Consider the following 54,539-nt stretch of genomic DNA (forward strand, 5'->3'; position numbering starts at 1 on the left):
CAGGTAAACAGGCCTCTCCAGTTAGCTTGGTTTCTAAATTGCATGTCTCTTGATGGTTTTAACCAGGCTCACTTCATCTTCACATTTATTAGGCCAGTGAAAGACTGTGTACTCATGCAGGACATAACTACTGTCATGACACTGTTTGTTCATGCCTCTGAAAATGAGCCACTATTTGGCTGCAGTGTTAGAGTAGACTCCAGTGCACACACTGAAGCTGAAGCAGAAACCTGCTCTGGCTAATGCACCAGCCCATAACATAACTGGTATGTTTTTTAAATGTTCTCCCTGAAATCAAACGTTGTTGATCAGATGCACTAACTAACTAACTAAATAAATAAACATGCCTTCTATTCGTTTTCCTTTCGATTTAAAGCAGTTGGCAACACGACTGTATGCGCACCTGCTTCAGAGGAAACACACACTCGTCACACCAAGGGGTGGCGCTCGAGCTCAATTTTTGTGTGTTGCTCAAAAAAAGATAAAGGGAAAAAGACAGCGTGTGAAAAACAAAGAAGTCAGCAGGGGGCGGTGTTTAGAGCATTACCAAGGCAACCACGGTGACGTGTGAGGAAGGCCCTCCCACATTTCTATGGCCAGCCCTAGATGAAAATAACTTAATGCCATCCGCAGCGCAGCCATTGTATGACCTGCGCTTGAACGCGGATATACTAATACTGTAATCACACGTATAACTCGTTTATAACCTAAAACCAGCGGCTGTGTAATTATATGTTTGTATGGACGAGGAACCTCAGGAGACTCTTGCGTACGTGTAACGAGGACTGTTTTACACCGATCCGTGAGTTTGGCGGAGGGATCCAGCCGAGCAGACAGAACGGAAAGGCGCCGTCTCCGCACTATTTGGTTTCCTCCAGCTCCCTTCGTCTCAGTCAGTGCTCGGTGTTCTCTCAGTTCTGTGCCCGTATTTAGATGGCAAGCTTCCCAGACTCTGTCAACGAAAATGATATAGGTAAGTACAATGCGTTATTTAGTCTGAAGGCAGACGTGTGGCGTAACCACCGAACCGCTCGACGTTGCTCTGTGTTAACCCCTGAGAGCCTTTAAAGGCCCACTGTAGCACCCAAAATATCCTTTGCTCTAAACTAATAATAGCGAGTGTCGCACACCGGCTGACTGTGGTTGTAGTCATTGGTTCAACCGGTTGAAGCTAACGCAGCTTGGTTCATATACTGTACTCCTGCTAGAAGCGTGCTGTTATTTAGAACAGTCTCTGTTACCTGAGTGTGTGTTTTATAAGTGGAAGCCTTTAACCTTTAATGTTTGAGTAGGTCGCAGTTTGGTGGCGTTAATTGCGTGTCCTGTTGGTGCGGACCTCGGTGGAGCCTTCCCTCCCCCACTCTGATTCACAGCGCAGCTACGTGCGTGTCTGCACGCCACACACCGTGAGAACAGCTAGTGTGCTTTTAACCGTGGGTTTAGTTCAGTGCACAATTTTGTTTTTCACAACTGTATGTTTTCCCCTTGACAGTAGGTTTTAGGAGAATTCGCTGCAGGCCAATCCCATGGTTTCGATGAGCCCCCCCCCCACTTACTGGCCTGGTTATTCATTCAGCCTGATGTCCTCAGCTTCACCTCATTCCTATTCAAGTCTGTTGTTGTTAGCCAGCTTGGAAAAGTGTGTAACAGTTGAAAATGTGTTTTAAGTGTATTTAACCCGTAATGTTCCCCACCCACGGCTGGGCGGTATTTAGGTATTAAGGCATACCGGCGGGCCACGCAGGTAGCGACGGTATCATTTTTAATACCGTCAATAAAAAAATCCGCTTATGTAGAAGATAAGGATAAGACATTAAACATGTTTTGTGGTTGAATCTTCAGTTTTACTTCAGTAGTATAATATATTTTACTTTTGGTTTGATAAAGTGTATGAACAGAGAGAGAGAGGGCAGTTTGGTGCCGTCTGAGCCTACATTTATCATTTTAATTGTTTCCATCAGAAAAACATGACCGGCAGGTTTTCAGTGTATCGGACAAGTGTTTTATTACCATGCATAACTTCTAACATACAGGCAGGCGCACGGCACGGAATTTCTGTATACCGGGGTAAAATGTGGAGGGCGTTTGACGGTATCAAAATTTGGATACAGCCCAACCCTATCTCCACCCACTGTGTTTGTGTTAGGCGGCTATCCATCAGATGCATGCATCAAGCCCTCTCATGTTTGAGTGAAGGGGTTACTGTAGGAGAATTGGCATTCCTATGGGCCGGCCTGAAAAAGGAGATGGGTAACCTGTGACTAACGGCACTGTCATTTTGTTTGCTTGTTTTGTAGGTAAGGCTAAGTTCATTGGAGAACTCCTGGTGCCTGTTGCTCCCTTTGACCAGAAGTCTGGGCGTGAGGCTTGGACAGTAGCCTTTGCACCCAATGGTTCCTACTTTGCTTGGTCTCAGGGGCATCGCATTGTCAGGCTCATTCCATGGACACAATGCTTCAAGAACTTGTAAGCATTCTTCACCGTCTCTCAGCATGCTTGATTTAGTTATGACATTTACACAGACTACACTTCTGTGTGCTTTTGTGATAAATCACTAGGAAATTAGAATTTATTTCCAAGATTAGCAGGAACTGGACTGATGTCATTAATGTCTGTCAGGCAGTAGCATAATATTGGATTATACTGTGTGCATTTTCACAGCTAATATGTTGTTGTCCACACTGATAAAACCATTCTTTTGTCTGTGCACATTTTGCCAGAGAAAAAATGTATGCCCAAATGTACTTCTGCTTGTGTTGTCTTAAAATCCTTAGTTATAGCAAATGAATGCAAGTTATGATAAAAACTTCCCTGATTTTTTTTTTTTTTTAAAGCATTTTTCAACTTTGCGACTAGAGGAGGAGGAGTGGTGCTGTGGTGCTGACCTTGCAATGTTCAGTGGAGCATTTAATCAATGTTTAGCCAAAACTTAGAATACTGCATTTTTGTAGCAGTCTATTTACCCTACGGATCATGCCAGCAACATGTGGCTCATTATCAGCTTGCTTTCTGCTTAACAGGCTCTTTCTCCACTTAATAGGGCCTTGTGATTCTGAGCCACACATTGAAATTGTCTGTAAAACAAGAGTTTGTTGTTCCCAAACAGGAGAGCTGTGGCTAGAATGCTGCAACTGCCTCCTCTCTCACAGTACTGCTCACACTTCAGATCTGTTATACAGGATATCTGAAAAAACAACTACACAAACCAAGTTTTTTACTTGCACTGTCTCTGGTTGATATCCCCTTTGTCTTTCTCTAATTTCTATTGCCATAGCTCAGTGGGCCATGGTGGAGAAGGCACCAATCCTTCAAGCCCCCGCCGCTTGTCCCGCCAGAACAGTGATGGTGGCCATGAAATCACAGTGGCTGGCGAGCCCCGTGAACACACCATAGATTGTGGTGACATAGTGTGGGGCTTGGCCTTTGGTTCCTCAGTGCCAGAAAAGCAGAGCCGCTGCGTCAACATTGAGTGGCACCGCTTCAAATTCGGCCAGGACCAGTTGCTGCTGGCAACAGGCCTCAACAATGGGCGCATCAAGATCTGGGATGTTTACACTGGTAAGGGTACTTCGTCTTGTTCACTTCAGCTTGCTTAGGTAGTAATTGGGTTATGAAATCAAATTAGTAAATTGGATCAGGAGAAAGAAACCTCAACTCTAAAGCTGGATCCATACTCCACGAGAGCAGAGAACTCGCTCCTCGCCCACAACATGACATTGTCATTTTTCTCTCGGAGCGCCTGTTCTGCAGCTCTCGCGGACACATGCCCCGGGCAGAACTTTTTCTCTCAATGGTTTGCGAGAACAATTCTGTGATTGGTCGAAATTTAGTGGGTGTGATGAATGTGGAGAAGCTCAAGGGATTCTTCAGGCACAGAACACACACACAGAAGGAGGAAGTACAGCGACGATGGACAGGTAACCACGACTGTGCGCACAATTTGCAACACAATTGCATTGTCAACCTTTTGTGTGTGACGTGTGCTGCGTGGGAGGACCGTATGCACACGCACTTCTCGTGGAGTGTGGTACCTCCGTGCCGAAATGAACTTTTTTTTTTACTCTTACCACCCGTGGAACGAGGAGCGAGTTCTCTCTTCTCGTATGTATCGAGTATGGAACAAGCTTTAGGATGCACATAGCTCGATCTCCTGGCTTTAACTAGACGGCACCAACACATATTCAACCTTTAAAAACTGTACATACACTTTATATCAGTGAGAACATGCTATCAAATAACTGGTTCCCATGTAAGGCAGCTATGTGGTATTTGTAGGACCAGACACTGATGGCACACCTATGGAATCTTGTTACTTTTGTTTTTAAGGTAATTTTTGTCTGTGGCAGTGACTGCTTGTACATTACTACAGCTCGCACTGTTATTGCTGCCCCAACAGCACCGAGTCCTGTTTGTTTAACGGTTAAAAGCCAAGCGAAGCCAGTGATAATAAAGATACAATACAAATAATAAAGATACATGGATATACAAGATATATAGAAAATAAATGTGTGCAAAATTGCTAGTTACAACAATCTGTGATGGCTTATTGCAGGAAAACTGTTGCTAAATCTGATGGACCACACTGATGTAGTGCGGGACTTGACTTTTGCTCCTGATGGCAGCCTCATGCTGGTGTCTGCATCAAGAGATAAAACCCTTCGTGTATGGGACCTCAAAGATGATGGTAAGTTACTGAGAGTTATTTTGCTATATTGTTCCTTTAATTTAAGAGGAAGTAGTAGAACACAGTCACATTGCTTTCCTCTTCTAAAAGTGTGCCGTTTACAGTTTTAATACTAGCACTCTGAATTGTAATGCCAGGTTATAAAAGTAAACAATGGATCCACAGGCTCTTGGTCTCTGGATGTAGAAGTTAGGATAATATCCTTGTATTGTCATCAGTCTGCCCTTCAGTCCCTCTCCTCAAGTTAACTTTAATATTTCAGTTGAAGGAAGTTGTTCATGTCTGGCCAGACCTTACTTACAGGAAGGGATGGCCAGATTAGATTTTGCTAGTCAAAGGTCACTGACCTCAGAAAACATGCTTTTATCCAAAACCCAACACACTGGGCTAGTATCTCAGGAATGGTGTCTTGTCAAACACAAATGTTATCTCAAGTATGAGGTTTTGGTGGTAAAGGTCACTAAACAGGTTTTGACCTTTGATCAGAAATGTATTTGCTAAAAATCCCTACATTTTTACACTAACCTATAGGACAAGATGCAATTCAGGAATACATATTATATTTAATAGGTCAGAAGTCAGTGACATAATAAACACTTGTTAAATTCCAAACTTCATATGTGCGAAACATATAACACCAATGATTCAGACATGCATGTAAACCATGCAGATATACAACTTTCAGATGGCAAGTCAAGCTGTTCTATTTTTGTACTGACATTATAACATTATTGACAATAACATTCCTGGATCTGCTGTGTTGTCTAAACTAAAATCTAGTCTTTCATTGCTGCTCAAAACGCATTCCCCATTAAAAGCACACGCATCATGTGATCTCTGGCTTCACTCATAATCATAACCCTGCATTAGCAGTGCGACCTATCACCTATTTGTTTTTACTGTCACTAAATTGTATAAAAGAGACCATAGCTAAAAAATAAGTTTCTCACTAAGCAGTAACGCCACTCCCTGAAAATGGACTTGACTTATATCTATTGTGCAGTTGACTTCAGGTCGGGGACTTGTTGCTGCATACCTTTCTCCTTGTTTTGTCAGTTACTGTACTGTGACTAACAGAATGTAGTCAGTGAAAGCCATGTTGTGTATGTCATGCAGGTAACATGGTGAAAGTTTTGCGGGCACATCAGAACTGGGTGTACTGTAGCGCCTTCTCCCCCGACTCCTCCATCTTGTGCTCAGTGGGTGCAGGAAAAGCAGTAAGTATATAAGTACCTTTTTACTGCCTTTCATGAATTTGCTAGCTAATCGCTTTGCATTTGCTTGTTACCAGTTATGCTCAATCAACCTTCAAATTACAACACTTCCCATCTGCCCTGCCCTGCCATTTCCAACTGAGAACATACTGTGCTGGAGTTGAGTTACTTACAGTTAGACTCTGTTTGGCTTTTGTTTGTTGAAAAAAAGATAATTATAATTTTTGCTGTAGTTTGCATGCAGAGCGGACAATTGTTTTTACTAATGTAATGTAGCACTTCGTAAATCTATTTGTCAGAGTGGGACTGACCAATTAAAAACTGAAGACATGACAAAAATGAACAGAGTCAGTAAAGGAAAAACTATTTCCTATGTTATGTTGATTTCTGCTGCCCTTAAGGCAGAAATATTTCTGGATATTTAATGGCTGGTATTAAGTTTACCTTGTCTACTGTGTTAGAGACCTAGATTAGCCTGAACATGGCGGTAATGGTAGACATGGTGGTAGTTTTCTTAGGCTCTGTGTGTGCCTACAGTGTGTGTCTTGCTCTCCCTGTCACAGGTGGTGGCAGAGCTCAGTGTGTGATTGGTTTTGAAAGGAGCGCCGCGCTGACATTTTGAGCAGCCGGTGTAAACCGTGGACGCACAGTGCACAATGCCCAAAGGCCTGTTCAGGGGCAGCCTGGCACCTGAGCCGCCAGGTCAATCTGTACGTAGGTGCTGCTCCGTGTCTGTCTACCTCTGCTGTTGCAGTTCCTCTATTTATTTTATTAAACTGATGGTTAAATTCTCTTTATCCCCTCCCACCTGTCTCCCAAACCCACCTCCACACCTTCCTCCCTTATCTCTAAATAGCTCAATTTGCCATCTGCTACATGCTAAATCTCTTTTGTTACAGGGATACTGCCAGGTTAAATGTTTCACTAGTCACAGGCAGAGTAACAATGTAATACTGCCAGTCAGTACAGTCCACTGCACAAACGGTTCAACCAACCTGCCATTGCCACATCTGTCAGTATTAATCAGCAGGTTCCAGTGCTTTGTAAATGTTATACTTACCTGTTTAAATTAGAATTATTGGTACATATAATTAATTATAGATCACAAGTATGTGATGCCTAAAAACTTGAGCAGAAAACAGCTCATAATGTGCCACTTGCGTGGCCGGTAATCTGTGGCTTTTGTTTTATTTCTCCTTTACTATAAACAGTTTGGTGTATCTGTTGGCAGCAGTGGATGAACTGTGGATAAACAGGATAGTATTTCACAAAAGAAATAATCCTATAGTGAAACTTATTTTCCACAGAGTGGGAGTAAACCCCACCCCCACCCCACCCAAGAAACTGAACCATTAGTCTGCATGTGACTAAGATTTGTGTATAGATCATTGACTGCATGTGTTAACAACCAGCGTTGGCAGCACTTAAATGTTCTTAGTTTCTAACACAAAAAGGAACAGAACAAACATTTTAGAATAGACCTATAATGACACATTTTCCTGAAGCAAAGATACTAAGGCCATTGCTCACTGTTAAAAAAAGTTCCACAATCATTTTCTTCTTGTGTGTTTGTGTGTGTGCGTGCCAGCATGCTTGTGTGTGTGTGCGCGGGCACGCATTTATGTACTTTGCCAGAGGTGTCAACCCTTTGGCCATAAAATATTCTTTTCTCTTGCAGTATCTGTCTCTCTTCGTAGGCTTCTGCCGGAGATGCGAGCCTATTGTAAACACAGGGAACTAAAAAGGGAAAGGGGAAACCAGTGGAGTAACTTTATGTTACCTTAAGTTATTACTTGTTTTCTTTTCTTTTCTTTAGACTTTTTTGTTAAAATAATATTTATTTAATAGTAGTAAAATATGTACATACATTGAAATTCTTATGATGTACTTTTACCATTGCTACAAAATGCTTTATTATAATGATATTGTAGGTGAAGTTTTGAATTTGACATAGCCTTGCAGCTTGTGCTCCTTTGTTTCTTTGGCCTGGTTTAATGTTACAAATCATTACAGTGACACTGAGCATAACTGTTTAGTTCTGTTTTAATTCCAGTTGCTTAATTTAATTGCTAAATGCTTTATGTGCATATAGTAAGATTAAGTGTAAGGTAGCACATCTATACTTGGTTCAAATCATTCCATGGGCTATAACAGTGCTGTCTTCAACTTGCAGGTGTTCCTATGGAACATGGATAAGTACACATTGATCCGAAAGCTGGAGGGGCACCACAATGATGTGGTGTCTTGTGAGTTCTCACCAGATGGGGCACTGTTGGCCACTGCTTCCTATGACACCCGAGTCATCGTATGGGACCACCACAAGGCCACCATCTTGCTGGAACTTGGGTAACCAACACACAATATGGGGGCCAGTGGGATAAGACATTTTAAAGCTGAATGTTTATTTTAAAACTAATTTCTGTTGAATTGTTGCTCTTGTCCAGCCATCTCTTCCCTCCTCCTTCGCCCATTTTTGCTGGTGGGGCAAATGACCGCTGGGTCCGTTCTGTGAGCTTCTGCCCTGATGGGCGCCACATTGCCAGCATCACCGATGACAAGTAAGAAACTTAATGACATGAGTTATATTTTTTTCTCCTTAAAACTAGTTCACTGCCAATGTCTTTGTTCCCGGGCTTTTTGTTCTATTGCCATTTGCCTTTTTCTCTTGGAATGGAAGGAAAAGTGATCTTCTGTATGATTTCTTAAAATACATCAAATACAACAAGATGCCCTTTGTTTTGCTCTTTTGTATCCGGCGTTGTCTTTTCAGCACATATTAGCCTGAACGTGTGGACATGTATATTTTAAACAGTTTAAAAACAGAATAAGTTACAACATCAGGTTAATTAATGACTATTGTTCCATGTTGTTGCTTGGTTGTTCAAAAACACGATTTGGGATGCCTGTCAGATGCCGCTATGGCAGCAGAAAAGCTTTACTGTTAGCTGTAGTTTGTTTTGAAATCTTTCGGTGAATCGTTTGTGTTGATAGGACTAGAGAGTGCAGAGCTGCTGTATGTGGGTCTCTGTGGGATCACATGTGTGTCACAAGGTAGTTGTTAAACACTCTGGCCATTGGCACACTGAGTACTGAAAAGCGGGAGAAGCTCTACAGCATGCATAAAATGGTAAATAAAGCACAAGAACCTAGGATGATTGTCAACTGTTACTTAAAGTTCAAATATTTTTTAATCATCACAAGTCCCATGACTGTTGGTAGATGCTAGATTGGAAGATCAAAAAAGCAGGTCTTCTGTCTCTATTTTATCTGCAAGCACAGTTATTAATCCACAAAGACATTTTGTGGGTGTCATATTAGTGTGAGCTTCCTAGTTCTGCTAAGGAGTGCAAATTTGAGTCTGTGATTAAATATCACGATCTATTAGTTTAGCTTCTGTTGTATTGTGTTAAAACTGCCTCAAATGGTGTATACGAAGGTTTTCTGACAGCCGTGTGCTTCGTCTTTGCTCAGGCTGGTTCGATTCTGGAGCATCGAGGAAAGGGCTCCTCAAGCTATTGCCTCTGTCTCTAATGGCCTCTGCTGTGCCTTCTCTTCTGAAGGAAGTGTCCTTGCTGCTGGGTAAGACACAACACATGTTCAGAGATACACCCCCCACACACATTTTATAATGTCATCTTAGTCACATTTTGCCCCTTCATTTCCATGTCTGCTGCTGTGTTTGTCTTGTTTTGTCTGACCTGCCGTTATTGTGTTGTTTTTCAGGACTCGTGATGGTAGTGTGCACTTGTGGGAGTGTCCTCGTAGCATTGCCAGCCTGCAACACATGTGCAGGATGGCTCTTCGCCGGGTGATGGCCACCCAGCAGGTAGAGGCCTTGGCCATTCCCACACCGCTTCGAGACTACCTGACCTACAAGGTCATATAGTTGCCAGCACCAGCTGACTCACCTGCACCTGTCCCAGCAGGATGCTGATAAACCAATGAATCCCTGATATATTTTTTTTTTAGACAAGAACCCATTTTTCATAGAACTCTGAACAAACAGAAATGATTAGACGTAAGGAAAAGTTACGTTTTACTATAATACCAGAGACATGTCCTTATCTAAACCCTCTTCACCTTATTTTGTACATATTTATTTTTGTAAGTACTTTTGTAAATTAGTATGCTGTTGCCAGTGACCCATCCTGAAAGGTCAAGTTCTCCCATATTCTTTGTCATATTAGTGCGCTACTTGTAAGTGTACTCTTCCAGCTGGTTCTAACTCTGCAAACCCCTTACCTTTCTCTGACTTGAAATGGCTGTTGCACTCAATGGAGAGGCTTCGCAGATGTGCCTGCTCATAAAGTCAGGTTTTGTATTTTATTTGCATGGGCAAGCCAAAGGGAACAGAATAGGTGTTGTAAAGAATGCAGGGTTTTGAAGACCAATACTCATACCCAATATTGTGGACTTAAAGTATATTGGCACTAGATTATCATCATAAAACACAAACTCTGTTACACTTCTCTGAAATAGTATATGCCACCATGGCATGGCACCATGAAACCTTAACTTCCTTAATGTGTTCAACTGCATATTTTATTTATGAGAATTCTGTGGTGATTCAGTTAACCACAGTACAAGGCCAGGCTGACATATTAGCCACTATTGGATCTCTGTCAGCTTTGGTATTAATATTGAATGGTAAACGGCAATAGATAGTTGTTCCTAATGTCAGACTTTCTGCTTGGATTTGGATTTGGTGTATGTGTGCATGCACACATGTGCCACTGCCCAGTCTAAAGGCAGTATTGAGCCTTGAGACCAGTGTTATCACAAAGTCAATCACCTCTGCCGCTTAACTTCTGTCTATATTTGAACTTGTACAAAAGCTGGTAAACAGAATTTAATGTAGTATGTATGTATATAAAAATGTATGATGTCCATAGTCATATCAAAGTTTTAAGCTTTTTGTCATTTTTATTTTCTCATTTATATCTTATGTTGAACATTTTTACGTTTTGTTTTGTTTTCCTTTTAAATGTGAAAAAGTCAACTACTACACAGTCTGGGAGAATGAAAGGTGTCCAACTTTACTGTGTGGATAAGACCAAACCGTATTCCTGTAGAAATCACAATAAGCAATTCATGCAACTCTGAAAGTAATCTCAGCCTCAGCTATCGGTGTTGGACCTTCATGTGCACAGGAACTGTCAGGTACAGTATTTTTAGTCTGGTTATCAGAGCAAGCAAAAGAAGGGAAGGTGAGCTCGATGTGTTACAGAAGGAAGACAAGTATAGAGCAGGTCTGTCCTTCTTGGCAGTGTGTTCTCTGACAGTGCTGATGCCAAAGGATTTCCTTTCTTCAGAGAGTGTATTAAGAAGGTTCATCATAGTTTCCAAATGGACTACAGTGCTTAGTTCACTTTACAGATCCCTAACCAGGGTTTGCATTACATGATGTTTTTGTACCATTGTGATTGGAAAAACAGTTCTGCCTCAGTGAGATGCAGTAAATATATCAAACATGTGTGAATGTATTAAGTTTTTGGTGTGTTTTAATAAAGGTTTTTTGACTTTTGTGTGTGTGTGCGTGTGCTCATGTAGAACTCTGCTTACAGTAGGCATCTTATTGCTGAAACCTCCTGTTAGAACCCAGTGACCGAAGCCCCATTCATTCATGGATACTTGGCTGCTACATTGGATGACATTGTATCGTCATGTGAACAGCAGCCCCACTTTTCAGGGTTCATAAAATATGGTTTACTTAAACTAAAAATAGGGAACAAAAGACGTCTTGATTCCAAGTCGTACAGATAAAATCTGAAACATACATATTAGTAAGTCATTATTACCAGTGCTTTTTTGCTGAATCTAATGCTACAGATATGGGCCATCATACTTTTATAACACTCGGCACTGTCTGCAGTTTGTGTAGCAGCTGGTGGTGCAGTCACAATGTTAATTCATTGCAAGTTGCTTGTGGTAGTTCATGAATACATGATGTCTAGATGTGAAAGTGATTTATGTGTAGATTTAGATTTTGAAAGTCTAGCTTTCACTGCACAGTTAAGAAATGATTTTGGGACAGTCTATAAAAGATCTCTCTTGCTGAAAGGTTAGTTAGATGCCCACCTTTTCAGTCAAATGTACTGATAAGCGGAGAGTGTAGGCGATAGGTAGGTAGGTATATTCTTAGTTTCATTTCAGAGAAGTAAGTAATAGCTGACAGCTCTAATGAGGCTACAATCATTAGGCAGACAAAAGCAGTGGTCATAAGTGTGCTGCTGCAGTGATGGAGAATACCAAGAAACTCATGAGGAATACTTCAATGGGATTTAAAAAGTTTCAATTATCAGTAAAGAATTAGAATAAATAATTGTATTGCTCTCAATGTAGTGATAATAAATACATTCTATTCTATACTTAGACAAATGTACCTAGACCTCCCTAATCTGATCACGTAACATCTGGACACAGTCCTCTACCTCCTGGCAACTGAGTTGTTAATCTCATCACAGCCTTCCTTGTGTCAGCTAACCGCCAGATCATGTGACTTCCTCACCCTTTCTCTTTTAGTGTGTCTAGCAAACCAAAGCTATTGATCAGTTTTCTATTTGTACATGGCACCCTCCCTTTCTTTTGTCCACCTCTATAAATCTTGGACCTGACATTTTTCTGAGTTAGCTTAGCTCCTAGATCCACTTTAAACCCATCACTACAGCAAACTTCATATAGGCCATAATTGTCCACCACAACAGAACCACTAGTAATGACTTGCACTTTAAGTTTTGGATAGTGGTATTCATTGCTCATAATGCAAGTCTGAACTACATAGTGAATTAGGTTTTTAATTGCATGTTTTTGTTACTTACTCAATGTGATCATCACTTTTTTGGGACAAAATGTGTCATTCACACATTGTTTGACTGCAATGGCACAATATACGATGTATAGAATAGTTATCTTCCCTGGTGATGTACAGACACAAGACATATTAGATCAAGTCCAACTACTGAGACTATGGCTATGTTACCTTGTCCAAACCTTCAATATGCCAAATATAAATTAGTACTACTAATTAGTAAATTAGTAAATTAGTGACATACTATGACACATGTTGAACGTACCCACCATCCTCTGCACTGAGGAACATACCACAGTTAGCACTATGCTGTAATGCAAACTGCATTTCATTCAAAATACTTTTTATATTAAGAGTAAAATATAGAAATATGGACACTGGATGACATCTTTGACTGGCAGCTTAAAGTGGAGTGGATCTTCATGGAAAACTATCTAGAAGTTACTAAAGCATTTCACATGCGCTGGAAGTCATTCTTATAGCTTCACTAAACAGCTTAGAGTACAAACTCAGAAAGGCACTGGCATATTGATATGATTATAGATTTAGTGGCTGGAAATATTTATTTTTTGTTTGCTTTTGTGGTACTTGTGTAAGTACGTTGACAGAAGGATGATGTCAGTCTCTAAATATACTCTAATACATACAATTATATCAAAGAAATGGGACATTTTTCTTTACAACCTACTTGGCAAGCAAAAGCCAGACATTCAGAGAGAACAAGTGACCATGACAGGTACTAAAAATACATCGAATCAAATTAAAAAAGCATTTTATCAGCTAAGGGGAAGCTCCAGTTTATGATTGACCTGGTTGGCCCTACCTGTAGTTATACATTAAGGAGGAGGACTGACTTCCCACAGCAGACTACAGATCAAAGGGATCTGGTCATTTTCCATTCTGACTACTAAACTCCAGCTTCAAAAAGGCTACTATCACACACAGCTAATGCTGCTAATCTCTTTGAACAAAGATAGACATTATGAGCTCGTATACTGATGGTTTTGTTTATGTGCTTCTTTTAAGGCTGGTCCAGCAGCTCCTGATATTCCCTCTCAGAGGATAACACTAATGTAACGTTTATATGTCTCTGTGATCTCTGTGTCATGTGCTGTCAGGAGGATCTGGGAGGATTTCAGTAAACAGAGGAAGTGAGTCATCGCTGTGCTATGGGCGCTCAAGGACAGCAGGGTGGAGCAGCCACCAGGCACAAAAACAGCAACAGGCTACAATCCGGCATCTAATGTTCTGTATGATTTCTCCTCTCTTTATCTCTGTTAAATGATTTCCACAATGTAACCACTGACACAGTGAGAATGGTTTCCGCTCCCCTGGTGATCAGGGAGCAGCTGAGGTAGCAGAGATATGCTGCTGTGGTGGAAAGTGTTACGTGCCAGGCTACATGCTGAATCTTCTCAGTCTCAGAGAAGAAACAAATTCAGGCCCCTCCCCTGTGATTACACTGACTGTACTCACACAAGCTCATTTTAGAGGCAAGTCATATGACTGCGTAACCCAAACCTGGTGTCTTCTGGCCTGGATTTGGTGGAAAAGCCCCCTGTGCACTGCAAAATAAAACGTTTGTTTCTGTTAGTACGTTTAGTTCAAATGTGCACACACAAACATCACCAATTTATGATCAAAACAAGTTATGTAATAACTCATAAAACCTATTTTTCCTCTCTAAGGCTCGGGGCAAACAGAGAATGTAAAGCAGGTTGTGTGTCTGTGTGTGTCTGTGTGTGGTTGGAGCCAACAACAACAATATCAGGTACACGTTGTTAAAATTGTCTAGAACAAGTGTTAATCAGGAATAAACATAACCATAACTAAGCTAAATATGATTTCACTTTGCAGAGACACACTGTTATCATCAGGACATATACTGTGTAAACTGGTTTGGCTGGACCTGGACCAACTAACACACCTCTTTCTAACTACAGGTTACTCCTACATCAGTGAACCACAGTATGTGTGTATCACCTTAGCAGCATACACATTTGTCTCACACTGGCCAAGCAGAGCTGTGAGGGTGTGTTTAACAAAAGACAGAGGAATGAATTCCAGATGTAGAGCATGTGTAGAGCAGTCTCTTTGAAAAACACACTGTTATTCTTTGAAGCTAGTTCAAGATGAAAAGCCTAAACCTAAACACATATAAGTACTATATGTTCTTTAATGACTCCAAAGGGTCATTTAAAGGGCTGGGTTCCTACAACATGGCAGCAGGACAGTGTCGTTGGCCTTCTTTATATTTTCAACATGGAAAGGGAGATCTTACTAAAGAAGCAGTGGCACTCCACTACCAACAGAAGCCACAGTGGTTCAAAAGAAAACTCTTGGTCTTAATACAAAACTCTGTCTGCCAGTTGTAGAACTTAACTTAATAAAATACTGTTTTCCACTGCAAGGTCTATGTATATGTGTATACACTGTATGCTTTTTCCACACCCTTATGTTGACAGCCAATGAATGGAGGTTCTACATACAGCATGGGCACACAGGTATCTGCAGCCACACATAGAAAACCAACAGAAAGAGGGTGTTGACTTAACAAGATTCTGTAGATCCTGTTCCTTTGCAAAGATGCAGATGCTTCCAGAAGCTTCTGTTGGAGAGCTAACAAAAAATTCCTTCATAACAAGTGAGAATGTTGTTATGACAAGCTAAGAACAGATTCTCCTCCCCCTTGGCACAGATGTGGCTTTTCTGGCATCTTTCCCACTCTGTGTGACTTGAAAATGAAGGTTTGAGTGATGTTCAGACCTGCATGGGTTCTGTTACATTCCACCTAAAGCTCTGCTGATGCCCAACATTAAGACACAAGCGACACATGGATACTTTTACTGTGCAAATGATGGTGGCTGGAACAGCAAGGCTCCACCTGGTAGGTATTCTGAGAAAATAGCAGCAAATCATTGCCAGACTGAAGGTTCCGGCGCATGGCGGCTTCAAGTAACTGGGTTACTTGAGTCCAATGCACAGTCAGGCAGGACAATAAAAAAGAAACAGCAAGCTAAAAGAAAGGATGAGTTTCACAGAGTCTTGCTACACACTTAAAGATTACCAGTGCTGCTGTCATTCCACACAGACTCTGTGACTAGTGTGTCTGGTAGTGAAAAACCTGACACACCCTACCTTGATTTTTACAAGCCAGAGTTTTGCTGCCACCATGTGGGCAAAAATGAAGAGCTAGTGACGTTCCAAAGTAGAAGATGTTATGTAAACCTCACTCCGAAGTCTTGTTGTGTATGTCAGATGTATGATTTCTAAGGAAATGGTTTTTCTTTCCTTAATGTGAAAGAATTGCTCAATGCACAGTATCATGTCTAGATCTTTCTCTGGCATTTGTGCTTTAATCAAATAGTTACAAGTACAAACAGGTTCGGCATGCAGGCAAAGAGAGCAGGATATAGGATGCTACCGCAATAGCAAACCACTCCATGACATGTTATATAATATCAAACAATCCTGGTAATAACTTTCTTTGACCAACCCTATGTGTTAGACTCAGGGTGGGGTATATCTTATAATGTCTTGGCTTTAGGAAAAGTATAGAAGACAGGGGGTTACACACACGTTACAATAACTTCATCATCTGGTATACAGCACATGTTGTCAGAGCTGTTCTGAGAGCCTGCTCACTTCCTCTTTCATTTCCTCGACAACAAGCTCACACACTGATTTTGGGTCACTCCCCATGTGCATCAATGATCTTTGGCCCTCATGAACCTGCCACTGTTGCACTGCCTTTCCCTCCTTGCACCACTTTTGATCCTTACTGACCACTGCAGACTGGCGACAGAGCTGCAGACTTGTCAAATACTTTTTTAAACTTGGAGGACAACATATTGACTTGTCTAATATTACCCACCCACCGAAGCCATGGTAACCAGGTAATCAGTGTTATTCAATCAACCTGTAGGGGCTCACTGTCTGATCAGATGAAAGTATGCTGTGCTGTGATGGTCAGGGGTCTGGGATAAAAACCAAACTGCAGTAAAGACTGTGGTATTGTTTATGTACAATGTGCTCTTATGAATTACATCTCTTTCAATTATGACTGAATATGTTTTCAAATTCTCTTCAATGTCAAGCAGCTGGCTAACATGTCCACCTGGTAAAGGATCATGGCTGAGAGACCTGTAGACAGCCACTGTTCTGATCAGCAGTGGTGCTCCATCTAACTAATGATGGTACCACCCTCATGGAGTCTGTTTCTGAGAGTTTGAGCAGAAACCTGCATATTAGTGTCCTGCTGGAGGTCATGTTGCAGGGCTCTGGCAGTGCTCCTCCTGCTCCTCCTTGCACACAGGAGGAGGTAGCGGTCCTGCTGCTGGGTTGTTGCCCTCCTACGGCCCCCTCCACATCTCCTGGTGTACTGGCCTGTCTCCTGGTATCTCCTCCATGCTCTGGACACTGTGCTGACAGACACAGCAAACCTTCTTGCCACAGCTCTCATTGATGTGCCATCCTGGATGAGCTGCACTACCTGAGCAGCTTGTGCAGAACCTCTCCTTTATATCTCGATGTACTCCTGTCTTATCTACACTCCTGTATTTCCTGTATTTTAAACTTTAAACGATCTTTATATATTCTTCTTTAGATTGCTGTAAACATTCATTGTTTTTGGTACTACATAGCCTACATGCAATGGCTTTTAATTTGAAGGCTCCAGGAAGTGGTTTAAAGGCGCCGCTGTCTTCTTATTTCAGTCTGCTCGTGAAGTCTTGAAGCAGTTTCATAGAAGCACAAACACGGAAATTTGTTTGACTCTGAAAGCATGCAGCGTTTAGAGGAAGCGCCAGCGGCGGCCCGCTGTCTGTGAGCCGTCCATGAGGGATGGACGGAGAAGGCAGCACGGCGGGATCAGCGACAGCCCAGGAGGCTCTGCACCAGTGCAGACTCATCCAGAACCTGGTGGACATCTCCATCTCCAGTCTGCAGGCTCTTAGGACCAGATGCGCCGCATCCAACGACCTCACCCGGCAGGAGATCCGCACTTTGGAGGTATGGTGTTCTTCACATGCTCATGTGAAGAACAGCTTCTTACGAGCTGGACAGAAGATAAGTGAGGAGTAACAGGTGCTGTGTCCCATCACAGCCGAATGGCACTGATGAAAACTGATAGATGGCTTGTCTCCTTTTTCTGCAGAAGACATTGTTTTTCTGATGTCTTGCGTGAGTGTTTCTTGTTTTTGTCACTGGTTTTCTCTACACAGGGGAAATGTATTTCCCCCATCACATTTTAGAAGCACGCTTGACCTTGGTTTAGCTCTCGCTGACTGCTTCAGTCTGCCTGCTCTTATTCAGCTACAAGCTGCTGCACAGGCTCATCACATGTAGCTCATAGTTCTGATGCTGCTGGCACATACATTTTACTTAGTGACAATATATTTCTGGTTATGACTCAGGTTTTGATAGATTCCTGCTGTAAAACACCACAGGCCAGCTTTGGCTTGTTTTCTGATGTGTAGTTAAGAGTTGAGCTGTCAGCTTCATGGTAAATGACCTTCACATTGTTTTGGATCTGGAATTTGTTCAGATCCTAAAGCTACTTTCATCTTGATGTACTAAAACTACACATATTTGTGTCCACTTACAGGGCCATTAAAACAGTGTTGGAGCTGAGTAAGAGCCATTTTATTTTTTAATCAAACCAGTATATACAGAGCAGAAACATGAGCTGTTGCACTATACTCCACCACGTCTCACCGTGCGGGCTGCTGATGTAGTCTAGTGTGTTCTATGAAGGAAAGAGGCAGCAGAGACGGGCTGGCCAGGATCTGTTATCAGCTTTCAGCTTTTGCTGTTGCACAGCACCACCCTAGCACCCAGCAACCCTAACCCTAAGCATACAGCAATTGTATGTATGTATGAATATGTAGCTTATTTGACGAAGCAGGTTGTTGGATAATTTGTGTACTGCATGTTAACACCAGCAAGATACATTGACAGACTAGACCATGTTGTGGTAGAAAGTGGTATCACAGAGGGATGTGGGTTGCAGCTTGCTCGTTATCACACTAACTTTAAATGCAAAAACTCTGGTTTGTAAAATTTAAAAACTTGTGGCATAGTGTGTCTAGAGGACTGTTCGAAGGTGGATATGTCACTTCTTCCAGCTGTTTGTAAAAGAAGACAGAAGCTCAGAAATGTTTCTTGAAATTCAAATGATAAACATGAACACATGCAGTATGCACTCACAGTATGGCTGATCAGGCCAGTCTGTAGTTTGATTTGATATACATTTCCTGTGAAACTACGTTGACAGTATTATAATTAATAGCAACTCCCTTTTACAGAAAGAAGTCTTGAATAGGGTGTGTCTCAATAAGGGGGGACCCACCTGCTAATGGTCGGCCGGGTAGAGGAGGAGAAGAAGAGGGACAGGACAGAGAGGATGAAGGAGAGAGAGAGAGAGAGAGAGAGAGAGAGAGAGAGAGAGGAACAAACATGCAGCAAACATGACTACAGACTAACTGATCAGTTTCTTCTGACACAAAGAGCTGGGTGTCATCTGCATAGCAGAGAAAAATTTGTCCTGTATAACAGGTGTAACTGAAACACAATCAGCCTGGGCACAGAACCCTGGTTCTGTGACTGAACCTTTATTATGAGGAGGAACATCTGTCTGTCTGTCTGTCTGTCTGTCTATCTATCTATCTGCCTGTCTGCCTGTCTGCCTGTCTGTCTGTCCGTCCGTCCGTCCGTCCATCCATTCATCCATCCATCCATCCATCCATCTATCTATCTATCATTGGGAGTGTAGCATTGTACATGTGGATGATGCTGTGCTGAAAACCCTTAACTGTTTGAAGAGCTGGTAGTGTCTGTCTGCTTTAATGCAGGAAGTATGCAGTGACTTTATGTTTATGTTTGATCAAGGCTGCAGCCCATCTTTGGAGTCCTGCTATTGCCCTGATCCTAACTGCCTGCACTTTGTACACCCACAATCCACCTTCCTGAATTTCTGTTTCTTTAGATAAAGGTAGTGTCGGATTTAATGCTAAAAGAAAGGGCCAAGCTGTATTATACAAGCCTCAGACACTTTTCTGTTGCTGTTTCATTTTGACTAATGTTTTATCTGATGTGTGTGCATGTGTGTGTGTGGTGAGGCTGAGGAGTGGCTGTTATTGCCCTCTCTCTTGGGCTCTTGTTGTATACATGTAAGCAGTAAGGAGCTAAAATTAGCTGCGGTCCCCTCCCACGCATTCTGAGCATGTCCTGTTTGGCAAGAAAATCCAATGACGTGGAAGACAGTGGGAGGAGATGTGCATGCTGTGTTCATTGAGTGGAGGCACTGACACAGCTTTGAAAGTTCTCTTTTTCTTCTACTGTCCTTTCATTGACTTCTTTGTTTGTTTTACAACTACATTTTACAAATACACACAAATGCAATATTGTTAACCTTACCTTTGCTTATGATTTAGTTCATGGTGTCAGGGCTGTTTATTAACTCATGCCAAATGTAACGGTTGCAGGAAAAAATGGATGAAAGTGTGGAATAAAGTGAATAAGAGGCATTAGAAAATAGATAGATCAATATACTGTACTGAGCCTGCAGGTGGAAATTGTTAAATGGAATGGTTTCACTTCATGTGATAGTGGGGACATGAACACATCATCTGAAGAGGAAATGTCTTCTATTGTATGCTCGAGTTTAAAAAGTAATTTATCTGCTGATTATAAGAGGTTCCTGTAAGGCTGCTGTAAGCTCTTACAGCAGCAAATGTATCAGTCACAGATAAAAAAAACACATGCACATATTATCATGCATGAATACATGTGCACAAAATACAACTTAAACTTTCAACCAAGTCATTGTTTTATTGTGTCCGACAACAGATGCTGAGCGGGGACAGCTGTGTAGTGTACAGTTGATGCTTAATGACCTGGCAGAGCTCAGCCCAAAGATTCTCTTTCAGACTCATTGCACAGGGATGGGACACATGGAAAAATCCTTATGTCTTTATTCTTCAGCCTGTCATCGATGAAGTTGGTTTCCCAGTGTAGTTCCATTATGGGCTCATATGAATAAGGTGTATGTAAAATGTTAGGGCTGGACTTGGTCACCATGGTACCCAGGAAAACATTAGAGAATGTGTTTGCAGCTGAAATCACATTGTTTCCAAGAATATGTTGAGTGTTGTGTAAGGGTTTGTTTTAACCAACATCAAGTATTTTTAACCTAAACAAGAGGATTGAATCCATCTATTGTCCAAACGGTCTAGTTCATCAGAATCATGGTAGCAACAGTGGGATCAATACTGTAATCCATATATTTGCAGTCATGTAAATTGGTAGTTTATCATTGTATTAATTTTAATCAAGGTATATCCAGCAGCAGCTGGTAGCAGCTTTTGAAGTGGAACATTTCAGTTGCTTTTGTGTTGATTAGAGTCTGGAAAGCCCCATGTGGTTTTCCACTCGCCTGCTCGTCTTCTCTCTTGTCATTGGCCTGCTCTCATCTTTTTCTCCCTATTCTGACCTTTTTGTTAAGCTTTCTTCTTTCACACACCCCCTCTGTGTTCTTTTCACTGTCAAAGCTGGCCTACACAAAACCAAGGCATGCTGATCTGTTATCTCTGTACCTAAAAGTGGCAGATTATAAATGACATGCCACTTTTGATCACTTCTCACCTCTCTGTGTGTTTAAATACAATATTGTTGTTTTTGTTCATAACAATATATAATACCTATAAAGAACACTGTGGTTTTGTACCAGGCTGTAAACATGTTTTTTTTCTGCGGTTTGACACAGTTGTGTTGTGTGTTCATTCATTTCTCAGCGATGAATGATGTTGCTGTATCTTAGTGTGTCAGACTTAGCTGGAAGGCTGAGCTGTGCTCACATTGTACAGTGACTCAAGAAAGATGGCGTATTCTTAACAGATGTATAGGAAAATACTGACAGGCTAGTTGTATTTGTAAAGCTGTGGCTGTGAACACATTGTCACCTTACCCAACACTGTGTGCAAGTGTGTGTTTGTCTTGTGATGTTTTTAATCTTCTAAAAAGCTATCCATTCCAGTCCCTATCCAATCATTGTGTCTGATGAAAAAAGGAGACCCGATGGTGTGAGAAATGTGATGCTCTTTACACTCTGTGCACCGTCTGCAGCCTGTGACACATGTAACGCAGTCATCATGTAACAGATCTGTGGGAGATGCAGACACAGATAAACACTGCTCTTGCAGGACCAGGTGTTGCTTTGTGCAAATTTACACTTGTTGTGCTCATTTCATCCAAGGGTCAATTAGTTACCTCAGGCCGCTCAAACACAAAGGACTACACTTTTCCCACATATTGTAGATAGCTTTGCATATTTAATGCACGTGTGAGCACCCCACTTCACTAAAATAAGGCTACTGAGAGAGTGCAGAATGCAGCACTGAGTCAATAAGTAAGTGTGTGTGTATAAAGACCTTGATTAAAGTGTGTTACCGGATCAGTCTGCTCTCTGCAGATTTGAGTTGGATTCCTAGAGGGCAGCACCAGCAGACACTATCTGTCTCACAGGGTGAACTGCCTCTGGACACATTTGGATAGACATACAATCAATCAGGGAAACAAGGCATGTGAGTCAGTGAAGGAGTGTTGGTTTTGCTATAAAAACTTGAAAGAGTAACACACATGTACAATCTTAACCTTTCTGAGCCTTAAAGTCTGTATGTATCTGTACATTCCCCCTAGCCGCCAAAAAAATCTCAACATCTCAAAAATGAACACTGTAAGCTGATGCGGGGTGTTCTAAGAAGCTCTCCATCACTTTACAAGTATACTTTGCCAAATAATGTTAAGTATTATTTTAGCTGCGTTTCTGTGTCCAAACGAACCACAGACTCGCTGCTATGGTGCAGCTTGGAAAAAGGGTTCTGCTGCAGTGTCGCAGGCAGTGCAGTCCATGCCCTTACAAGACATGTTCCAAAACACGCCCACTGAGTACTGACCATGCAGGACGCCTGTCTGTGCCAACAGAGAACAAGATGAATATACAGAAGCAGAATGGATAACTCACTGAGCTAAGGTGGGAGTGTTAAAAATCTATTTAATAAACATAGTTTCATATATTTGCATTTTTTCAGTGTGTTGTAAGTATCATTAATATGCCTGTTTAACACAGTGCAGATGGACTTTGTGTGCACTCTTATTAATGAAGTTGTGCTGGGGTTTATTGAATGTGTCTGGAACATTATGTTGTAGTTATACAGTATGTGCAGGGTTGCTTATGTTTTTGCAGAGGTAGCATTACTTGGGCAACAGTGAGACGCCACAAGAAAAAATGAGGGATGAAGGCCAAACTGCCATTCTTCCTTTACTGTAAATGCAAAAGATGAACCCTGTGTCATACAGTGTGTTCCAAAATAATTCGTCAGTTATTTCCTTTTCAAGGTTGAACCTTTAAAACCTGAACCCAGCTGGATAAGTTGGAAAGTGTCAATCTTCCTTTCCAGTGTAGAAAGTAACAACCAGCGTGCATTTGCCAGTAAAGATTTGTTACGGAGCCCTGATGTTGACAAATCAAAACTATTAGTTATATAGTTATGTGAAAGATAATGATACTAGTAATAACTGTAATAATACTAATACTGTGTGGGAAAATGATGGTGGCGGAGTGTCTATAGCCCATATACATCAGCTCATTTTTCATTTAGAAATTGGGCTGCATGTTTTTTTTAAGTAGCATTAGAAACTGGTCATTGTTAAACAACCTTAAGGTTCTGAAATTATTCATGTAATATATTGTATTTTAAAGGTAAAATCATCTTAAAAAGATGGTTTGACAAACACCTTGTTGTTGGTCCACATGATTTTTATGCAATAGGAAAACATAACACAAATATTTTCGGTTGTTTTTTGGATTTTTATGGTCTTTTGTCTTCCTCAACCACCAGAGCATTCTGTGTTCGTTTTGTAGGTGGCATGTTTGCTACAAAACACTTATGGCTACAGCTGGACACACTTTTCTTAGACAGCTTCGCTGACCACTCTACAGAAGCCTTGTGTATAACATGGAGGTTTTTAACAGTCAACACATGTAACGATATGTTAATTCCACTATGAGAGAGATTGGATTTGGACACTTGTGCATATCAGCATTGACCACTATATAAATTGAAAAAGATGCACTCTGTACTCTGGCCTATAACTCTTGTATTGTCCTAGTTCAGTTACAATAGATTTGTGGTTTGGATCTTACAGCCAGATGAGTTTGGTCTGTAAATGTAGCTCACTGGGGAACAATGCTGCTTTCTCAAGGGGACTGGCACAAGGTGCTGACAGTGTTTAGTGGAGAAAACCCTGCAGCTCTGTGGGCAGATATCTGTGATCTCTGCGTGCCCTGTTGTCACCTCAGTGTTTCCATGGTGTCAGAAGCAGAGACAATGAGGCGTGAGAATAGAATCTGTGTGCAGCCTTAACGTACACAAAAGTAATAAAGGATGGGAACTATAATAAATGGTGGTAACCCCAATATTTTTACCTCACACTGAACTTTATGAAATCATCTGAGATTTAAGCAGTAATGCATTTATGTCAAACCACTTCTTAGAGTTAGTCATTTTAACATGGTACCATGGAGGTCTAGGGCAATGACAGACATTTGAAGCCACCCTTAAGTGGGGTTTAGAAGAGCTGCAGCTTCAGGCTTCCTTCGACCAGGACGCTGCCAAAGACAACATTTTTTAAATGTCTTTTTAGCTTTCAGAGATCCTGAGCTGCTTGGTGTGTTTCCTCCTGGGTATTGTTGATCTGATTGGATGAAGTTAGCCCTTAATAGACTGCTTCTGTATCATCTGCTACATTAGGTCAGAAGGAAACTACTCCCCCACTAAGATATCTGATTTGTGTACTGTAGGTGTATGTTTGGAGGACAAGTTGATCCTGGAAGGAAACAGTACAATTAAAAACAATAAACATCCTTCAAAGCTTTTATACTTACTTCAGGGGTTAGCAGTGGCTCAGTGGTAGAGCAGGGTTGTCCAATAACCGGAAGGTTGGTGGTTCGATCCCATCTCCTCCCTAAGTCACTGTTGTGTGTTCTTGGGCAAGACACTTCACCCTAGCCTGTGGCGCGCCTTGCTAGTCATTGTATGACACTGCTTGTGCAGCAGCCGTAACGAATTTCCCTCTGGGGATTAATACAGTATCTAAAATAAAATAAAAAATAAAAATATCTGTGGTTACTTACAATGATTTGATGTTCAAAGGACAGTCTCAGCTGATCTAAATCATTGTTGAACTGCAACTCTTATTCAGTGATAGATAATTTGAGGAGACACTTGAGAAAAGACCTTTGTACTGTGTGATTTACAAAGTTTAAACCCAACCCACCAAGTTGCTTCACACTTACAATAACTGATGGTTAAACAGAAGATGTCTGCTGTGGACCACCTTTGGGGGATTTCCTCCAACTCTGCCATGTCATTTCTCACTGCTGCTTGCATACATACACTGCTTGACATTTATGGCTCATACAGCATAAAGGTCATGTCTCATAGCTGTTGAAATCAGACCTAAGCCATAGGTCTACTCACAAAAACATAGAAGTGATGTAAAGCATTAAAACTGTGAATAGATCACATTTATATATACATATGTGTAATCTTGTATTTCTGCTTATCCTCTGAGAGTGTTTGTGCCGGGACATAGTGAAGCAGTCTGTGGTGTGTTGGCTTCCCCTACAGGTGAAGCTAACCAAGTACATGTGGACCCAGCTGCAGATAAAGCAGAGTGTGCCGGAGAGGGAGAGGCCTCAAGCCCTGGCTGGATATCCAAGACTAGGGGACTGGCTCCTGACAGCTGACTTCACACTACAGTTCATACAGGTGTGTATGCAGTTTTATGAGCTTTGGGCATAATTAAGCAAAAAAAAACACATTTCTGAGTCAACGTCAAAGTCAAAGTCAGCCTTTGACTTTGACCTGGGGGGAGGTGTCAGGGAAGGGGGAGAAAGTGGGGCGCAGCAGGGAGAGAGTTCAGCTTCCTGACAGCCTGGTGGATGAAGCTGTCCCTCAGTCTGCTGGTCCTGGCCCGGAGGCTGCGCAGTCTCTTTCCTGATGGCAGAAGACTAAAGAAGCGGTGTGAAGGTTGGGTGGGGTCTCCTGTGATGCAGAGGGCCTTTCGGGTGAGACGGCTGTCGTAGAGGTCTTGGAGGGAGGGGAGAGGGACGCCGGTGATCCTCTCAGCTGCTCTCACTATGCGATGAAGCGTCTTCCTGCAGGTGGCGGTGCAGGCTCCGTACCACACAGTGATGCAGCTGGACAGGATGCTCTCAACAGCCCCTCTGTAGAAGGTGCACAGGATGGAGGGAGGGGCTCTGGCTCTTTTGAGCTTGTGGAGGAAGTAGAGGCGCTGCTGTGCCTTCTTGGTCAGTGATGCAGTGTTGTTAGTCCAGGAGAGGTCCTCAGTGATGTGCACACCCAGGAACTTGGTGCTGCTCACCTGCTCCACAGCAGCACCGTCGATGGTCAGAGGGGTGTGCTGACTGTGTGCTCTCCTGTAGTCCACAACCATCTCCTTTGTCTTCTCCACATTCAGGGAGAGGTTGTGGTCTCTGCACCACTCGGCCAGAAGGTGCACCTCATTCCTGTATTGTGTTTCATCTCCACCGGAGATGAGACCCACCACAGTTATGTCGTCCGCAAACTTCACAAAGATGTTGGTGTTGTGTGTTGGCGTGCAGTCATGGGTCAGCAGAGTGAAGAGGAGGGGGCTCAGCACACATCCTTGGGGAGCCCCGGTGTTCATTATGATGGTGCTGGATGTGTTTCTGCCGACCCGCACTGTCTGAGGTCTCCCGGTGAGGAAGTCCAGCAGCCAGTTGCACAGCAAGGTGTTCAGCCCCAGCTGGTCCAGTTTGTTGATGAGCTGCTGTGGGATGATGGTGTTGAATGCTGAGCTGAAGTCTATGAACAGCATTCGAACGTATGAGTCTTTATTTTCCAGGTGGGTGAGAGCTGTGTGGAGTGCTGTGGAAACAGCATCACTGGTTGACCGGTTGGGCCGATATGCAAACTGGAAGGGGTCCAGGGAGGGAGGGAGGGCCGTCTTGATGTGTTTCATGACTAACCGTTCGAAGCACTTCATGATGATGGGTGTGAGTGCTACTGGACGGTAGTCATTGAAGCAGGCGGGGGTGGACTTCTTTGGCACAGGGATGATCGTGGTGGCTTTGAAGCAGGTGGGGACAACAGCCTGGCTCAGTGAGATGTTGAAGATGTCTGTAAACACCTCAGCAAGCTCCTCAGCACAGTCTCTGAGCACACGGCCAGGTATGTTGTCAGGACCAGGAGCTTTGCATGCGTTGATCTGGCTGAGAGATGTCTTCACGCTGGCTCGGGACAGGGAAAATACCTGGTCAGTGGGAGAGGATGTGATCTTTTGTGCAGGAGTGCTGTTGAGTGCTTCAAAGCGTCCGAAGAAGTCATTCAGCTGGTTCAGCAGAGAGGTGTCGCTGTCACAGGTCTGTGGTGGGGGCTTGTAGTCTGTGATGGTCTGTGTCCCTGCTGTCGCTGAAGTGGTGGGCAACCCTCCTGGAGTACTGCCTCTTCGCCTTCCTGATGCCACAGGACAGGTCGGCTCTGGCTAACCTTAGGCTGGTGTCATCGCCTCTTCTGAAGGCAGCATTCCTGGCCCTCAGCAGCCTGTAGACCTCCCCTGTCAGCCATGGTTTCTGACTGGCTCGAATGCTGACAGTCCTGGTTTCAGTTACATCATCAATACATTTGGTGATGTAAGCAGTGACAGTCTCTGAGTACTCCTGGAGGTCAGTGCAGTTGTTGTGGGTTGCAGCCTGCTTAAACACATCCCAGTCTGTTGTGTCAGTCCTGTAAAGCTCCTGTGGCTCCCTCCAGCCACACTCTCACATCTTTTCGGACCGGTTTGGCAGCTTTTACCAGTGGTCTGTATGCTGGCATTAGCATAACAGTGATGTGATCAGAAGCTCCGAGGTGGGGGAGGGGGGGGGGGGCTTTGTAAGCGCCTCTCTGGGTGGTGTAAACATTGTGTGTGTTGTTGCCACGAGTTGGAAAGTCTATGTGTTTGTAAAGTTTTGGAAACACAGTCTTGGGGTCTGCATGGTTGAAATCACCTGAGGTTTAGGTTGAAGTTGAACAGTTTGTCTTATCACAGTTAAACACATTTTAAACCATACAATGAGATTCCTACTGACATGCTTCCCTTTACATTGTAATAGCAATAATATAATAACTTGCCAGGATAAAAGTCATAGATTGCCCACTTCACGGTGTTGATGCTTGTCTGGAGATGTCACAGTCCTGGAAAATCCCAGACAATCAGTCAGCTGCTGCCTGTTTGTGTTGTGCAAAGCCTGTTAGTGCCTCCGTTGTAACTGAATGCCTGTTGATCAGTCAGGTTTGGAAAAAGTTGTCAAAGGCTTTCCCAGATTGCAAGATGCAGCCTCATGATAGGTGCACTTCATGTTGGTCCACATTTTTCTGTCTTTGCTATAGTTATTGGATGAGTTCTTGTCAGTTTTGTTACCAGCGCTACCTTTTTTTACCTTTCTTAATTGTTTCTGTTTAATGTTTCCTCAGTTTTATCCACTTAGATAAGTTAAGTTAATAAGTTAAGCATTGACAACACACAAACAGGCTGGTAAATGATTTCACTGTTGGTATAATAATGTATGCATGTGTCTGTGTTTGTGGTACGCTCTAATTACAACCAACCAGCCAAACTGGTTGGATCTCTACCTATTTGTAAACATTATGGCTTTAGTAAGAGAAATAACCCCAAAGGGTTTTACACCTCGCGATTATCAGCAGGAACAAACTGGTAAATATATTTATTTCTATTTTTGATCTATTTTATCATGAAAGCCTATAAAAACAGCCTGCTCCTAGAGGTCACCAGGTCCTGCAGTTTTTGACTCTTCTGCAAAGGCTTCATTTCTCAGCCCCAGAGGTCGCTGCTTATTTATGACTCGTTGTAAGTGGCAGCTTCACTTTTATTTTTTCAGTTGGGATTAACAAGACAAATCCATTAAAGGCTGCTTTGACTCAAAGAACCACCTTGTGGTAAAAAAGTAGACATTTTCAAGTGTTTACAAGCTGTGGCTAGCTGCTAGCATATACATAGTATAGACACATATATCTGTGGATGCTCTCATTCATCCAGGTCAGAGTCATTTCCAAGAGTTTAAATCGAGATGACTGGACTCAAGGATTGTTGTTTGAAGACGTTTCACCACTCCCCCAAGTGGCTTCTTCAGTTCTGCAACTATTCTGGTTGGGAATCTGAGTTTTATGTGTTCAGGACCTCTGTGGGTGGATCTTGCAGGAGCTCACATGACTATGATCCCTATAGTTGGTTAATGGCTAGTTAACAACCAGAAACTGTGTCTGGGTCATGTGCAGGACTAGTTGACGGCCCATCGTTAGAGTTTGAGTGGGAGTGAAGTCTGCTAGGAAGGGATGAAGGGACAGAGCTGTAAACAGGTGAGCTACTCCTCCTCTGCTTAGAGAGGGTTTTTTTAATTTCACATAGATGCTTCTTTGACTCCTCTGTCATACCATCTGTCCTCCCTGTCTAGGATCTGGACATTATTATCCTCAAAGGAATGGCCACTCTCTTTGAGGTGGAGGTGAACTGCTGAGTCTTGTCCTGAGGAGGTGGGGTTAGGGTTAGGGTTAGGGTTAGGGACAAACGGAAAATTCCAAGTATATAAAACAAGACCCAGGTAAAAAAAATCAGGGCGGCGCAGGTAATCTGCAAAGGGTGAAACACAAGAGGAAGTAAAACAGACAGGGAGACACAAGGAAGCAGTACTTTCAAAATAAAACAGGAAACCCGACAAAGAATTCACAAAAACACCCGAATACAAGATAAACTAGGAAAATCAAGGGTTCAAAGGAAAAGTTGACTGAGGATCAGGACAGTTTCAATGAAATTAAAATGAATTGCCTACTAAAAATGGTTTGTCTGTTGCTCCTGTTTCCTCTTTTTGCATTTTGACGCTGCTTACAACCTGGTTACAATCCATCAAAGCAAAATTTCAATACTTTTTTTCCGGTGTGTAGACATTCAAAGACGCTTGACAAAATATATATTTGTGTCTATTTGAATACAATGATGCAGCATAGCTGTGATTGTATAAAGACACAAACTGTGGTGACTGCGGTGACAGTGACTGTCAGACTAATCATTAGCCGCCTCGTGTAAGTTTGATTAGCCTATGTAGGATAACATTGTGGGATTGAATCTGCAGTATGGTGAGTGCTGTTAGAAGGCTGACAGTCCGGGTGAGGTCTGGCAGCGGAGCCCTGCTGTGTGCTGGTTGGACAGGGTCCTGCAGTGTTTTTAAGAGTCGCAGCCTTTCTGCTCTGTGTGATGAGCACTCACCCAAACTAGAATGTGTTGAGTCAGCTGCTCTGCAAGCTTCTGTCCCTCCCCAGTGAGCTATTTATACACACCCAAACCAGCCACACAGACACACACACAAGGACATACACATGCCTGATCTGCACACACAGACCTTAGCAGACTTGAATACACCTTGTAAACAATAGTGCAAGCAAGCAGTGGCTGTGTTGAGAAGGAAGTGACAGGTGGGTTCAGAGAGGAGGAGACACTCTGGCTGCATGGGATCGCTGGACGTTTAGCAGAGCTCACAGGACCATATGTAGGACACGGAGGTAGGACAACAACTCAACATTACATTTGACTTTTTTTTAGGCATGTATTGCCTCGTAGGGTTTTCTTCCACTATCTGTGAGTGTGTTATTATGCATGGAGATGGCCTACTTGCTTTATGTATTAGTAGATAACACAGTTAACACAGTTAAATGCAAAGTGTGTGATGAAACACCTGGCCAGGGATGATAGCAAAACCCTGCCCTGTCTAAATTTGGTAAATGCACCCTCCATATCACCGGGCAAGGTAAAACAAAATGTAAACACTTGTTAAACATTGTATTTCGGACATCAAATCTCTGTGTTCAATTCACAATTGTGTACATAGAGCTAGTGGTAAATGAGCTACAGATCAGTTTGTGTGCCGATGTTTTGTCTTGGTTGCTGTGCTTCAGGTAGGATCTGCTAGTTCTGACCAGCAACAGTGGTCAGTCTGTGAGCTGTTGCTTGCTTTACACTGTGAGTCACTCTGCAGGAATGCATGGTCACTGAGCAGACTGAGATTACAATAGGTGACAGGGCTGCTTGTGTTGACCACGTCTTCACGCCGGCATCTATACATGTGTGTGACTAAGTAACCTTATTCAAATCAAATGCATAACAGTATGTGTGCCCGTGGTGTGACTTGGAGGTGAAAAGCTTTGCGTTGCTCACTGTTCAGTAGTTCATGTTGGGGCCCCCAGCAATCTAGCATGATCTAGTAGCATGACTAAGACAATGCCTGACTTAGTTAAGCCTGCTCTAGCTGTAGCTTTAGTCAAACCTGCAAAATGACTATAACAATTACTGTATAGGTTCTGGACCACTATGGCTTGGACAACTGTGGGCTTTGTCAAATCTTAAAGGTGGAGGTGGTTACTTCCTCCTGAACCCAAATTAGAAACTGGTTCCACTGGAAATGTGTCTGGTAGCTAAAGGCACGTTCTACTTTTGCAGGTTCTGGGAACCATGAGTAAACCTGCAGTCTCAGAGCAGAGGACTCTATTTAGATATAAAGGAACCTGGCCATTAAGGGCCTTGTATGTAAACAGAAGAATTTTAAAGTCAAGTCTGGACTTTACTGGAAGCCAGTGAAGAGAATGTAGAACAGGAGAGATGTTTCTTTTTGCTGATTGCTGTCAGAACTGTGGCTGCTGCATTGTGGATGAGCTGCAGACTTCTCAGAGGGCTATTTTGGTTTCCTCTGGCTACAGCTGGGTGTCATCAACATGGCAGTAAATATTTGTGCCGTGCATCTGAATGTTTTGTAGAGGAAGCATGTATTAAGTGAAGAGAATGGGCCTGGGCACAGAACAGTTACACTTCTTTGTTCTGAATGCTTAACAGTGTTTGTTTTTTGAGGCTATTTTGATGAACACTTACTCTTTGTGCTTGATATACTTTGGGAGGATGGAGAACAGACATCAGTTCTTTTGATGTGTTGGGAAGACTCAGAAATGGAAAACTGTTTTATAATGTGTGCATGCCTCTGCTTTTGCATTTTGCAAGTGCGTTCCTGTCATGTACTTCTGTGCAGAACTGAGCAGTAACCCCTGAGGCAGAGCTGGGAACAGACCTGTTCTCAAAGTATTACAGTAAAGACACAGAGATAAGGAGAGTGGTGTACGCTGACAGCTGCAGGCCCTTTGTCTGCTTCCTGTAATGGCATGTAGTAAGAATCCTTGCTTTCCTAATGAACTGCAGAAGTGTGACCATGCATGGCATGCAAAGGGCATATTATTATTTACCTGTTTGCATTTTCACAAACCAGTTTGTTTATCTAATCTGCATATTAACTGTAGAAAGCCTGCAGATCATGCTTTCTTGTCATGCGTCAGTAAATCAAGGTTTCTAAATTGTGCGGAGGAGTGCAGAATGTAAGGATTTCTGCAGGAATAAATTATGTACAATTGGTTGTATATTGGGCCGGCGTGGTAGTGCAGTGGTTAGCACTGTCATCTCACAGGTTCCATTCTGACCGGGGCCTTCTGTTTGGAGTTTGCACGTTCGCCTGCGTGGGTTTTCCTCCCACATTCTAAAGATGTGCTTGTTAGGTCAATTGGTGACTCTAAATTGCCCGTAGCTGAAGTGTGAGTGTGAATGGTTCTTTGTCTGTATGTTGTCCTGTGATGGACTGGTGACCTGTCTAGGGTGTACCCTGCCTCTCACCCGTAGACAGCTGGGATAGGCCCCCTGTGGATGGAAGGTTCAGCAGTTCTTCCTATATTTATCCTTCTATATTTAAAGACCTTCTATATTTATCCATTTATTTCTTTAACTGTGCAAATATGATCAATTAATGAGAGGATGATCTCTGGTGGAGTGGGTGTGAGTGAGTCTCTGGCTTTGTCATGGTTTTCCATCTTTTTTTCTGTTGTTTATATCTGCATGTCTGGTTGTAGTACAGGTGTAGGGGTTTGGTAGTGTAGCTGCCCAATAAGTGGCGAAATGCCAGTCATGAAAGTGGGTGCAGAGATTTAAAATTTTACACGCTGCCACGCAATCAGACTCATGCCAACTGTGAAATCCTCAGTGGAAGGGCTAGTCTGGGGGCTGATGGAGTGATGGGGTACAACTGGCTGCCTCCTGCATGATTGGTGTGAAAGCACTACCAAAAGTAATGTGTTAGTTAACTATAGTTATACAGGTTACATTTACTCTTAATCTTCTGCCGTTCAATCCAGTCGAAAGGATAATTATTTCCAATGTCCCACTGGTCATTGAAAAGATGAACCCAAGAAGAAGGGAAAGCATGATCCTTGTTAGGACTGTAACAGAGGGGGTGAGCAGCTGGGGTGGCGGGTGGAAAATAAGATGGCCATGGTGAAGGGCAACACTCCCCTAAGCATTCGCTAGAAAGTTTTTCAGTAAAAGTAACTAGTTGGCCGATAACTTATTACTGCAGAGGGGTAGACCACCCACCCTTGAATTAGAGCAGCACAGAATCAGCAGGGAGGCAGATCACTTAAGTAGCACAGCAGCAGGATTATTGTGAGATTTGTGAGTTCTCAGGTAACTCGGGTAAATCCATCCTGCCACTCGTACATCTATGAATTGTGCCTGGACAAATTGGTTTGGCTGAAGTTCATGTTCATAACTTTGTAGCCTGGTTTAACTCTATACTGGAGCGAGGACTGAAATTGTCCTGTGTTCTAATCATACAGGATAAACTGCTAATGCTGTGCATGAAATAATAATAGTAAGCAACATTTATACTGTTTCCATCCATAATACAGCCACTGTGTGTTCTATATAATCTATTCAGTATTTATATCACTTACAGTGTACACTGATTCACACGTAGTATGTACTTTATATGTACATTTCCCTCTTATTTTATTAAAGTAGCACTGAGGAGAGATGTTTTATGGTTATGTTACATTTTATTGTGATTCTGCTGGAGGAAGGATCCTGATCCTCTTGGTCTCTGTCACCAGAGCAGACCTCCAATTTCCCTTCTTGTTTGGGGGAAATTAGTAGATCTGTGGACTTGTAATCAGTCCGACTTGTAATCAGTCCTACAAACTGTGGTTATGTTTATTAGAGGGACACTTATATTTATTGCTGATGTATGTAGTTGAACCACATCATATGACATGACCTAGAGTCTGAATCTGAATTGTAAAAGCCAGAAATGACCTGTAGACACTGGATTTGTCAGAGGGCCGGATGCCGTTCAGCATGTTGATCTGGACAGAGAGAGACCTGCAGAAAGACACAGAGTGAGAGAGAGAAAGAGGGGAAGATAGAGGAAACACAAAACAAAGCTATGAGGAAAACTGGACGTACAGTTAGCACCATGAAATAATGGATCATCTGTCGGCCTGATGAGTGGAGAGGAGGGGAGAAGAAGAAGAGGAGAGGAGGCCTATAGCAGCTTAGCTATGCTAAAGATTAAAGACTAAGAGTTTAGAGACTACGATTTAGGCAGCCTGTTCTACCTATATGTTCTATCTATCTATGTTCTATACCTACAGCCCTACACACTATATTTAAGGCTAACTGTATGCTTTACTAAACAGAAAAGTTTTAAGTCTGGAGTAATGTGGACATCCTGATAATAGTGAGTTGCTGTAGTCCAGTCTTGAAGTAATGGACGAGTTTTTCAGCATCACTCTGAGAGAGGATGCTCCTGATCTTAGCAATATTACCGAGATGGATGAAGGGGGTCTTAGAGACCTGTTTAATATGAGGGATAAACAACATGTCCTGATAAAAAATAACTCTGAGGTTCCTCACAGTCGTACTGGAGGCCAAAGTAATTCCATCCAGAGAGAAAATGTTTTCTGAAATCTCATGAAGTCTTCACTACTAAGAGCTGCAGGAATGCGAGGCTCCACAGAGCTGTGGCTCTTTGTCAGGCTGGCTACAGCGTTAAAGAGAAAGCGCGGGTTGTTCTTGTTTTCTTCTATTAGTGATGAATAGTAGGCTGTCCTAGCTTTACGAAGGGCCTTCTTATATGCCAGCCAACTGTCTCTCCAGGCCCTCTGGGATTCATCTGATTTAGAGGACTGCCACTTCCTCTCCATCCTTCGTGTAGTCTGTCCTAAACTGTGATACGGTGTCTTCAGACAGACATCTGCTGCAATAGACCTTTTCCTCAGCAGTACACGTTTGTGGTGATACTATTTTTCTGTTGGTGGCAACAAAAGGCCAGCACAGTCTCTGGTTAGGTTTTTTAGTATAATCAGAGTAACACAGCACAGCATCTGCATCTCACCACAACAGAGACATTAAGTCATCAGAAAGTACTCACCCTACTACTACTACCCCATCTACTCTGCAAACAGCAGAGCAACCTGCTCAGAGACTCTGAGATCAGCTCAGAGATGGGATGTGGGAATAGGACGTTCTTTGAAACTGGTGTTGTGTTGAAGGCTGAATTTCACCTACAGTCAGATATTGTAAGTGATTTATAAGATAAGATAGGATGATCCTTTATTAGTCTTACAGGGGAAATTCACAGTGTCTCAGCAGTAGAAGCACACGTAAGAAGAAAAAAGTAGCAAAAAATAAAAAAATATAAAAATATATAAATAGAAATTAATACAAAATGGATGAAAGAGGGCTCCCCAGCACAGAGCTGGCCTTCTTTATATAGTGTCATAAAAGTCCTCAGGAGTGGGCCCTGTACTCCAAAGGATCTGAGTCTCCTCAGGAGGTGGAGTCTGCTCTTGCCCTTCTTGTAAAGTGCAGCTGTGTTGTCAGACCAGTCCAGTTTCTTATCTAGATGAACACCCAGAGTCCACTATCTCGATGTTCAGTCCCTGGATGTTCACTGGTGTAGGGCAGGAGTAGTGCCTACACCATAAATATGTGCCATAAAGTAAAAGTAAAACTGTCACCTACAGCCAGAGCTTCAAGAGTGTTAGTAAAGTGTACAAGATCTGAGCTCTAAAAGGCTTTGACATCTGGGTCTACACTTCCTCTTTATAATATATAAAGACCAGGTGGGTTGAGTACTCAAAGCTTTTACACCATTTGTATTTCAAACCCTCAGGTCAGCGCACAGTTTCAAAGGCTGCATTTGTTATCACCATACAGCCATCCTTTTTTCTGTTTACGCTTAGGTCTGGGCATGGGGACAGCAACCTAAGTAAGAAAGCCCAGACCTCCCTCACCTCAGCCCCCTCCTCCAGCTCCCTTCGGGGGAAAGTGGTCCCAGGGCAGCCAAGAGATATAAACCATTTCCCGTGTCCTGTGTCTTCCCCGAGCTTTTAGCTTATGTTTTCAGGGAGATAACATGAGAAAACCTCTTTCAGCAGCTTGTAATCATGATCTTAGTCTTTCCAGTGACCTTCCTTCCTCTCCTCCTCTTCTGCCCCCTGTCTTTACCCTGTCAGTCTGTCATAGCCTGGTTTTGGACAGTGCAATAAGGGGAATGTGCATGCACAGGAAGTGAAGGGTTTTCTTATGAGGCAGGGTGGGGTGCAGCACTGATTAGACATGTACACTGTGAAACAGTTGCTTCCCAAAATATTAAAAAGGGTAACAACATTTCAAAGCTTATCACAGAGAGAAGTCAGACACTGTCTTAATTGTAAGATTGGTGTGCATTCTAGATTATTTATAGGTAACTCAGGGACCCAGAGGGATCACTGACTTACAGCGCTGGCATGTCAGGAAGACAGAATGGCTGACAGTAGGCCCGGCTGAGAGAACGGGAGAGAGTGTGGGGGGAGGGAAGTGTAAGAAGGAGGGAGGAGAAAAACAGGGAGTGTGATAACAGTGCTGGGAAGATTTGTTGGCTCTCTGTCAGTGTGTTTCCCAGCAGCCTGCTGCGCTCACGGATTACTCTGTAATAGCGCCTGGATTATGAAAGCAGGGGCTCCAGTGCCTTGTGGATTCTACCAACAGCATGGTAAAGTACAGAGCTGCACCTCTGGCAGATTTCAGCATATGTAACCGGTGACTGAGCCCTAACAGAAGGAGTTTCCTTCATTTCCTTATTGCTGCTATTTCAGGCAGGCACTGTGTGTGTGTGTGCATGTGTGTCTGTTTGCGTGTGGTCTGTTTGTTCAGCTGAACGTGTGGGTTTTTGAGCAGCAGATGTGTTTGCTTGTAAGGTGGAGGTATACCCAAACCCACGTGCCTGTTGACTCTAGGCTCTCTATGAATCTGCGTGTGCGAGTGTCAGAGAAAGATATAAGTGTGATTTACTTCTTTGATGGGGTTTACTGGTCAGACTTTTTCAGTCACTGAGTGTCCTGTCTGTCTGTTAGCATGGCTCCTGCTTACCTTCCTTTCTTGCTCAGCTTTCATCACTTGTAAACACAAGCAGCTGAGGCATGCCCAGGCACTGCCCAGGTATCGGTATGCGTCAGTTTTACAAGGTGTAAAGTCTGTTTTTCTAGCCTTTATTTTTGAACTTTTTCTAGTAAGAAACTATTTGACCATTGAGGGCTAACAGTGCCTACACTGGCCCTATAACCATATTCTCATGAAAATACAGGTGACTTTCTACAGCACACGGTTTGACCATATTTAACATTTGTGAGTGTATTAGATATGGCAGAAGGGGTGTGCTGAATTTACACATCATTACGGAGTCCAATGGCTTACAGATATAATGTCTTTAATAATATAATAAATGGGGAACACCCAGTTTTTGAAACGTGCCTCTGTGTGAGAGCTCAACTGTTTGAAGTAAAAAAATACAGTGTCATTTGCCGTTAGACTCTGATTGGTCCTGTCCCGTTAAAGGTGTGCATATGGATAGTTGCCTATGCACCATACCACACATACCCATACTACCAGCAAAAACGCCCACCTGCAAATTCTCACACTTTTTGTACAGTTTCACTTGATGTCTCCCTCCCTCTTTTCTTCTCTTACACAAATTTGATTTAATTGTATATAAAATTTGCAAACAATAGATATTGTGGCAGAACATGTTATGCTTTGGTTGCTATGAATTAGCAATGTGTGATATTATTGGCAACACAATACTATATTGGCAGATAACTGCAGGGAATTGCTGGAGGGAGGGAGATCTGTCTCTTTTACCCTGTTGCTAGCATGACCCAAACCAAACCATGGGTCCTGCTAAGTAGTTTGGTGGATCGGGAAGTCTTTGATCTTTGAATTTTAATATCAACCATGTCCCAGTGGATGCTTTAAAAAAATGATGTTAACCAGAAGATCGATATTTCTGATATGTGGCAAGCTGTGCAACCATTTGTTTGTGTACCAGTAGATGATGTCTGTGCCTTCCTGTTTGCTGCACCTGAAGGAACATCTCTTTTTTATCAGTTGGGGTTATTTATGTACCCATTTTCAACAGACCGGACCAAAAAATGTAGTTTTGGTTGTGTCACCAACACTGCACACGTGGTCCATGTAGGTGCAACAAGTGCACCAGAGGGTGAGATAATATGCTCTCGCATCAGTGGTCTCAGTGGTCTCCCCTGTTAAACTGCCTAACTATTGATGTTGTGTCATAACCATATATGGTGTTTGCATGTTGATTATCCAGTGAGAGATTATCCAGTGTTTTAATGGGTTTAACCATGTCCTCGTAGAGTCACTAACTGATCTAATCATGGGGTCTCATGTGAGTGATACTAAGGAGGCCCTTACTGCTTCCATAAGGTTTGAACGGTAAAGCAGGTGTGCATACACGCACATGTTGGTATTTCTAATGATTCATTAGCTTGTAGATCCACCGTTAGCAGCAATAACATGAAGGAATGCTTTCCTTTCCTGTGTGACTATCATTGTGGAGGAATTTGGTCCATTATTCTTCAAAACATTGCTTCAGTTTAAAACATTGATTTTTTGATTTTTCTGCCATTCTGATATAGATTTGTTGCTGTGCTTAGGTTTAGTGTCATGTTGCATGACCCACTAAGCGTTAACTGTGGTGTCTTCTTGGTATGGATGCAGGTGTTGATGCTACAGTGTACATCAAACTGTTCATACCTATTAGTGAATGAATGGCAACCAGGTGTCAAGCATCAATGGATTAACTGTGTCTGCATAAATACAAACTGTTAGTATTGTTCTTACAGCATCCAGTCACAGTGTTGTCCTGCTTGTCTTCTGCAGGCTGCAGCAGGGAAGCTCTCAGTGGACGGGTTGCTGCAGATGACGAGCTCTGAGCTGCAGGACACTATGAGACGCCTGAGCTCCAACTCTGAGGATCGGTCCTGCCTTGCTGCTGCCCTATCTTGTCTGAGGAGCGTGCATGAAACCGGTAAGCTAAGAATTCTGAATTACTTTTTTTCTTGTGGTAGTGTCATTTATAGAATCAGCACAAATACTATTCATTGTATTGGAATTACTCATTCTGTCTTTTATGTGATATTTATCCTTTGTCCTGCTTTCATATAGCATAGCTTAGAACACCTAAGTGAATTAACACACAGGTTAACATACTGATACTACTTAAATTCAATGTTATTAAATAGTAAAAAAACTGAACAGAGAGACAAAGAATGAGTGTGGGCTCAGAGTCATTGTAATATAAAGTCCTGCACCTCTGTGGAAACAGCACTATCATGGCCACAAGCAGACACCTCAAACATGTCTTTATTCTACCTTTAAAAAAAAACTGGTCAATTCAATTCAATTCAATTCAGTTCAGTTCAGTTCAGTTCAGTTCAGTTCAGTTCAGTTCATATAGCACCTTCCTGCTGACAGTCGGCCGGGTAGAGGAGGAGAAGAAGAGACAGGACAGAGAGGATGAAGGAGAGAGAGAGAGAGAGAGAGAGGAACACACATGCACAATCATCATACATTGCAGAGAACAAACATGACAGCTGTTGATGTTTTCAAGCTGAAGTTGTGTTATTATATGAGGGGAGGTCTATGGGCACGAAACAGTCCAGAGTTAGATTAGGATTTGTTTGGTGTATCCTCAGTGGTCGTGATATATTGTAATATTGTCTAATATTAATTAGGACCCGAGCATGAAACGTGCGAGAGCCCTATTGAAACCCTAGGGATTATTAGGGTCCGAGCACCGAACGGAAGACTTTTGAAACGCACATGGGAAAATGACTCTATAGCGCCCCCTAATGTGTATCCACTCTGGCCAGTTTGACACAGCAGCAATAAAATTGGCACACATATGTATCACCCCAAGACGCACAAAAAAGTCTCTTGGACCCCCTGCTACAGAACTTCACGCCTCGCATACTTCATCCAATTGAGCTGAAATTCACTGTGTCCACTCAGGACACCATAGGGAATAGACGCATTCCAAAACTCTTACAAAAGTGTTACGGTGTGGCGGGGGCGTGGCCTCAAAAACCATTCACCATTACAAAGGAACTCACTCTATTTCCTGCAGTACCACCAACATACTTCATGCAATGTGGACAAAATCTTACAGTACTGCTATGGACCCGAGTCTGAACAGATACATATGCTAATAGGATGATACGGTCATAGCGCCACCTACTGGCAACAGGAACTTTTCTCTCGTAAACATGTGTTTGTTGTACATCTCTGGAAATGAGAGGAAAGGAGAGCATAGGAGAGGAGAGTATAGGAGACAAGAGGAGAGGATACTGCGATGGCACCACGGATCTCAAGGTGTGCGAGGGCCCGCAATGCTGCTTGCAGCTTTAATATTGTTCTTGTAGTCTTCTATTAGTGATGAGTAGTAACCTGTCATAGCTTTATGAAGGGCCTTCCTATACTTCAGTAAACTCCAGGGCAACAACCCAGCAGCAGGACCGCTACCTCCTCCTTTGTGCAAGGAGGATCAGGAGGAGCACTGCCAGAGCCCTGCAACACGACCTCCAGCAGGACACTAATATGCAGGTTTCTGCTCAAACTGTCAGAACCAGACTCCATGAGGGTGGTATGAGGGCCTGTCCACAAGTGGGGCTTGTTCTTACAGACCGACACCGTACACAGGGTGATTGGCATTTTCCAGACATGACAGAGTCTGGAGACACCGTGGAGAACGTTCTGCTGCCTGCATCATCCTCCAGCATGACTGGTTTGGTGGTTCCTCAGTAATGGTGTGGGGAGGCATTTCTTTGGAGGGCCGCACAGCCCTTCATGTGCTAGCCAGAGGTACCCTTACTGCCATTACCAGTACCAGGATGAGATCCTCAGACCCATTGTGAGACCATATGCTGGTGCAGTGGGCCCTGGGTTCCTTCTGATGATGACAATGCTAGGCCTCATGTGGCTGAAGTGTGTCCGCAGTTCCTGCATGATGAAGGCATTGATGCTATGAACTGGCCTGCCTGTTCTCCAGACCTGAATCCAATCCAGCACATCTGGGACATCATGTCTCGTTCCATCCACCAACACCACGTTGCAGCACAGACTGTCCAGGAGCTGACTGATGCTTTAATCCAGGTCTGGGAGGAGATCCCTCAGGACAACATCCACCACCTCATCAGGAGCATGCCCAGGAGTTGTAGGGAGGTCATACAGACACGTGGAGGCCACACACACTACTGAGCCTCATTCTGACTTGTCTTGAGGAATTTCAAGTTGGATCAGCCTGTAATGTGATTTTCCACTTTCATTTTGAGTATGGTTCCAAATCCAGACCTCCATGGGTTAATAATTTTGATTTACATTGATCAATGATTGATTTTGTCCTCAAGGTATTCCACAAGTTAGTGAATGAAGATTTTCAACTGGAATATTTCATTCATTAAGCTCTAGGAGGTGTTGTTTTAGTGTTCCCTTTATTTTTTGAGCAGCGTATATTTGTGCTCTTTGACTGTATTAGGTGACCCAGTGCCTGACTGCAGCTCTCAGCCTCAACAACAGGACCACAGTGCCTTCTCTGTCACCAGCCTCCCTTCCATCCCCCTGGAGGTCACCACCAGCCATGGCCGCTCCATCTCCATATCAGTGGTACCTTGCTCAGATAACCAGAGGCCTAGCATATCAGCTGAGGAGATGGCCGATGCCTTTGCTCCCGAGCCTAGCACTCCTCCACTCACTCGAGCTACAAAGACACGTGCCACCAAGCACCCCCACACACCGCCGCCACCTTCCCGCAAACTGCTACAGCTCCTGCCCAACATTGCACTAACAAGAAGCAAGAGTCATGAGTCCCAGCTGGCCAACCGCATCGAGGATCCTGCAACAACCAAGTAGGTTTTCCTAGAAATCCTATAGGCACATCCTTATGACTCAGCAACTCCACACAACTGACAAAAAAACTTTATAATTAAAAGGCAAAGAACAAAAGACAGTGTAAATTAATCCCTGTCTTTGCAGAAAGAAGAAGAAAGTGTTGGCGGCTCTTCAGATTAATGGTTGTGGTAACAGCCAGGAGGACTGTGCACTGAAGTCACCACTGCAGTCTGCCCGAAATCATCCTCCCCCAGCCTCAGCGCCATACATTACCCCCGCCATCCCCACACTGCTGGACAGTAAGTCCTCACAACAGATACTGGGCTCTCTGAGTGCTCAGGGTATTCAGTTTCATTTTCTCATTTCCTCCCACAGATGCAGCCGTGCATAGAAGTTCCCCTCAGACAATGAGGCGAGACATTGGACTGGCTGTAACACACAGGTTAGTTTCCACTGAGAATTAAAGACCAAGTATATAAGGCACATAGTCTGCGTTGCACCAGTTGCTGGGAGTTGTAAATATGGTAACTGAGACCCAAATAATGATGAATGGGAAGTTAACAAAAGCACAGGTGTCAAATTAGATGTCCTTTTGATTATATGTTTTTGTCAGGACAGTGTCCAGAGCATGGAAAACAGGATTAGAGGATGCTGACTGGTCCAAACCACTATTAGCTTAGTTACAATTGCATTGGTTGAGGCCTGGCAAAATGGCCTATCATATAGATGCACACATCTCAGGAGAAGCAGCAGAGGCCAAACAGTATCACTGTCCACTATAATGTAGGTCAATGGTCAGGTAACAACCAGAAACTGTGCATTAGCATAATGCTAACGTAATACACTGATGACTACTCAGCTACATGAAGCATAAAAACGAACTCAATAGTTGTCCTTTATGTACAAGTTATTAATATAACTATAGCATTAACAGCATGGCCTAATACTGTCTTCATTGACTGTTGGAGCAGTGAATACAACACAATGACATTTCTATAGTAGTATAGTTTTTATGCAGGAGGTCAGCATCCTGACAGCCTGGGCTATTAAACCTGTTGTGGAGTAGGCCCAGAGGCTCCAGTACCTTGTCTCTGAAAGCAGAAGGCTGCAGAAGCAATGGGAAGGGTGAGAGGGATTACCTGCAATGCTGATTTCTCTGCAGGTAAGGCAGGTGTTATAAAAGTCCAGAAAACCCACAGTGAAGCAGCAGGTAGAATACTCTGAATGGTGGAATGAGCACATGATGGAGGCCTTGATTCACACCCCTCAATTTGCAGAGACAATATAAGGCATTTTTGAGCTTCGTTGGCCAGTGTTGGGGTGTTGGTTGACAAAGAAAGGTCCTCAGTGATGTGGACTCCCAGAAATTTGGTGCTCACTTTTTCCACAGCAGCACTGTTGATGATCACTGGCTTTGGCAGCCTTTTTGCCAAAGTCAGTTGTAATCTTTTTGTTTTTTCCCACATTGAAGGAGAGGTTATGGTCTGTCCCAGAATGTGACCCACTTCTGGCATCGGTGGCACCGGTGGACAAAGATTTATCTAATTCAAATGTGACCCACCCAGGATAAACCAAATGAGCCACAGGAATTTTGCTGTATAATATCTCAACACCATCATTGTTGTTAAGGAGACACAGCTGTTTTATCTGCAAATTTGATGACGTATTTTATACAATAGCATTGCCCAGAGTCAGCGAGTGAAGATCAAAAAGTGGAGTACACATCCTCGCACTGATCCTTGATGTTTTGGTGCCAACCCTTACATAGTCTGATTTTTCTGTCTTTTCATGACAAGTCCATTACTTTGACTCTACAGCCAATACTACAATAAGAACTAAAGTTTTTAATTTCACATAGATTCTCTGTCCTTTGCAGGTTTTCAACCAAGTCTTGGCTCTCCCAGACATGCCAAGTGTGCTGCAGGAGCATGATGTTTGGGGTCAAGTGTAAACACTGCAAGTAAGAGCTGTACAAATAATGTGTGTGTAATTATAGTACACCTTCACAAACTCAAATGACCCATTCAAATGTCCACAGGTTAAAGTGCCACAACAAGTGTACCAAAGATGCGCCCTCATGTCGGATATCCTTTCTCACATGTAAGCAGCGTTTGGTGAACCTTTAATCTTTAAAAGTCATGTCCTAGTTCATGTTTTAATCTGACTTGCAGTGCCAAGGATGCGCAGGGCAGAGTCAGTGCCATCAGATATCAATAATCGAATTGAGCACACAGCAGAGATCCCAAAGCAGTTTGGAACTTTACCAAAGGCCATAACCAAAAGGGTGAGTACAGGTACTGATGACATGGCCTTCTGTTACCGGTGCTGTGGTGAAAACAGCTGGAGATGTTGTTGTCATTGGATGTTCCTTACTTTCACCATAACAAACTAACTGTATGTGTGTGTATTAGCAGGAACCTGTCCCTAGTTTAAACCAGCTGGACTCTAGCAGTAACCCATCATCAGCCACCTCCTCCACACCTTCCTCCCCAGCACATTTCCAGCAGAGCAATCCCCCAAGTGTCAGCGCCACCCCCCCACCCAACCCATCACTACAGGGATCCCAGGACGATCGCTTCCACTTCCCAGGTAAGCGTTGTGCTTCACATATGCAGACATCTTGTGTAATGTAAGCATGTGTTAGATGAGACAACTTTTAAAAGTGGGCTCATGTCAAGCAGAGCATGTCTCTGGAGCCATGGCCACATATTACACATAATAAATAGGTATCAGACATTCTACTGTAATATTCATTGCTGCAGATGTTTGTGCTGCCCACTCTTACAGTGTGAGGGCATAAAGCATTTAAAGCCTCTGTTTGTGGAAGTGTTGTAGATTTCTGAAGTTGTTTTTTTCCGACAGATGTCCCTGCTTCCACACACACTGTTCAGCATTCGGCCAGCCACTATGAGTCTGGGTAAGACACACAGCTAGAGAGCCAGTTGTGTGCAAACATGTGTTACAGAGGCTAGAAAGACTTACAGATGGACATTTTGTATTTGATTACGTTCTGCTGCAAGGTGGCAAGTGTTACGTTCCCTAGTTAGTCCAGGGGATGAGGGGAAGCAACAATAATGTTACCCAGGCCTGAGGAAGAGACAGCAGTCGGAAACAGTGACTATTAATTAAATTTATTAACTTCACAAAATAGCATAGCATAACAAAATAGTAAATCAAACACAAAAGCAAAACTAAAAAGATCAGCGCTGATTATCATGCTCTAGTCCCTCTGGACGGAGCAAAGACGCATGGTGTGTGCGTCCACACATTGGCCCACTCTGGCCCCGGCCATGTGCACACCTCCAGCTGATATACTTCTGCTGATGAGGACCAAGTGGACTCAGGTGTGGATCATCCACTTGGTCCACTGGAAGCATTGGAAACCTGCACAGAAAGCAGAGACACAGACATACACACAAGTACCGGCACCTAACAGCAAGGATAGCAAAGATATACTATATAGGTATACTAATGAAATGTTTAGATTTTAGTAGTTAGTGTGTGTCCACCAGAGGGCACTCACAGTTTATTGTGCTGTTAATTATACTACACTGCATGTTGTCACTGTCTCAATATGTTGCACTCTGTGCATTTTAGTCTCTGCAACAATACCAAAATATCAATAAGGTTATGGACTGAATGAGATGGAGAGATGAGAGTGTTTGAAGGGGAGGGATGGGATAGGAGGGCATTGAGGGAAAGGGATGAGAGGGGTCCTGACAGATACTCTTTTATGCTGATAGGTAAACCTGGCTTTCAACAAAGAATATAATAAATGGTAACACCCTCACAATTAAGTTACTGACTGCCTTTTTTCTCTTAGAGAGTTGCAGGAGGTTACTGAGACAAAGCTGACAGCAGCGGCACAGGAAGTGGTGAGTACTGTCATACAAAATGAATTCCAAAAGACGAAGTGAAAGAGCACATTATTCTGCTGTTTCTGTGGTTTTCTATGGGAATGGTGCTCTGTGGTTTCCAGATGTACTCTTACTGAACATATTGCAGTACTGATAAGTTCTGTGGGAACTGTCAGCTGGGCAGTAGTAGCTTGGATATCTAAAATCTAAAATCACAGCTTTTAAAGCTAAAAAACTGAAGCATATATATATATAATATGTTAAACTAAATAGACAATGATTTTTTTCTGGTAGAACAAATGCATATGTGCAAAACTGTAAGGGCCTTTGTCTTTTGTTTGTGCTGCCTCAGAATGAAGCAGAGGAGGACGACCCCGCTGAGGATGAGGAAGCAGCTGATGAAAGCACTAGAGAAAAAAGCTTGTCCACTGAGGAGGGTGATGATGGTCTGGAGGACCTGCCCTCCATCATATGCCGCCGTGAAGCCTCTGGCCGCTCAGGGGGCATCATCTCCCGTAAGGCCAGCCAGACCAGCGTCTACCTGCAGGAATGGGACATCCCGTACGAGCAGCTACAGCTGGGAGAGCTTATTGGCAAAGTGAAGACAGAGCTGAGACAATAAACTTTGTTAAATTTCAATGTTTGAGTTTCAAGCTGCTGACACCTTTTGTGCAGGGTCGCTGGGGGAAGGTGCACAAAGGTCGGTGGCATGGTGAGGTGGCCATTCGCCTGGTGGAAGTTGATGGCAATAATCAAGATCATCTCAAACTCTTCAAGAAGGAGGTGATGAACTACAGGCAGACCAGGCATGAGAATGTTGTTCTGTTCATGGGTGCCTGCATGGCTCCTCCTCACCTCGCTATCATCACCAGGTACAGCTGCATGACTCATTATAACATCTGCTCTCTGAGTTGTGCTGGTTGTCCTTAAGCACAGATTGAAAGGTTTTGGCTCTGTATGGTTATTTGTGCTGTCTGCTGAACGTGGATGTCTGTGAGGACTGACTCACTTTTAAAATGTGGCCATTTGAGGAACTGCAGATTTTGCTTATTGGTTTATTCTCTGCAAGTGCCGCTTTTATTATAAATAAATAATGTGTCATGGCTCACATTTAACCTGTAAAGTTAAAGTTATCACATCCTATCATGTCATAGCTGTAACAGAGCTACACCTCCTTGTTTTGTTGTTGTTGACAGATTGCAGCATCAGCTAATCAAGTAGTTTGCAAACAACAAGCTAGCTAATTTAGTATTGACTGGCATTACTGAGAAAACAGACTCAGTTTAGCTGCCTAGCTGTAATATAGCCACCTAAATCATGTTTTGTTAATGGGAATCGGTTTAGTGACCTGATGATCACATGAAGTTTTGGATGAATTAAATACATTCGAAATATGCATTCAGTATTTTGCTCATGTACTGTAGGTAGAACTGAGGCTGAATGTTATTATGTTCATCTGTTCTTATGTATGGAATCTACATGAACACATTTTATAAATGATTGTCTGTATGATGTGTTGCTTGCTAAATGTTTTGTTTTGCAGTTTAAGTAATAAGATTTGTTTCCTCCACAGTTTCTGTAAAGGTTTGACTCTTTACACTGTTGTAAGAGAAAGAGGTCACCTGCTAGACCTCAATAAAACCAGGCAGATTGCACAGGAGATCGTAAAGGTAAGCCCCCAAATATTCAATGAGAGAGTGCGAACTGTCCACAATGAGGTTTCAGTATACTAGTTAGGATATTGCAGCCCACACTTTGTTCAGTTATTGTCAAGTGTATGTTAGCTTCTCTAATTCAGTCATCTCATAGGCATGATTTTTTAGAAAGCATGTTGTAGTTTTATTTGTTATATAACTTACACATTAACCATTACATATACCACATCAAGTGGTATAATCAATTCTAAAAAAAAATCTCAAAAGAATTCTTTACCTGCTCTGTCACAGGGAATGGGTTATCTGCATGCAAAAGGAATCATTCACAAGGATCTGAAGTCTAAGAACGTCTTCTATGACACCAACAAGGTTGTCATCACAGACTTTGGCTTGTTTGGGATGTCAGGAGTGGTACAAAAAGGCAGGTGAGAATGAAGTCAATGACACACCGAGCCCTAGGATGTTATGGCTGTTCTCTGCATTCATGTTCTTTGGCTTGTATGTGTGTTTAGAAGGAAGAATGTTCTACGGATACCGCAGGGCTGGGTCTCCTACCTGGCTCCAGAGATCATTCGAAAGATGAGACCAGATATTGGCGAGGACCAGCTGCCTTTCTCCAAAGCTGCGGACGTCTATGCATTTGGGTATTTATTGACACAGATTACACCTAAACACTCAGATCCATCAGCAAATCATTTAAAAGCAATTTCCCCCTAAAAATCATGATTAACAAATATATGACATGAGTGTCCATTAGATTCTTAGATTGATTATTAACTCAGAAATATTCGGACATGTTTACAGTACAATCTGGTATGAGCTGCAGATGGGAGACTGGCCAATCACCAACCAGCCTGTGGAAGCTAAAATCTGGCTCGTGGGCAGCAGTAAGGGCATTAAGAATGTGCTGGCAGAGGCCAATCTGGGCAAGGAGGTCACGGTGAGTCTGACTTTTTCTCTCTAAACTTCTGTATTTCAGGACTATTCTTTATTTCATTGACACTTTATTCATTATATATATCAATACATCTGAATCAGTGACATTTCTGCAACATTTAGGTATTTAATAAAACATCCTAAAATAGGAAACATTAAGAAAGAATAGGATTGAGTGTCATTGACATATATTCTCATAATAATAATACGTCCAACAATCTACTCGAGAGCAACACACGGCAGCAGGAATGAGCATGTTTACATCCTGGTACAAAAAACTGGTTTCAGACTCACTTAGTTATTAATTATATTAAGACTAAAAATTCATTTAATTATAGGAGAAGACATCGGTGTTGTTACAGTGTGAAGAAACTTTCATTATTGGCACATTTGTTTCAACATCTCAGAGTGCACCATGTGGTGCTGGGGCACAGGATGTGGGTTTGTGTGTGTGTGTGTGAGAGATACAGCAGCTACTCTATTTTTTACCTCATGTTATTGACAAGTATTGATTTGAACTAGATATTTCAGTGAAATTTTTCAACTTGGCCAATTATTGTTAGATAGATAGATAGATATAGAAGAAGTAGGACATCCTTAATAAATGTGTTACAGTACACCTTAAAGAAAAGGAGGGCTGGTACTCAAGATCAGAGTAAGATGTAACAGGGCATGAAAGAAAACAGGAATATAAGAGTTTTCCTTTCGATCAGACATGTTCCGACTGCTTCCTGCAGTCTTCTTCAGAAGTCACGTGACTTCTGAAGAAGACTGCAGGAAGCAGTCAAACATGTCAAGGTAAAAACACAAAACACTCTTATAGTTAAAAAGGTGGAGACCAGATGAATCTTGGTGAAATATAAAGAACAGAGGACATCAGTTTTGACAGATATTATATGCCAATTCATTGATTGCACAGTATGTGTTCATTCCTCTTCCTCACATCTCGACAGGAGATCTTGTCTGCTTGTTGGTCCTCTGAGGCCAACAACAGGCCCACATTCACCCAGCTGACAGGCATGCTGGAGAGACTCCCCAAACTCAACCGCAGACTGTCTCACCCCGGGCACTTCTGGAAGACAACAGAGTATGTATCATAGAAAGAGTCTGCAGCTCCGTTCACACCCAGAAAGAGAATCAGTAAATACATGGATATATTGAAAATATATTGTAAATTAATATATTGTAAAGAAATGTGAATATGATGGAGCTATCCAGCTGGGGATCAAGTAATGTAAATGACCGTTTCTAATGTGACTACTGTTTTGTCGATCTAATAGGGATCAGATATGATATGCTCTGTTGTAGAAGCTTGCTTCTCTGTCACAGTGTTTCTCAGACTGCATTGCATCCTCTCTTGTTTCTGACTTTCACTTCTCCCTCTTTCTGCCTGTGACCTCTGGGTGCTGCCTGATCCATCACTGCCTCCCCCTCGCGGCCTTCTTTGGATCCTGCTTTTTTACCTGTCTTTGCCACTGTGTATGTCCACCCTTCCTAATTTCTTTCATCACTGCACTCTAATCCTGCTGAAGACTCTGGGATCACCACTGCCTGAGAGATCACTGCCATCAGGGCCTACATGCACACTGTCCATACATGTACAAGTACAGTAGCTGAGGTGCACAGGTGCTCCTTAAAACTGAAATGTCAGTATCTCCAAATACAGACTGTGTAAACACATTATACTGACAGAAGCAGTCTAGTGCACCTAATGCAGGAGCAGACCTCAATATTAAGTGTCTGCTCTAACATAATGATCTGTAGACACACATGAAGACTTTAACATTACTACTGCTGCTTCTGAACGTGTATCTCAGTGTTTTCATGTTCCTTTTTTCTGCTGAGTGTCTAAGAATGAATCTTTGTTTTTGCACCACAGTGTGTGTGATTGTAGCTGGCTGCAGGTCAGCTCTTACTGTACAACTCCTCTAGAAGAAGAAAAATAAGTTACTCAACGTTTACATATAAAAGGATTAGTTCACACACATTGCCAAACAATCCATTGTCCTCAGTTGCTGTCTGCAGTGTATGGTTAGACAGCGCTCTTCCAGGTTCTCCCAGGTTTTCAGGTACTCCTGTCTGCCTCTGAGATTTATGCCTCCAGTCACAGTCGCACTGTAAGCATTCTGGCAGTAGCCTTAGCATTTAGCCAAAGAGATTACACATTAAAAACTACATTTAGATATTAAAAATGGGAAGAACGGGCTTTGAGTAAACTCAATAAAATATGAATAACCAGGACAGTCCACATTAACTTATTGTACTTCTGGAATTTATAACTTTTTGTAGTGAAACAGTGAAACTGCAGTGAGTCAGCAGCACTTCAATAATGTGTGACACAGTATTGCATGAAACAATGAGTTGATAAGAAATCATTAGTGGATTACCTGAGCGATATTTGTCTCACTTATGGAGAACTGGAAGAGAATACTGAAGATGTTGGTGTTATTACAGAAACTTCCATTACTGGCACATTTGTTTCAACTCTTGCACCATGTGGTGCAGGTGCACAGGATGTGGTTGTGTGTGTGTTTCCTCTAACCGGAGTACAAGGTCAACATTCTTTGATGTGCCTGAATGTAATAGGTCTCAGCAGTACGGTGGAACCAAATTAGTCATGATCAAAATGGCCTAATGCCTATACATAGAGTACCGTGCTAGAAGTTGAATCTGATACACAATGTCCATGTATACGAATGGGTTTTCATTTTAATAGTAATTATATTTATGTATAAAGACTGCTGTTTGTGGATTTGTCTTGTTTTCTTTTTCCTGGGGGGGAGGGAAGTCATTTGTAGATTATTTTTGTACAAAATGTGTTGCTACTTGTTGAGATCTAATCTGAACATTTGAGGACATTAAAGTTGATCTTATGTGTATTGCGTGCTGTATTGTGTCATATAATCAGTTTAATCCTGATCTCAGTGGAAGTTGAAAGTTGAAAATCCTTATTCATTGCATAATGGAATAGTTTAGAACACAAAATAATAAAATTGATCAATATAAATCAAAATTATGAACCTATGGAGGTCTGGATTTTTAACCATTATTAAAAGTTAAAGTGGAAAATCAATTCCTCAAGACAAGTCAGAATGAGGCTCAGTAGTGTGTGTGGCCTCCACGTGCCTGTATGACCTCCCTACAACTCCTGGGCATGTTCCTGATGAGGTGGTGGATGTTGTCCTGAGGGATCTCCTCCCAGACCTGGATTAAAGCATCAGTCAACTCCTGGACAGTCTGTGGTGCAACGTGGTGTTGGTGGATGGAACGAGACACGATGTCCCTGATGTGCTGGATTGGATTCAGGTCTGGGGAACAGGCAGGCCAGTTCATAGCATCAATGCCTTCATCATGCAGGAACTGCTGACACACTTCAGCCACATGAGGCCTAGCATTGTCATCATCAGAAGGAACCCAGGGCCCACTGCACCAGCAGTAGCCGTGTCTGCTCCATGGGCAACGTGAGGTCCCTGGCGAACAAGATGGATACAGCACTGTCCCAGAGTCAGAGGGAATACCGTGAGTGTGAGTAGTGTTATGTGCTTTACGGAGACATGGCTGCACCAGGATATACATGACGACAATACAACAGTTACAGGATTCCACACGTTCCGTGCGGACAGAGACTGCACTGCAAAGGTGGGGGGCTCCTTAATAACCGGTGGTGTAATCGCATCTGCAACCCGGATGTGGAGCTGTGTGCTGTCGGACTACGTCCATATTATTTACCCAGGGAGTTTTCTCATGTCGTCCTGTGATTCTGTGCTCCACCCTCTGCTAACCCCAGCACTACATGTGACACCATCCACTCCAACTCCAACAGCACGGATACAGACTCAGCACCCGAGTGCATTCAGGTGACTTCAACCAAATTAACCTGGACAAAACTCTTCCGACTTTCACTCAGTTTGTGAACTGTCCCACCAGGTATGGATGCTTACAACACCCCCCCTCTGGGCAGGTCGGATCACAATCTAATCCATCTCACCCCCTGCTATGTGCCTCTGTTTAAGCCTCTGCCCGCAACTTCAAAGACTGTAAGCAGATGGACAGACGAGGCAAATGAGACTGGCAGGCTTTGAAGTGACTGGCAGGCACTCTGTGAACCCCACGGCCAGGACATTGATGGGATCACAGAGTGCATTACTGGATACATAAACTTCTGTGTGGACACTGTTGTTCCAGTTAGGAAAGTAAATTGTTACCCCTGCTTATCGAGGACAGTAGCTGACTGATTTCACGTCAGTCTCCAAACGTCACCAGAGAGAGTCACTAGTTGCTTTAGATTAGAAAAGTTTGCAAAGCCGCCAATTGTAACGAGAGAGACGCCAACTTGGCAACACTCGTCTCTATGCTGTGGTAAAAATGCCTCCCTGTATTACTTGATGTGCATGTCCAGAACCGAACAGAACACATGCCCCGAACCGAAACACGTGTACTGAAAGGTTCAGATTTTTTCCTGAACCGTCCCACCCCTAGTGACTAAGGACGTTAAAAAGAAGGCGTTCAGAGCGGGCGACAGGGAGCAGGTGCGAGCTGCACAGAAGAACCTGAGAATAAAAATCAGGGAGGCCAAGGAGAAGTCCAGGAGGAAGCTGGAGTGGAAACTTCAGCAGAACAACACGAGAGAGGTGTGGAGCGGCATGAGGACCATCACTGGTTACAGGTCGAGCAGCAGGGGTGGAGTTAATGGCAGTGTGGAAAGGGCCGATGAGCTGAATCTGTTTATTAACAGATTTGATACAGTGACCCCAGTTCACCCTGCTAACGACTCTTCAGCAGCTGAGCGACAATGACCAGCCACTTCACCCGCCCTCTCTTCCCCCACAGCTCATCCAGATGGCCCTGCACGCACCTCGTCCTCAGACCCCTCGGCTGACAGTAGGGCCGAGATCCCAAAGTGGCATGTAGCCTCGCGCTTGCTGAAGTAGTATGTGCCGATCTCAAAGTGCCATGCCAGGTCTCAAAGTGCCACGCCTGGCTGTTTTAGTGGTATGTGGCGATCTGTGGCTCACATGCCTCTTTTTTCTAAGAAACATGCCATTTTGTTGGGGGAAGGTTTGGTGGCGTTTAGTGCCTGTTTTGGACTTTATCGCTTAAACAGTCTCCTCTATATGTACCACTCATATGGCGTTTGTACCAATGTGTCAGCGCTGGCTGTGTTAGTGCTATGTGCCACTTCGTTGCTCCATGCCACAGTTTTGGGGATGTTTTGGTGCCATTTAATGCCCGTTTTGGACTTCATCAGTTTGACAGTCTGCTCTAGCGCGTTGTATCACTCGGTGTACGTAGCAATCACTGTTGCTGTTTTAGGTATGTGCAGCTCCTTGTTTTCATGCCGCTTACAGACACAACAGTGACATGCCACTGACCCACAGTGACATGCCACTGACCCACAGCGAATTGCCATGGACAGACAGTGGCATGTCGCTCACTGAAAGCGGCATGTTATATGCAGCCAGGACTGCCGACTTGGCCGATCAGTTGGACCGGGATCTGGCAAAGGAGCCAATGAGGTCACCACGTGACCACTACATAGATCTAAAGCAGCACACTGAAAAACATACAATAAAATAAATGTAAATAAATTTAAAATGAAGGGAAAAGGGATATAAAAACGAATCGTAAAAAAATAAATACGAAATAAATAATAAATGAATCAAACTAAAAAATGAGCCCCAGGGTCCTGAAAGCCTGTGGAGTCCTTCATCATGTCTTCAACCTCAGCCTGAGTCTTCAGAGAGTCCCCGTCATGTGGAAGACATCATGCCTCATTCCTGTTCCAAAGACGCCGCGTCCCAGTGACCTGAAGGACTACAGGCCCGTGGCTCTGAACTGTAACAGTCACTCAGACACTGTACATTCTACTGTGTAAAGGTTTTTATACAATAATAAATATGTTTCTTCTTCTTTAGATACAACTCAGGGATTTAAACGCTATCTAGGTATTTAGATATTTATTACATATTTCAATTTCATATTTCAATTTATCTTTGATTTCTATTTGTAACAAAAAAGAGTTTGGGGATAAATAAAGTCATTCTGATTCTGATCTGGACTTGTAGAGCTTTCTAGAAGATGTTTCGCTGCTCCTCCAAGCAGCTTCATCAGTTCTGCTGCTTGGTGGGGAAACATGGTTTATATGTGGTGGAGGACCTCAGTGTGTGGGTCTGGGATTTGTGACTTTCAAATCCA

General features: G+C 42.9%; 2 protein-coding genes across 7 annotated transcripts; both read left to right on the forward strand.

Annotated features, from left to right (window-relative positions):
• Positions 1 to 599: 599 nt before the first annotated feature.
• wsb1 (WD repeat and SOCS box containing 1) lies at positions 600 to 11,422 on the forward strand. Of its 2 annotated transcripts, XM_028418982.1 has the most exons (9): positions 600 to 973; positions 2,298 to 2,466; positions 3,275 to 3,558; positions 4,553 to 4,684; positions 5,801 to 5,901; positions 8,072 to 8,244; positions 8,343 to 8,456; positions 9,370 to 9,477; positions 9,622 to 11,422. In XM_028418982.1, exons 1-9 carry the CDS (start codon positions 934 to 936, stop codon positions 9,782 to 9,784), a joined length of 1,284 nt encoding a protein of 427 aa, XP_028274783.1. In that variant the 5' UTR covers positions 600 to 933; the 3' UTR covers positions 9,785 to 11,422. The 2 variants fall into 2 exon arrangements, with proteins under 2 accessions (XP_028274783.1, XP_028274784.1); XM_028418983.1 differs by lacking the exons at positions 600 to 973; positions 2,298 to 2,466; positions 3,275 to 3,558; positions 4,553 to 4,684 and adding an exon at positions 6,462 to 6,608.
• A 6,037-nt stretch (positions 11,423 to 17,459) lies between these two features.
• Positions 17,460 to 51,223, forward strand: LOC114444867 (kinase suppressor of Ras 1-like). Of its 5 annotated transcripts, none has more exons than XM_028419733.1 (20): positions 17,460 to 17,716; positions 25,396 to 25,536; positions 38,891 to 39,038; positions 41,544 to 41,913; positions 42,041 to 42,195; positions 42,272 to 42,338; positions 43,773 to 43,856; positions 43,935 to 43,996; positions 44,068 to 44,180; positions 44,308 to 44,485; positions 44,759 to 44,813; positions 45,720 to 45,771; positions 46,106 to 46,351; positions 46,429 to 46,625; positions 47,327 to 47,423; positions 47,700 to 47,833; positions 47,921 to 48,052; positions 48,213 to 48,348; positions 49,298 to 49,431; positions 49,877 to 51,223. In XM_028419733.1, exons 1-20 carry the CDS (start codon positions 17,549 to 17,551, stop codon positions 49,959 to 49,961), a joined length of 2,754 nt encoding a protein of 917 aa, XP_028275534.1. In that variant the 5' UTR covers positions 17,460 to 17,548; the 3' UTR covers positions 49,962 to 51,223. The 5 variants fall into 5 exon arrangements, with proteins under 5 accessions (XP_028275534.1, XP_028275535.1, XP_028275536.1 ...); XM_028419734.1 differs by having other exon boundaries at positions 44,311 to 44,485; XM_028419735.1 differs by lacking the exon at positions 25,396 to 25,536.
• Positions 51,224 to 54,539: the final 3,316 nt, after the last annotated feature.

This window comes from Parambassis ranga, chromosome 13, assembly GCF_900634625.1.
Source record: "Parambassis ranga chromosome 13, fParRan2.1, whole genome shotgun sequence".
Taxonomy (NCBI): domain Eukaryota; kingdom Metazoa; phylum Chordata; class Actinopteri; family Ambassidae; genus Parambassis; species Parambassis ranga.

Bases quoted from the DNA above. Each gene is read 5' to 3' on its own strand.
- wsb1 (XM_028418982.1), top strand. From the start codon at position 934: ATGGCAAGCTTCCCAGACTCTGTCAACGAAAATGATATAG. The intron at 3,559-4,552 runs GTAAGGGTACTT...GGCTTATTGCAG, and splicing joins GATCTGGGATGTTTACACTG to GAAAACTGTTGCTAAATCTG. The intron at 8,457-9,369 runs GTAAGAAACTTA...GTCTTTGCTCAG, and splicing joins GCCAGCATCACCGATGACAA to GCTGGTTCGATTCTGGAGCA.
- LOC114444867 (XM_028419733.1), top strand. From the start codon at position 17,549: ATGGACGGAGAAGGCAGCACGGCGGGATCAGCGACAGCCCAGGAGGCT. The intron at 46,626-47,326 runs GTACAGCTGCAT...TTTCCTCCACAG, and splicing joins CACCTCGCTATCATCACCAG to TTTCTGTAAAGGTTTGACTC. The intron at 47,424-47,699 runs GTAAGCCCCCAA...GCTCTGTCACAG, and splicing joins TTGCACAGGAGATCGTAAAG to GGAATGGGTTATCTGCATGC.